Source organism: Tachyglossus aculeatus, unplaced genomic scaffold (assembly GCF_015852505.1).
Source record: "Tachyglossus aculeatus isolate mTacAcu1 unplaced genomic scaffold, mTacAcu1.pri SUPER_6_unloc_5, whole genome shotgun sequence".
NCBI lineage: Eukaryota > Metazoa > Chordata > Mammalia > Monotremata > Tachyglossidae > Tachyglossus > Tachyglossus aculeatus.
Genome location: NW_024044840.1, coordinates 2,578,954 through 2,651,042, shown reverse-complemented (window position 1 = coordinate 2,651,042; position 72,089 = coordinate 2,578,954). Strand labels below are relative to the sequence as shown.

The 72,089-nt window shown below is 43.5% G+C and overlaps 2 protein-coding genes and 3 pseudogenes across 2 annotated transcripts in view; all 5 read right to left on the bottom strand.

Moving 5' to 3' along the window:
• Window positions 1-3,960, bottom strand: part of LOC119922160 (olfactory receptor 4P4-like) — a 6,411-nt gene extending 2,451 nt beyond the window's left edge. Inside the window, exons 1-2 of the mRNA XM_038742155.1 lie at window positions 3,475-3,960; window positions 3,224-3,295 (exon numbers count right to left, since the gene is read on the bottom strand). Coding sequence (XP_038598083.1) covers window positions 3,224-3,295; window positions 3,475-3,960 — 558 coding nt within the window. The remainder of the gene's footprint in view (window positions 1-3,223; window positions 3,296-3,474) is intronic.
• Window positions 3,961-27,215: 23,255 nt separating this feature from the next.
• Window positions 27,216-28,143, bottom strand: LOC119922110 (annotated as a pseudogene).
• Window positions 28,144-42,705: 14,562 nt separating this feature from the next.
• On the bottom strand, window positions 42,706-43,963 carry LOC119922159 (annotated as a pseudogene).
• A 15,216-nt stretch (window positions 43,964-59,179) lies between these two features.
• Window positions 59,180-59,799, bottom strand: LOC119922158 (annotated as a pseudogene).
• A 10,229-nt stretch (window positions 59,800-70,028) lies between these two features.
• Window positions 70,029-72,089, bottom strand: part of LOC119922157 (olfactory receptor 4C15-like) — a 5,387-nt gene continuing 3,326 nt past the window's right edge. Inside the window, 2 exon segments of the mRNA XM_038742154.1 lie at window positions 70,029-70,780; window positions 70,783-71,020. Of these exon segments, the coding sequence (XP_038598082.1) occupies window positions 70,029-70,780; window positions 70,783-71,020 (990 nt within the window).

Here is a 72,089-nt window from a genome sequence, read left to right as displayed (position 1 = left end):
GCAGAGCACTGTACTAAGCTCTTGGGAAGTACGAGTTGGCAACATATAGAGATGGTCCCTACCCAACAGCGGGCTCACAATCTAGAAGTCTATAGTTACTGAAGGTCTAAGAGAAGTAATAGTTGGAAAGCAAGCAGAAGCAGCTTGGCTCAGTGGAAAGAACCCGTGCTTTGGAGTCAGAGGTCATGGGTTCGAATCCTGCCTCCATCACATGTCTGCTGTGTGACCTTGGGCAAGTCACTTGACTTCTCTGAGCTTCAGTTACCTCATCTGGAAAATGGGGATTGACTGTGAGCCCCACGTAGGACAACCTGATGACCTTGTATCCTCCCCCCAGCGCTTAGAACAGTGCCTTGCACATAGTAAGCACATAACAAAAGCCATTATTATTATTAAAGGTGACATTTGTAAAGTGCTCACTATGTGCCAAACATTGTATTTGGGAACAGAGTAGATAGAAAACACCAGCTCAGACACAATCCCTGTCCCTCGTAGGACTCACAGTCTAAGTAGGAAGGAGAACAGGTATTGAATCCACATTTTATGGACAAGGAAACTGAAACACATAGAAGTTAAGAGACGTGCCCAAGGTCACACGGCAAGCAAGTGATCTTCATTATTTTTTATTATTATGGTGCTTACTATATGGATACAAGCTGCTTCCTTAAGGGACGCCAGGGTTGTCATTTTATTCCAATTCTCTCTTGGGATCTTAATACAACTTGAAATCTAGGCCAAATTCCAACCAGAGCCCTAGTTTGGGTAATAGTCCTAACTCTTGTGGCATGCCCCAGTGGATATAACATGGACCTGGGAATCAGAAGGAACTGGATTCTTATCCTGGCTCTGCCACTGGATGTATGTGGTCTTGAGCAAGTCACTCAACTTCTCTGTGCCTCAGTTACATCACCTGTAATATGGTGATTAAGCCTGTTAGTTCCATGTGGGACACGGAATGTGTCCAACTTGATTAGCTTGTATCTACCCCAGTGCTTAAGTATGGTGTCTGACACATAGTAAGCGCTTAACAAATACCATTAGAAAAAAGAAAAAAGGAAGAAAAACTCTGACCCTACTACCACGTATCATGATTGCAAAAATCATCTTGTAGACAGTACACTACTGATTGTCTACCTGCCAATTGAAGGGCAAATTACCTTCACATTACAACATAAAACCGCAACAAAGATATCTGAACATTCTCATGGGGATCATTCCTTAATTGCTCCTCTTACTTCTACATCATATTTTTCAAACTCCATGGATATGCACATCGTTGTCTCCATCATTCTGAAACCTACTTTTCCCAGTATTTATCTTCCATTCTAGTAGTTATTCCATTTTATCTTATTTAGCAGCAGCTATCTCCCTATTCTGAGTTTCTTTTTCTTTCGAGTGCTAAATCCTCACATCATATTTTCAATTTCAGAAGAACGTACCATTCATTCATTCATTCAATCATATTTATTGAGCGCTTACTGTGTGCAGAGAACTGTACTAAGCTCTTGGGAAGTGCAAATCGTCAAAATGTAGTACATATAGAGACGGTCCCTATCCAACATCGGGCTCACAGTTGTACCACTGAGAACACTGCCCCCTTTCCTTAAATGAAAAATATGGTCTCGAATCCCTTCCATTGAGCAATTCCAGGACTCCCCAAATTGTTTAAAAGACCTCAGCCTCATGAATTAGTCTCTTAGCAATGTTAGGCAACAATATTAATGAACTAAGCAATGTAAAGATGATTTTTAATCATCTTCTTTAAGTGCTTACTGTGCACCAGGTACTGTACTATCTGCTGGGGTAGATATAAGATAATCATTTTGGACATAGTCTAAACTCCAATTGGGGTTCAGAGTCTCAATTTCCATTTTACAGATGAGGTAACTGAGGCACACAGACAGACGTTAAGTGAATTGCCCAAGGTCACACAGCAGGTGCATGGCAAAAACAGGATTAGAACCCAAATGCTCTACTAGTCTTGTGCTCTTTCCACTAAGCAGACTCCTTCCCCTTTAAAACCATAATTGCTGCCCCCTCCATCTGAAATGAGTATTCAACCCCCGTTCTGTGCCTTATCTACTAGCAAGGAGGGAATGAGACAACTGTATTCATTCGTTCATTCAATCACATTTATTGAGCGCTTACTGTGTGCAGAGCACTGTACTATGCGCTTGGGAAGTACATGTTGGCAACATATAGAGACGGTCCCTACCCAACAACGGGCTCACAGTCTAGAAGGGGGAGACAGACAACAAAGCAAAACATGTTGACAAGTGTCAAAATCGTCAGAACAAATAGAATTAAAGCTATATGCACATCATTAACAAAATAATTAGAATAATAAATATGTGCAAGTAAAATAGAGTAATAAATCTGTATAAACATATATATATATGAGCAGAACTCACTGAGAACCCTGCTTTGCACATTAGCACTTAATAGATACTATATATGCTAAAACCCACATTTGCCATAGCTGCACAGCACACATCAAAGATGTAACTCTCTCTCCCAAGAAGCTTCCAATTAATTTTTACTTTAACTGAAGCCTGCAATTAGCTTTCCATCCCATTAAGCAGTAGTTATTCATTTTTTTGAAAATATTTTATTTGAAATGGCATAGGATAATGGATGGCTGTAATAAATATAAGCATTGAGGTGGAGGAAGGGATTCATTCATTCATTCAATTGTACTTATTTCAGTGCTTGGAAAATACCAATCGGCAACAGATAGAGACAATCCCTTCCAAACAACAGGCTCACAGACAGACAGGTGACAGACAACAAAACAAAACAAGTAGACAGACATCAATAGCATCAAAATAGATGAATAGAATTATAGATATATACACATCATTGATAAAATAGAGTTATAAATATGCACAAATATACACAAGTGCTGTGGGACAGGGAAGAGGGTAGAGCAGAGGGAGGAAGTAGGGGTGAAGTAGAAAGGAGTAGCAGAGGAAAAGGAGAGCTCAGTCTGGGAAAGCCTCCATCAGTAGGGCTTTGAAGAGGGGAAGGGAGCTAGTTTGGCAATGTGAGGAAGGAAGGCATTCCAGGCCTTCCAAGCTGTATTAAATATAGGTATTGAGTTGGAAGAATGGTTGTTTACAGTCCGATAAACAGTAAGAACTCTCATTTCCCCTAGCCTAGGAGAAAACCTGTTTTGATTCCAAATGCAGGAGGGGAAGAAAGGAGATGTGGGCATTCATTTCACCTGCCTGATTTTCCCTCCAAATGCGGCTTCCAACACCACACTTTTCTCATGGCTGTTTTCATCTCTCTGTTCCTAAGAGTATAGATGAGAAGGTTGAATGTGTGGGTGATGATGCTGTAAAACAGAGTAAACACCTTAACCTCGTGGAATGCCTGGGCTGACTGGAGGTAAATGAAGATGGAGGGCAAGAAAAACAATGCCACCACGGTGATGTGGGAAGCTCAGGTGGAGAGGGCTTTGTGACGTCCTACCAGTGAATGGGTCCTCAGATTGGCTAAAGCAATGACGTAAGAGAAGACAAGGACTGCAAAAGTAACCATCATAATTGCCCCCGTGTTGGTGAAGACTAAAAATCCAGTCACATTAGTATCTGAGCAAGCCAGTTTCAGGAGAGGGCAAATGTCAAAGAAATAGTGACCGATCTTATTAAGACCGCAGAAGGACAAAAAAATGACAAGGAACCACTGGACCATGGAATAGAGAAATGCTACTCCCCAGCACACTGCAACCATTGTGGCACACCGCTGCTTGTTCATGACAATCACATAATGCAAGGGTTTGCAGATGGCAACATAGCAATCGTAGGCCATCTCCACAAGGATTAAGATCTCAACCCCACCAAATAAGTGCATAGTGAAGAGCTGAATCATGCAGTCACGGAAGGAAATGGGTTTCTTCTCAGACAGCAAATCTTTGACCAGACTGGGAGTAACTGTGGAAGTGTAGCAGAGGTCCATGAGGAACAGGTGGCAGAGGAAGAAATACATGGGCTGGCTGCTTGATAAGAGAACTGTATCTGATGTTGATGAGGATGAGACCCCCTTCTTCTCAACACGCTATCTGACCTTGGCTTCACAGACTCCGTCCTCTCCTGGTTCTCCTCTTACCCCTCCAGTCGTTCTTTCTCGGTCTCTTTTGCAGGCTCCTCCTCCCCCTCCCATTCTCTCACTGTGGGGGTTCCCCAAGGTTCAGTGCTTGGTCCCCTTCTGTTCTCGATCTACACGCACTCCCTTGTTGACCTCATTTGCTCCCACGGCTTCAACTATCATCTCTACGCTGATGACACCCAGATCTACATCTCTGCCCCTGCTCTCTCCCCCTCTCTCCAGGATCGCATCTCCTCCTGCCTTCAGAACATCTCCATTTGGATGTCTGCCCGCCATCTAAAGCTCAACATGTCGAAGACTGAACTCCTTGTCTTCCCTCCCAAACCTTGCCCTCTCCCTGACTTTCCCATCTCTGTTGACAGCACTACCATCCTTCCCGTCTCACAAGCCCGCAACCTTGGTGTCATCCTCGACTCCGCTCTCTCATTCACCCCTCACATCCAAGCCGTGACCAAAACCTGCCAGTCTCAGCTCCGCAACATTGCCAAGATCCGCCCTTTCCTCTCCATCCCAACCGCTACCCTGCTCATTCAAGCTCTCATCCTATCCCGTCTGGACTACTGCATCAGCCTTCTCTCTGATCTCCCATCCTCGTGTCTCTCTCCACTTCAATCCATACTTCATGCTGCTGCCCGGATTATCTTTGTCCAGAAACGCTCTGGGCATATCACTCAAAAATCTCCAGTGGCTACCAATCAATCTGCGCATCAGGCAGAAACTCCTCACCCTGGGCTTCAAGGCTCTCCATCACCTCGTCCCCTCCTACCTCACCTCCCTTCTCTCCTTCTACAGCCCAGTCCACACCCTCTGCTCCTCCACCGCTGATCTCCTCACCGTACCTCGCTCTCGCCTGTCCCGCCATCGACCCCCGGCCCACATCATCCCCCAGGCCTGGAATGCCCTCCCTCTGCCCATCTGCCAAGCTAGCTTTCTTCCTCCCTTCAAGGCCCTGCTGAGAGCTCACCTCCTCCAGGAGGCCTTCCCAGACTGAGCCCCTTCCTTCCTCTCCCCCTCGTCCCCCTCTCCATCCCCCCATCTTACCTCCTTCCCTTCCCCACAGCTCCTGTATATATGTATATATGTTTGTACATATTTTTACTCTATTTATTTATTTATTTATTTTATTTGTACATATCTATTCTATTTATTTATTTTTTTTGTTAGTATGTTTGGTTTTGTTCTCTGTCTCCCCCTTTTAGACTGTGAGTCCACTGTCACTGTTGGGTAGGGACTGTCTCTATATGTTGTCAATTTGTACTTCCCAAGCGCTTAGTACAGTGTTCTGCACATAGTAAGCGCTCAATAAATACGATTGATGATGATGATGATGATGATGATGAGGGAATTCTCCAAGATGATTGTAATGTAACAGGAGAGTAACAGCCTAAAGCAGAATATTTGCAAATTTCTGTCACTGGACAGTCAAAGCTTGCTCCACTTGTACCAGTGCACTTGAGTCTATACTGGTTAAAGCACAAAAATATCCCAACCCCACAGGATTCATGTCAATGTCCTTATATTTTACCTGTTTCTCTATATGATGTTTTCTTGGTTTTTGTTTGTTTTCAATTCTTTTCTATCCTTCTAGATTTTATGCTCTGTGAACAAGCATCATATCTATCTACTGGGTTTCACTGTACACTTCCAAGCACTTAATGCAGTGCCTTGCACATGGTAGGTAATCAATTCATTCATTCAGTCAGTCATATTTATTGAGAATTTACTGTATGCAGAGGACTGTACTAAACGCTTGGGAGAGTACAATGTAACAATAAACAGCCACATTCCAGGCCATTCAATTGACTGCCTGACTGAGGGTGAACAAAGATGCCTTCAAGCAGAGTCTTGCTCAGGGCCTGCACCACTCTGTCGGGCTCTCCTCAGTTCTGATAAGTCCACTCCTACCCAGTTCCCTTCAGCCCCAACCTGTCCAGTCTGGCCCTACTCAGGTCTCTTTAAGCTCTCTTCAGTCCAGCTATATGTGCACCGACACACTGAGCTCCATCTCTTCAGGGTGCCACCCTGCACTACTTAGCAGAAGCCAGGTTAAAGGCTATAGCCCAATTCTCTCCTAGGATCTAAACCTAATTTGAAATCTAGCCCAAATTCCAACCAGAGCCCTAGTTCGAGTCATGGTCTTAACTCTTGCTATGTGGTCTAGTGGACAGAACACAGGCCCCACTCCAGTCCATACTTTACTCTGCTGCCCAGATCATTTTTCTACAAAAAACATTCTGGACATTCATTTAATCATATTTATTGAGCACTTACTATGTGCAGAGCACTGTACTAAGTGCTTGGGAAGTACAAATTGGCAACATGAAGATGTTTCCCCACTCCTCAAAGAACTCCAGGGGTTGCCCATTCACCTCTTCAACAAACAAAAACTTCTCACCATTGACTTTAAAACCCTCAATCACCTTGACCCCTCCTACCTCACCTCACTACTCCCCTACTACAACCCAGCCTGCACCCTTCACTCCACTAATGCTAACCTTCTCACTATATCTCGATCTCGTCTATCTCACTGCTTATCCCTCAGCCAACTGCTGCCTCTGGCCTGGAACGCCCTCCTTCCTCAAATCCAACAGACAATTACTCTCTGTCTCTTCAAAACCTTATTGAAGGCACATCTCCTCCAAGAGGTCTTCCCTGACTAAGCCCCCCTTTCCCCTTCCCTCATTCATTTCTGTGTGTCCCTGATTTGCTCCCTTTGTTCATTTCCCCTCCGAACTCCATAGCACTTATGTACATGTCAGTCATTTTATTTATTTATATTAATGTCTGTGTCTACCCCTTTTGACTATTAACTCAATGTGGGCAGGGAATGTGTCTGTTTATTATTGCATTGTACTCTCCCAAGCACTTAATGCAGTGCTCTGCCCACAGTAAGTGCTCAGCAAGCACGATTGAATGAATGAATGAATGAATGAATGAACTGGGAATCAGAAGGACCTTGGTTCGAATCCTGTCTCAAGCAAAAACTCCTCAATCTCAGCTTCAAGGCTCTCCATCACCTACTCCCCTCCTACCTCACCTCCCTGCTCTTCTACAGCCCAGCCCACACCCCCCGCTCCTCTGCTGTTAGCCTCCTCACTGTACCTGGTTCTCACCTGTTCCACCATCAACCCCCAGCCCACATCCTCCCCCAGGCCTGGAATGCCCTCCCTCTGCATATCTTCCAAGCTAGCTCTCTTCTTCCCTTCAATGCCCTACTGAAAGCTCACCTCCTCCAGGAGGCCTTCCCAGACTGAGGCTCCTTTTTCTTCTCCTCCTCCCCATCCCCCCCAGCCTACCTCCTTCCCCTCCCCAAAGCACCTGTATATACGTTTGTACAGATTCATTACTCTATTTATTTTACTTTTACATATTTACTATTCTATTTATTTTGTTAATGATGTGCATCTAGCTTTAATTCCATATGTTCTTACGACTTGACACCTGTCCACATGTTTTGTTTTGTTGTCTGTCTCCCCCTTCTAGACTGTGCGCCAGTTGTTGTGTAGGGACCATCTCTATATGTGGCCAACTTGTACTTCCCAAGCGCTTAGTACGTGCTTTGCACACAGTAAGCACTCAATAAATACGATTGAATGAATGAATAAATGCCACTTGTGGCTTTGTGACATTTGTGAAAACACTCAACTTCTTTGTGCCTCAATTACCTCATCTGTAAAAGGGGCAATAAGCCTGTTAGTCCCATCTGAGACACAGACTGTTTCCAACCAGATTAGCTTGTACCTACCCCAGTACTGAAGTACAGTGCCTAGCATATAGTAAGCACTTAACAAATACCATTTAAATAAAAAATACCTCTGACCCTACCACCCCTCATCATGCTTCCAAAAATCAACTTGTAGGCAGTCCACTTCTGATTGTTTACCTGCCAAGTAAGGGGAAAATTAGCTTTACATTATAACATAATACTGTAATAAAGATACCTGGACAGTCTCATGGGGATAGTTCCTTAATGTTCCTCTGACTTCTGCATCATATTGTTCAAACTCCATGGATTTTGTCTCTAGTGTTCTAAAAGCTATTTTTCCCAGTATTTATCTTCCATTCTCGAAGGTTCACAATTTTTTTTCCCACTGATCAGAAGCAATCTCCCTATTTTTAGCTTTCTTTCTTTTTCAAGTCCTAAACCCTCACAATTTCAATTGCAGAAGAAGGTACCACCTAGAACACTGCCCTCTTTCCTTAAATGAAAAACATGATCTCAAATAAATTCATTCCGTTAAGCAATTCCAGGCTTCCCCAACTCCTTTAAATGATCTCAACCTGGTGAATTATTCCCTTAGCAAAAGGTATGCAACAATAGACAGAGTGATAAGAAGGTGATTTTTTTTAATGCTATTTAAGTGTCTATTGTATGCCAAGCATAGGACTCAGAGTCTCAATTTCCATTTTACAGATGAGGTAACTAAGGCAAACAGAAAGAAGATAAGTGATTTGCCCAAGGTCAAACAGCAGGCAAATGGCAGAGCAAGATCAGAACTCAAGTTCCCTGACTCCTATACTCCTTCTCTTCCCACTAAGCAAGACTATTTCCCATTTAAAATCCTAAATGCCATTCCCCCATTTTTGAAAAGATTTTTCAAACCCCTCTCTGTGCCTCACTTCTGGCAAGGAGGTTCGAATCCTGAGAACCCTGCTTTGTATATAAGTATTTAATAGAAACTATATCTGCTAAAACCCACATCTGCCATCACTGCTCAGCACACATCAAAAATGTAACTCCCTCTCCCTAGAAGCTTGCAATTAATTTTAACATCAACTGAAGACCGTAATTAGCTTTCCTTCTCTTTGAGGAGGAATTGTTCCTTTTCCTGAAAATATTTTATTCTAAATGACATAGGGTAATGGATGGCTATATAGACATTAAGATGGAGGAAGGGAAGTTTATAGTCTGAGAAACAGTTAGAATTCAGGTTTCCACTGAGCCTATAGAAAAAAAAACAGGTCTATTGTACAGAGAAGAGCTGGTAGATAGAGCAGGGCAATGAGAGGTGAAGGAGAAGTGGAGATTTATTTCATCTGCCTGATTTTCCCTCCAAATGCGGTTTCCAACATCACACTTTCTCGTGGCCATTTTCATCTCTCTGTTCCTCAACGTGTAGATAAGTGGGCTGAACATAAGGGTGATGATGCTGTAAAAGAGAGCAAACACATAATCCTCGGGGAAGGTCTGGGCCAACAGGAGGTAAATGAAGATGCAGGGCAAAAAATAGCCACCAGGGTGATGTGGGAAGAACAGGCAGAGAGGACTTTGTGACGTCCTTCTGAAGATTTGGTCCTCAGACTGAATAAAATGGTGACATAAGAGAAGACCAAGACTGTAAATGAAATCAATACAACAATCCCAGAATTGGCAAGAATTAAAAACCCAATTAAGTGAGTACCTGTGCAGGCCTGTTCCAGGAGAGGATAATAATCACAAAAATAGTGATCGATCTTATTGGGTCCACAGAAGGGTAAAGAGATTGCTAGGCGCAACTGTATCATGGAATGGAGAAATCCAACTCCTCAGCAGATTGCCACCATTCTGTTGCATCTCTGCTGGTTCATGACGATCATATAGCACAAGGGCTTGCAGATGGCAACCTAGTGATCATAGGCCATCCCCATAAGAATGAAAACTTCAATACTGCCAAAGAAGTGCATGTCAAAGAGCTGCACCTTGCAGTCGCCGAAGGAGATGGTTTTCTTTTCAGACAGCAGATCTCATACCAGTTTGGAAGTCACCGTGGAAGTATATCAGATGTCCATGAGGGACAAGTGGAAGAGGAAGAAGTACATGGGCTGATTGAAGTACATGGGGCTCCCTCTGATAGTGATGAGGATAAGGAAATTTCCTAAGAGGATTGCAATGTAACAGGAGAGGAGCAGTCCAAAGCAGAATATGTGCAAATTTCTATCACTGGACAGACCTTAGAGAACAAATTATGTGACATTGCTTCTATTACTTCCCATCCTGTGAATGAGGGTTATTTATCTGTAATGATTGCAAAAGGAAATGTCATGAATAGCATGTACAAAGTTGCAATAGTTTTTATTATATATGATTTCACACCTTAGCCTAATAACCAAACTGCAAAAGATGACATATTGGCGAAACTGGGAGCTTTGAAATTAAAATTTTCATATCCTACCTATTCATCACCTCTGTCCTTCAAGGGATAACATTCTGCAAATTGAGCCCCATTAAAATCCTGTCCAGTTTTTGACAAGGAAATATTCTCTTGCACTCAAAGACAAACCTCATTGTGGGCAGGGAATGTCATTGTTGATTGTTGTATGGTACCTTCCCAAGCGCTTAGTACAGTGCTCTGCACACAGTAAGCACTTAATAAATACGATTGAATGAATGAACAAACCCCTTTTTTGTAGATAGACAAAGCTTAGAACTAGAACACAAAAAGAATCTCAGTATGGCAAATATACTCCCCTACCATCTTACTGAAGAATTTCTTGGTAGTTCTCTGGTCAGCTTACCAGTTCCTTTCTTGGGAACCATTAAAGGTTTTCAGGGCTACATTGAAAGTACTTCTGGATCTTAAAAAAAATAAAGAACTTACAAAAAAGCAACTTCTTAGAAACTGGAGGTCTAGAGTATCAAGTATCTTCTGGTTTTTGTAGGTGAGGCTAGGGGAAAATCTCTCTGACCTTTTTCTTTATCCAATTCTGTCTGAGCACAGAAAACACTCAAAGATACTAAGCCAGTAGCTCCTGTCCTTGATTCTGCTAATGCTCAGAGCAAAAACTGTCTTGGGACAATCTTTGCTGAACAGATTCAGTACATTTAAAGGCACTTAAAGGTCCAGGGAATGACTTACTAGGCAGACTCCACGGAGGGAGTCTGGAAACTTGCCCCATCTTTAATGATCTTAATTAAGCTCTTGCTATGTGACAAGCACTGTACTAAGCATTAGGAATATGGAAGCTAATCAGGTTGGACATAGTTCTTGTCCCACATGGGGCTCACAGCATTAATTCCCATTTTACAAATGAGGTGACCGAGGCACAGAAAAGTTAAGTGACTTGCCCGAGGTCATGTAGCTAACAAGTGATGGGGCTGGCATTAGAAACCACTCCCAGGCCCATTCTTTATCCAGTAGTATCAGAAGTATCAGAACCGAACAAAATAACAATAATATTAATAATTGTTGTATTTGTATGTGTAGTGACAGAACCAAACAAAATAACAATAATAATAATTGTTGTTGTATTTGTTAATTACATAATATATGCCAGTGCCATTTTGGGGTGGGATCTAACTTGGGTGGATGTGCTGTCAATCCAGAAACTATGTCTCATGTACTTTCATTCATTCATTCAATCAATCATATTTATTGGGCCCTTACTGTGTGCAGAGCACTGTACTAGGCGCTTGGGAGGTACAAGTTGGTGACATATAGAGATGGTTCCTACCCAGCAACAGGCTCACAGTCTAGAAGGTGGAGACAGACAACAAAACAAAACATGTGGACAGGTGTCAAGTCGTTGGAATAAATAGATTAAAGCTAAATGAACATCATTAACAAAATAAATAGAATAGTAAATATGTACAAGTACAATAGAGTAATAAATCTGTACAGACATATATATATATATACAGGTGGTGCGGGGAGGAGAAGGAGGTGGGGGGATGGGGAGGAGGAGAGGAAGAAGGGGGCTCAGTCTGGGAAGGCCTCCTGAAGGAGGTGAGCTCTCAGTAGATTCATTAAATTGGAAACAGTGACTTCCCATCAGTGACTCTGAATGGTGTCTAGGAAAAGTCTGTGCACCGCGTATGTCTGACCAGGCTGTCCTTCCCCTCCCCTGGCACCCTCCTCCTCCTCCTTCTCATCACCCCCCTGCCAAAATCAAGTTATTTCACAGCAGGAAAGGGCAGAGCAACAAGGTGAAGCACCATAACCTAGTGGATAGAGCCCGGGTGTCAGGTGGACCCGAGTTCTAATCCCGGCCCCGCTACATTTCTGCTTTGTGACCTTGGGCAAGTCATTTCACTTCTCTGAGCCTCAGTTCCATCATCTGCAAAATGGGGATGAAGTCTGTGAGTCCCGTGTAGGACGGAGACTGTGTCCCGCCTGATTAACTTGACTCTACCCTGGCACTGAGTACAGTGCCCGGCACACAGTAAGCACTTAACATACCATCATTATTATCATTATTATTGATAATCCGGACTCCACCACTTGGCTGCTGGGTGATGTTGGGCAAGTCACTTCACTTCTCTGGGCCTCAGTGACCTCTCACACTGGAAAATGGGGATTAAGATTGTGAGCCCCATAAGGCAATGGGATTGTCCAACCTGATTAGCTTTTCATTCAATCGTATTTATTGAGAGCTTACTGTGTTCAAAGCACTGCACTAAGCGCTTGGAAAGTGCTTGGCAACAGATAGAGACAATCCCTACCCAACAACGGGTGTATTTACCCCAGAGCTTAGTATAATGCCTGACACATAGTGAGTGCTTAACAAACACCAAAAAAACGATGAAACACAAGAAAAAATAGAGGGCAGGGGACTCCCCAACCCTGAGTCCGGAGGCCAGGCCTGAGGAAGGTGTCATCCCCACAGAGCCCTGGGGAGCAATGTTGGGGCCCTCCCTGGAGCACGAGGCAGCCTCAGAGGCTGCCTAAGAAGCTGGAGTGTCCCTGTCCCAGCTGTCAGTCAGTTGTATTTATTGAGCACTTACCTGATTTGCATTTTAGTAAACTGTTTGATCTCTCCCACCATTCTGTTTCAGTAACCTGTTTCTGAGCTCTGAATGAGGCCAACATATTATAAAGAGAGATTTTCTCCCCTTACCATCGGTCTTTATGGAAGCAGTCATTGGGGGCCACACAGCAGAAATCAGGCAAGTTCTGGGCAGGAGGCCTTTGTGGAGTTGAGTGGTTAATTTATTCAAAGAAAACAAAGATGATCTTGGATTATTTTCTCTCCCAGTTTCTTGAATTGCTATATTTTCTTTTGGAAAACGCATCTAGAAGCTGTAGAGTACCAAGATCAATATATACCCAACCTTCATCCTTCCCAAATCTTCTCCTCCAACTAACTTCCCATCACAACTGATAGCACAACTACCATCCCAGTTTCTAACTTTCACAATTGTGGGGTTATCCTTGATTCCTCTCTCATTCCCCATAGTCAGTCTATAGCCAAATCTTCCTTAAGAGAATCCTTCCTCCATATATCCAGGTTCCTGGAGGAAGGCAGGAGGAAAGTTGTGACTAATGGGGTGGATGCAGGAGAGGTGAGAGCAAGGCACAGTGACAATTAAACATCCATATTTATTGGGTGCTTATCTTGTGCAGAGCACTTTACTAAGCAAAGAGTATAAGAGAGTTGGTGCTTACATTCCCTGCCCAAAAGGAGCTTACGGTCTAGGGGGGAGGACAGACATTAGTATACATTAAAAAATTATGGATATGTGCACAAGTGGTAGAAGGCTGAGGGAGTGGTAAGTAAACACTGAAAATCCAAGTGCAAGGGTGAATGAGAGGGAGTAGGGAAAATGAGGGTTTAGTCAAGGAAGGCCTCTTGCATGAGATGTGAGTTTAGTAAGACTTGAAGGTGGGGAAAGTGGTGGTCTGTCGAATATAAAGGAGGAGAAAGTTCAAGGACAGAGGCAGGATATGGGTGAGGCATCCGCGGTGAGATAGATGAGACAATAATAATAATAAGATGGCATTTATTAGGTGCTTACTATGTACAAAGCACTATTCTAAGCGCTGGGGAGGTTTCAAGGTGATCAGGTTGTTTCTCGGGGGACTCACTGTCTTAATCTCCGTTTTACAGATGAGGTCACTGAGGCACAGAGAATTTAAGTGACGCCTGAAGTCACACAACTGACAATTTGTGGAGCCGGAATTTGAACCCATGACCTCTGGCTCCAAAGCCTGGGCTCTTTCCTCTGAGCCATTCTGCTTCTCTAAGTATAAAGTACAGTAAATAGGTTGGTGTGAGAGGATCGAAGTGAGCATGCCGGGCTCTAGCAGGAAATCAGAGAGGTAAGATAGGAGGGGACAAGATGGTTGAGTGGTCTAAAGCCATTGGTAAGGAGGTTCTGTTTGATGCAGAGGTGAATCGGCAACCACTAGAGGTTCTTAATGTGTGGTGAAACATGGACTGAATTGTTTTGTAGCAAAATAATCCTGGCATTGGAGTGAAGTATGGACTATAGTGGAGAGAGGCAGGAGGAAGGGAAGTCAGCATGGAGGCTGGTGCAGTAATCAAGAAGGGAGAGGATAAGAGCTTGGATCAAGATATTAGCAGTTTGGTAGAGAGGAAAGGGTAGAATTTAACAATTTGAGAAGGTAGAACCTACAGGATTGTGTGACAGATTTAATATGTGGGTTGAATAAAAGACACGAGTTGAGGAGAAGGCTCAAGTTACAGCATTGTGAGACAGTAAAGCAGCATGGCCTAGTAGATAAAGCCCAGGGCTGGGAATCAGAAGCATCTGGGTTCTATTCCTGAATCTGCCACATGGCTACAGTATGACCTTGGGCAAGTCACTTAACTTCCTAATATCTCAGTTACCTCGTCTGTAAAATAAGCATTAAGATATTGAATGTTGTGTGAGACATGAACTGCATCCAACCTGATAAACTCATATCTACCCCAGTGCTTAGTACAGTGTCTGGCATAGAGTAAGTGTTTAATAGATACCATTAAAACAAAAGGGAGAATGGTGGTGATGCCTACAGTGATGGGAAAGTATCAGGGAGGAAATGGGGAGTTCTCTTTCAGAAATGTTAAATTTGAAATGTTGGCTGGACATCCAAGTATAGATGTCCTGAAGGCAGGAGGAAATACAAGACTTCAGGGAAGGAGAATATCAGGGCTGGAGATTAGCTTGGGAGGGGCAGAGGGAATTAACTGGGTGGTTGTGACAAGACCAGACATGTATGGTTAATGCAGCAGGACATTCTTGAAAACAATGGCAAACAGTGGAAAGAGCATGGGTCTGGGAGTCAGAGAACCTGTGTTCTAATCCTGATTCCCCCAACTACTTGACCGCTGTGTGACCATGAGCAAGTCACTTAATATCTCTGGGCCTCAGTCTCCTCAACTGTAAAATGGGGATGGAATGCCTGTTGCCCCCCCCCCCACCCCATTTAGACTGTGGGCTCCATGTACATGTCAGGGAACCTATCTGCCAACTCTGCTACACTGTACTCTCCCCAGTCCTTAAAGTAGTGCTTGACATATAGTACACACTTAACAAATACCAAAAAAAGGAGGTTTTACTTATTGCACCTCATGCCTGGGCATCATACAAATATTGCCAACTAGAAACTTCACGCTGAGAGATGATAATCATGGAAATGTGTGGACCAGTAGTGGTATCTCCTGAATTTGGTGATATGGATAATAACAACAATAATAATAATTTAATTTCGTGATTTGTATACCTTTAAAGCTGACTCTAAAATTCATTCATTCAATCAATCATATTTATAGAGTGCTTACTGTGTGCAGAGCACTGTGCTAAGCACTTGGGAGAGTACAATACAACAATAAATAGACACATTCCTTGCCCACAACGAGCTTACAGTCTGGGGAGGTAAGGGGGCAGACAAGAAAATGAATAAATACATTACAGATATGTACATAAGTGCTGTGGGGCTGGGAGAGGGGAAGAAGAAAGAGAGCAAGTCAAGGTTCTGCAGAAGTGAGTTGGAGAAGAGGAAAGGGGAGGGACTTGGTCTGGGACGGCCTCTTGGCGGAGTTGGGCCTTCAGTGAGGTTTTGAAGAGAGGGAGAGTAATCGTCTGTCAGATTTGCGGAAGGAGGGACACAAAGGTAAATGAGATGTTACTGGTTCTGTTTTTATCCCAAGAATACTTTGTTGTACCATACTTTCCCTATGGCAGTCTTCATTTCCAGATTTTTCAGGGTGTAGATGAATGGATGCAGCATGGGAGTGACCACAGTATAAAGCATTGATGGTGCTAGGAGGAAGAGTGTAGGTGAAAATACAAGGAACAAAAAACGTAACCACAACAATGATGTGGGAGCTGCACATGGAAAGGGATTTGTAATGACCTGAAGCTGAATACGTTTATAGGTTATGCAATATGATAGCATAAGAAATCACCAAGATGAAGAAAATTACTAAAGACACAATGCCTGAGTTGACAACCACTAAAATATTGATCATATGGGTGTCAGTACAGACCAGTTTCAGAAAAAGTGATGTAGCTGATTGAGGCCACAGAAGGATAATTTGGCTGCCATGAGAATTTGGGCCAATGAATGCAGAAGGCCTAACCCACAGGCAGCCAGGATTAATAGGTGGCATATCAGCTTGTTCACGACAAAAATAGTGGTTTGCAGATCGCAATGTAATGGTCGTAAGCCATTCCCACTAGAATGAAGATCTCAGCCCCTCCAAAGAAATGTACAGCAAAGAGTTGAGCCATACAGTTGGAAAAAGAAATTTTGCACCCAACAAGTAGGTATCCGATCATCTGGGGAGCAACGGTGGAGGTATAGCAGAGATCCGTGGAAGACAACAGACTGAGAAAGAAGTACATAGGCCTGTTATTCAGATGGCTACATCTGATGGTGATGAAAATGAGAAGATTTCCCAACAAGACTATGAGGTAAAATGTTAAGAACAGGAAAGAGCACAGTATTTGCACCTCCAGGTTTGGGGGAAATCCCATGAGAACAAATTCAGTGACATTGTTGTCCATGTGTTCAGTGAAATCAGGGATGGTGCAGGAAAACTTTAAATAATCCGAAATAATAATAATCATAATAATGTCATTTCTTAAGCACTTACTATGTGCAGTGCACTGTTCTAAGCACTGGGAAGGTTACAAGGTGATCAGGTTATTCTACGAGGGGCTGTCAGTCTTAATCCCCATTTTACAGATGAGGTAACTGAGGCACACAGAAGTTAAATGAATTGCCCAAGGTCACAGCTGAAAATTGGTGGAGCTGGGATTTGAACCCATGACCTCTGACACAAAAGCCCGTGCTCTTTTCCACTGAACCATGCTGCTTCTCTATATAATAGCAAATACACAAAATTAATCAATTGTTTTCAATGTCCGGTTCATATAAGTGATTTCTTACCTTAGAGGGCTGTGGTTCTAATCCCAGATTTGTCATGTACCTGCTGTGTGACCTTGGGCAAGTCACTTCACTTTTCTGGGGCTTAATTTCCTTATCTACAAAATAGAGATTCAGTATCTGTTCTCCCTTCTACTTAGACTATGAAACCTATGTAGGATCTGATTATCTTGCACTTACGCCTGTGTTTAGCACAGTGCTTTGCCAATAGAGGCATAATTATCATCATCAATTATTGTAGATAGATTTTTATGTTAGAATATTTTCATTCCAATTCAGAACCTCATTTCAACTTAACTGTTGCACCACAATGCAAATTGTCATCATTTCTGCAAATAGCAAAATCTAGAATGAAACAAAAAATATTAATTTGCTAAATAATAATAATAATGATGACATTTATTAAGCGCTCACTATGTACAAAGCATTGTTCTAAGCGCTGGGGAGGTTACAAGGTGATCAGGTTGTCCCACGGAGGGCTCACAGTCTTAATCCCCATTTTACAGATGAGGTAACTGAGGCACGGGTAAACTGAGTGACTTATCCAAAGTCACACAGCTGACAATTGGCAGAGCCGGGATTTGAACCCATGACCTCTGACTCCAAAGTCCGTTGCTTCTCTAAATGTTGCAGGAGAAATCCCTCCAGATACAAGAAGAGGTTCATCTCACCGATCCCTTTCAGAAATGTTCACTTGATGAATGGGCCTGCAGAGTGACAGAGTAAGATGACCCACAACTTCTGCAATCCATGGAAGGTTAACCTTGACGTCTATAGAAGTCAAGAGGGGAGACCTGACTTCCTGCCCACTCCCATCTTGGACACCTCCTTCCAGTTCTCTCCCCAACAAGTTCAGCCCCTGGCAGCTGAGCTCCTCATCTTTACTTTGGTCACTGCCCAATGATGCTGTAACATAGATAGTTGGTTCCAAGAAGCTTATCTCTCCCAATGGCCTAGGTCAGCAGCTGTGGCCTGGAGTATCCCAGTGGAATCTGCAGCCTTGAGTGGCTTAACACTGGCCAAGGAATTTGGCAATGAGAATCAGCATGGCCTAGTGGATCAAGCACAGGCCTTGGAGTTAGAAGAACCTGGTTTCTAAACTCGTCTCTGACACTAGTCTGCTGTGTGACCTTGGGCAAGTCACATCACTTCTCTGTCCCTCGGTTACCTCATATGTAAAATGGGAATTAAGACCTGTGAGCCCCAACTGGGACTATGTTCAACCTGATTACCGAGTATCTACCCCAGGGTTTAGGACAGTGAATGGCACATGGTAGGTGCTTAACAAATACCATAAAAAAGAATGAAGAAGAGATACGATCTGGAAGAGGAGGAAGAGAAAGAGCAAGAGGAAGAGGTCCCCTATAAATATTTCCAAGGCTAGAAAAGACAGTCAATTGAAAATTCCTTTTGAACTAAATGAGAATGACATAGAAAAAGAGAGAGATAGCATATTTCCAAAATTCAGTTTACCTTTAGATGAAAAGATTCCAATGATGTTTAGTACACAGTCCTTTTCTTTTTTTTCCTAGGGAAAAAAATATCTAGGAAGGTTGATTTCCATGCTCCAACCTGGATAGTAAGGCTGTTGTGGGAAAAGGGATAGGATTTAACTACAGTGAGGTTTCTAAACACTACACCTGTCAGCTCTGAACAGGTATTTGGGTATGGCCGGTGTAGGGCAATTCTTGAAGCATCCTGTTCCTCATTCATTCATAAAATCGTGTTTATTGAGCGCTTACTCTGTGCAGAGCACTGTACTAAGCGCTTGAGAAGTACAAGTTGGCAACATATAGAGACCGTCCCTACCCAATAGTGGGCTCACAGTCTAGAAGACTAGAAGAAGTCTAGAAGTCTAGAAGAAGTCTTCCTCCTTCTTTGTCAACATCCACATGAGCAGCAATACCTGAACATTGGGTCTGAGCAGCTGTGCTGGAAAGATCCCCCCAGGGCCCTGTCAGTCACGGCTGCTCATAAAGAGAGTCCATGTGGCACACAAAAATATTGCTACATCTGAGCACACCCTGGTGTGTTGGGGCGGGGGTGGTGTGAATGAATGTAATAACTTTTTCCCATGGGCCAAAGACTTGAGTCCTGTTCTGTCCATGTAAAATTATTTTACTGGCTTTTATTGAATTTCCCCCCACTAGTCAAACATTAATATTATTTTCCTCCAAGTGCAGCCCCTCAGGGCAGGAAAGGTGACTGTTCATTGTTGTACTCTCCCAAGCGCTTGGTACTGTGTTCTGGACACAGTAAGCACTCAATAAATACATTTGACTGACTGACTGACTGACAGGTCTATCTTACCCTAGAGCCAGCTGAGGTGCCTGTCTCTCCAAAAGGACAGCAATAAACTCTTAGAAGCCAAAATGACCTGAGACTGTTGAGTCATTCTTTCTCATCTTCCTGAGCTCAGGAAGACCAGAAAAGATGTTAGGTGGTGCCAGGTTCTCTGCTATACCAGTCCAAAATATCATCAGGAAAATACTTAAAGGGATCAGAAGACTCAAGGGAACCAGTCTCCAAGGGGCCTCATAACTATCCAGCTATGAACTCTAGTGATGAGTCTAATGAACGTAGTATCAGTTTCATCATCTGATTAAAAATGCTTACTTGTTTTTCTTTTCAGTTGTTTCCTTTCTAATTTAGGTAATAAAATCTCAGCTACGTACATACTAAAAAATTCAGAAGAGCCAACTGAAAGGCTAGCATGATGAGTTCTTCTCAGCATCTCCTCCAACTCACCGTTGCACTCTCTCTCTCTTTTTCTTAATGGTATGAGCTAAGTGTTCACTATGTGCCAGGCCCTATACAAAACACTGGTGTAGATACAAGATCATCGGGTAGGATACTGTCCATGTCCCACATGGGGCTCACGGTCTTAATTCCCGTTTTATAGATGAGGTAACTGAGGCATAGAGTAATGAAATAACTTGCTTAAGGTCATACAGTAGACAAGTGGAGGAGTCAGAATTAGAACCTAGACCTGTGCTCTTTTCACTAGGCAACATTGCTTATCTTCTTTCTTCTCCCTTCTAGCTCCCTTCATATTTACTCTACCTATATTGTTGCTGCTTTCTACTAATCAGTTCCTTCCTTCTTGCCTCATCTCAGCCTCCCCTCGAGTCCTCTTTATCTAGTGCTCCCCTAAACTCTTTGCAGAGGAGCGTGTTAGTACTGAGAGAGCCAAACATCTCATTCACTTAATTAAAATCAGGTGCTCAGTGACCAGGTTAATTTGAGAGATCTGATGGATTTGGATTGTGAAACCCCTGAGGGACAGGGTCAGGGTCTAATTCCGATCTGTGGATTTTCTCCCAGACCTTAATATAGTAGTCCATACAAAGTGAGTGCTTAAGAAATGCTGTTACTGCTACTGTAAACCATTCCTTTGATTAGAAATGTTAGGGAAAGTCAATATCCTGTTGCAAATGTACCTGTTTGGGTCTTAGTCCCTTGATAATGCTGTGTCATTGATGACTGGCAGGATTCCATCATAGAACAGCCCATAAACCCAAACAACTTGCTTTTCCATTGATTAATCTCTATGTTCAAGTCCCCATTATTGCACAATGTCATATGCATGTGGCTGGTGAATGAGTGATGCTTGGTCTTTTTTGGCCATTTGTGGACTCCATAGGCTTAGTTGGTAGTGGGTTTGGAGTTTAAAGATAAAAATGCCCATCATTTTAGCCTTACCCTAAACATTAGTTAAAATCTAAACCTGGGACTAATCACACAGTGTATAGAGATGGATAGAGAGAGGGGGAGGGAAAGGGGAAGGGAGAGAGAGAGAGAGAACGAGGAAAGAAGGGAGAGAGGGAGAAAGGGAAAATTTTCTTATTCTCATCACCATCAGAAACAGTCATCTTAGTCAGCAGCCTATGTAGGTTTTCCTCAGTTCCTTTTCAGTAATGGAACCTCAGGTAGAAAGAGCTTTGTGCCGACCCTCTGTGTAGTGTTTTCTCAGGGTGGATAAAATGATGGGATAGGAAGCAATCAAGGCAAAAAAGGCTAGTCGGGACAAAAAACTAGTGCTGGCAATGATTAAGACGTTGACAAAATAGGTCTCGGTACAGACGAGCTTCAGCAGAGGAAGCACATCACAGAAATATTGGTCAATATGATTGGGGCCACAAAAAGGTAGCTGTACCACGATGGAAAATGCATAATCAAATGCAGAAAAGCCCCTACGAAAGAGGCCAAGACCAACCTGTGGCAAGCCTGCCAGCTCATAACGATCAGGTAGTGACGTGCAGATGGTGACGTAGCTGTCATAAGCCATGGCCACTAGAATGAATATCTCAGCACCGCAGAAGAAGTGAGCATCAAAGAGTTGAACAATGCAGGAGTTGTAGGAGATGGTTTTTGCCCACCAATAAGTCCGTGATCATCTTAGGAGCAACTGTGGAGGTGAAGAAAGGTCCATGACAGACAAGAAACTGAGGAAAACGTACATAGGCTGATGACTAAGATAGCTGTTTAGGATAGTGATGAGGATAGGAAGATTGCCCGGAAAGATGGCTAGATAACAGAGTAAAAACAACAAAAAACAAGTTACCTTCCCTTCTTGGTTTGGTAAAAGACCCATGAAGACAAACTCTGTGATGTTTGAATTCTCCATCAGGTCGGCCAAGGTGATGAGTGTACAACAGATGGATATTTACCTGAATCAGTCAAATTGAGAAATATCAAGTACTACTAATTTTGAAGTACTAGCTCAGAACACAGGTCCTCACTCTGAATATAAATGGAGGGACTCCTGTATTATTAAGAATTCATTAAAATATAATAATAATGATGATCATGATGATTATGCGGGCACTAGGAAGCTTCCAAAACTATATTAAACGTTGGGGTAGACACAAGGTAATCAAATCAGACACAGCCTAGATTTGGGCAAGTCCCTTGACTTCTTGGTGTCTCAATTTCTTCATCTGCACAATGTGGATAAAATACTGTACCCTCTTCCTCTTAGACTGTAAGCATCCAGGGGATACAGATATTTTAGTCCCGTTGTACAGAAGAAAGTGAAAAGTTAAGGAACTTGCCCAAGATCCCACAGCAGGCAAATGGCAGAACTAGGACTAAAAGCCAGAGTCCTGGACTCTTTCTACTAATTAATATCTCATCCCATAATATTTGCTGAGATCATTTCTGTAAGTGTAAGCATCCTGGAAAGGTCATTGGATCCCCCACAATTCATGAGGTTCAAACTTTCATTGCTTAGAACCTTCAAATTTACTGTAAATATTTCAAGATATAAATGAACTCTATAACATTTCTCATTCCAACTATCATTAAGTATTTTCAGGACGCATTTTTTCACCAGTTTATTATATTGTAGAGACAAGGTAAGCTTTACTTGGTAGTTATACAGAATTTATCCAAGTATTTTCACGTATGAGGAGATCTGAGATGCAGGTTGGATGCCAGGGCCAAAAAGAAAGAGAGTTAAAGAGAGATGCATAAACAGTCATAAAGACAGAAAAATAAAGAGACAGAGATAAAGCAGGCAAGGCTGAAGAGAGTTGTCTGATAAACTAAAGTTCATCCACAGAAGAGTCCTATTAGCAAAACTCAAGTAGAACCTTACATTATTATAAAGAAAAAAAAAACTTCTTTAACAATTGAAGAGCTGTGGGTAGATCATTCCAGATAAGTGATCTGGGAAACAGAGTGAAGTATGGACTGGAGGAAAGAGAGAATGGAGTCTGGGAGATCAGTGAAGAGGCTGGTAGAGTAGTTATGTCAGGATAAGACAAGTGCCTAGACCAGTGTGGTGGTCATATGGGTGAAGAGGAAGAGGCCCGTTCTGGGAATACTGTAATAGTAAAACCAAAGCATTTGGCAACACCCTGAATACTGGGGTTGAAAGAGAGGGAGAAGTTGAAGATACTGCTTATGTTACATTATTCTCACATAGAGAATTCATCCAAAAACATGATTTCAGCTACTCCCTGTTAGCCCCAAATTATCTCCATAGCCATGACCTCCCACATGCTAGCCAATCCCCCATCTCCTCCTGCCTCTAACTGCTTAAAAGGTAAAGGATGTAATTCAGTATATATAGTGGTCATTAGTGCTTGTGCATGCAAGTGTGCTGATGCAAATGTTGGAGGTATATGACTTAAAGAGAGGAAAACTAATTGGGGAACTTGTCCAGCATAAAATAGCTAAAGGAGAGCATAACTTAAGATGGACATAAATATCTTACTTTCTTTAAGGGTCAAACTCTGGCCCGAAGCAGAAGCCCATATATTTGAGGTGGGAGAACATGGAAGGGAAGAATGGGGCAATGAACTGCAGAGCTAAGCCTCTACTCTGCCCTTAATTAAGCCTCTCCAGTGATGATTCAATGACAGCATTTCATGCTAACTTTCACTGGGTTGGACATGATTTAAAATGAAAATCTAAAATATCAGCCCTTGACTGCTATTGCTGCTTGCTTTTTCTATAATTACTTTTAAATGAACCAGCCATCCCTGACTTCTGCATATCAAAATAATTTACTGAGAGTTTCTCAACTATTTCCCACTGCACCACACTGATCAATCAATACCATGTACTGAGCACCTGTGTTCAGAGCACTGCACCAAGTGCCTGGGAGAATACAACAGAACTAGAGTACATGATCCATCCTGGGTAGGACAAATCTCCTACAGTCCTACTACAGGAATGCTGTCAGAAGCCTAGGAAACTGGGTATTTCCTGAACTTGCACAGGAACAAAGTTTCTCTGCTCTACTTTGTTTCAATCAATCAATCAATCAATCAATCGTATTTATTGAGTGCTTACTATGTGCAGAGCACTGTACTAAGCGCTTGGGAAGTACAAATTGGCAACACATAGAGACAGTCCCTACCCAACAGTGGGCTCACAGTCTAAAAGGGGGAGACAGAGAACAGAACCAAACATACCAACAAAATAAAATAAATAGGATAGAAATGTGCAAGTAAGATAAATAAATAAATAGAGTAATAAATATGTACAACCATATATACATATATACAGGTGCTGTGGGGAAGGGAAGGAGGTAAGATGGGGGGATGGAGAGGGGGACAGAGGGGGAGAGGAAGGAAGGGGCTCAGTCTGGGAAGGCCTCCTGGAGGAGGTGAGCTCTCAGCAGGGCCTTGAAGGGAGGCAGAGAGCTAGCTTGGCGGATGGGCAGAGGGAGGGCATTCCAGGCCCGGGGGATGACGTGGGCCGGGGGTCGACGGCGGGACAGGCGAGAACGAGGTACAGTGAGGAGATTAGCGGTGGAGGAGCGGAGGGTGTGGGCTGGGCTGTAGAAGGAGAGAAGGGAGGTGAGGTAGGAGGGGGCGAGGTGATGGAGAGCCTTGAAGCCCAGGGTGAGGAGTTTCTGCCTGATGCGCAGATTGATTGGTAGCCACTGGAGATTTTTGAGGAGGGGAGTAATATGCCCAGAGCGTTTCTGGACAAAGATAATCCGGGCAGCAGCATGAAGTATGGATTGAAGTGGAGAGAGACACGAGGATGGGAGATCAGAGAGAAGGCTGGTGCAGTAGTCCAGACGGGATAGGATGAGAGCTTGAATGAGCAGGGTAGCAGTTTGGATGGAGAGGAAAGGGCAGATCTTGGCAATGTTGCAGAGCTGAGACCAGCAGGTTTTGGTGACGGCTTGGATGTGAGGGGTGAATGAGAGAGCAGAGTCGAGGATGATACCAAGGTTGCGGGCTTGTGAGACGGGAAGGATGGTAGTGCCGTCAACAGAGATGGGAAAGTCAGGGAGAGGACAAGGTTTGGGAGGGAAGACAAGGAGCTCAGTCTTCGACATGTTGAGCTTTAGGTGGTGGGCGGACATCCAGATGGAGATGTCCTGAAGGCAGGAGGAGATGTGAGCCTGGAGGGAGGGGGAGAGAGCAGGGGCAGAGATGTAGATCTGGGTGTCATCAGCGTAGAGATGATAGTTGAAGCCGTGGGAGCGAATGAGGTCACCAAGGGAGTGAGTGTAGATTGAGAACAGAAGGGGACCAAGCACTGAACCTTGGGGAACCCCCACAGTAAGAGGATGGGAGGGGGAGGAGGAGCCTGCAAAAGAGACTGAGAAAGAACGACCGGAGAGATAAGAGGAAGAACCAGGAGAGGACAGGAGTCTGTGAAGCCAAGGTCAGATAGCGTGTTGAGGAGAAGGGGGTGGTCCACAGTGTCAAAGGCAGCTGAGAGGTCGAGGAGGATTAGGACAGAATATGAGCCGTTGGATTTGGCAAGCAGGAGGTCATTGGTGACCTTTGAGAGGGCAGTTTCCGTGGAATGAAGGGGACGGAAGCCAGACTGGAGGGGGTCGAGGAGAGAGTTGTTGTTGAGGAATTCTAGGCAGCGCGTGTAGACAACTCGTTCAAGGAGTTTGGAAAGGAATGGTAGGAGGGATATGGGACGATAACTAGAAGGTGAGGTGGGGTCAAGAGAGGGTTTTTTTAGGATGGGAGAGACATGGGCATGTTTGAAGGCAGAGGGGAAGGAACCAGTGGAGAGTGAGTGGTTGAAGATGGAAGTTAAGGAGGGGAGAAGGGATGGAGCGAGAGATTTCATAAGATGAGAGGGAATGGGGTCAGAAGCACAGGTGGCCGGAGTAGCACTTGAAAGGAGGGAGGAAAGTTCCTCTGAGGATACCACTGGGAAGGATGGGAGAGTAGCAGAGAGTGTTGAGAGCCGGGGGGATGGAGAAAGGGGGGAAGAGACTTTGGGGAGGTCGGACCTGATGTATTTAATTTTGTTAATGAAGTAGGAGGCCAGATCGTTGGGGGTGAGGGAAGGAGGAGGGGGAGGAACCGGGGGCCTGAGAAGGGAGTTGAATGTACGGAAGAGCTGGCGGGGGGTGATGGGCATGGGTGTCAATAAGGGAGGAGAAATAGTTTTGTCTGGCAGAAGAGAGGGCTGAGTTAAGGCAGGAAAGGATAAAGTTGAAGTGAACGAGGTTGGCATGGTGTTTAGACTTTCGCCAGCAGCGAAATATTTCAGAAATAGACACATGAAATCTGTACACATTTTTTAAAATTCATATTCTGAGACAGTCAGTAATAATATCAAATGTTGTCAACAGTGAGAATTAGAAGGAGCAACTGAGAAGAAAGAAAGGCAAAAAATTAAGAAGGCTGCTGATGAGGGAGAGGAAAAATAAAGTGACCTGTGTTTCCTGTTGTTTCATCTTTCTCCCAACCTTCCAGTCTAATGACTTGGAAACCTCAGGAAGATTACAGGACTAAGCTAGCCCCCAGAGAGTCCTCTGGACCACTGGGGTCAACTGAGGACTAGTTCTCTTGGCATGACCCTGTTTTACCGTTCTGGCAACTCCAGAAATGATTCAGTCTCTAGACAAGAGAGCAGGTGCCCTAAGAGGCCCATTGTATATCTGAGTGACTACAAGTTGCGATGGGAAGATCTCCTTTTAGTACAGTGCCATAGCAGCCTAGGGAACCCTGCAAAGGCCCTCCCTGGGACAATAGAGCAGTGGTTAAAACCATTAAATTTCCTTTGTAAACACAAAACATGTGATCTGCAGATTGTAGGGCATGGACAGGATTTTTTTTTTGTGTGTGTGTGTATGCTTACTCTGTGCGAGGGACTGTATTAAGCGCTGGGGTAGATACAAGCTAATCTCGTTGGACACAGTCCATCTCCCTCATGGGGTTCACAATTTTAATCCCCACTTTACAGAAGAGGTAACTGAGGCCCAGAGAAATTAAGTGACTTGCCCAAGGTCCCACAGCAGACAAGTGGTGGATCCAGAATTAGAACCCAGGTCCTCCTAACTTAAAGTCTGGTGCCCTAGCCATTAGACAATGCTGCTTTGGTGTGACCAAAGAGATTAGGGGATGCTGAAGGACATTCTAGACCATGAGCCCTTTATGGGCAGGGATTGTCTCTCTTTGTTGCTGAATTGTACTTCCTGAGTGATTAATACCATACTCTGCACACAGTAAGCGCTCAATAAATATGATTGAATGAATTAATGGGAACGTGTGATGGGAATCAGAAGCAACAAAACGTCTACTTCCCCACAGAAAACACCCTCCTGCACCACCTTCCTGATGGCACTCTTTATCGCTGTATTTCTCAGCGTATAAATGAGAGGGTTGAACATGGGGACAGTTATGGTGTAAAACACAGTAACTACTTTGACCACCATGAAGGTGGTGGCTGGACGTATGTAGATGAAGATGCAAGGCCCAAACGATAAGACCACCACAATGATATGGGAACCACAGGTGGATAGGGCTTTATTTAGACCGTGGGGAAAGCATTCTCTTAGGGAAACTAATATGACTACGTAAGAAATAAGCAACACCACAAAGGTGAAAATGGAGATCATTCCTGTATTGACCAACACCACCGACACCTACAACGTAGGTGTCGGTGCAGGCGAGTTTCAGCAGGGGGTTCACATCACAAAAATAGTGATTGATCTGATTGGGCCGACAGCAGGACAAGTGGAGGGTGAGGAGTAACTGAGCCATCGAATGCACGAATGCCATGACACAGGAGAGAAGTAGTTTGCTGATACACACCCGCCAGTTCATGATGATCGTATAGTGCAGTGGCTTGCAGATGGCCACCAAACAGTCATACACCAACCTCACCAGGATGAAGATCTCAACACCGTCAAAGAAGTGAGAAGCAAAAAGCTGGGTCAGAGTTGGGGAAGGAAATAGTCCTCCTCTCCAACATCAAGTCAGCGATGATTTTAGGGGAGATGGTGAAGGTGTAGTAGAGATCAACAATGGACAAGTAACTGAGGAATAAATACGTTGGCTGATTGATTAGGTGGGGGAATTAGGATGGTGAGGAGACTGAGCAGATTTCCCATCACGATTCCAATGTAAAGGAGCAGAAACAGCCTGAAAAAGATAACCTGTACCATAGGATTTGGGGAAAGCCCCAAGAAAATGAATTCTGAAATATTGTTCTGGTTTTCCATAAAGTTAGCAAAGTCTCTTCCTGGAAGTTGTGACTCTGCTTGAAATGATAAAATATTGAAGCATAATCAATAAGACAAAACATCCATATCTTCACAGTAGCTTTCTAGAGTTCTCTCAAGTGAACCAAACCTGATCATACTTGCTGACTCTAAGTTTGCCCTTTTATTTGTGATTTTTTAATCAGTCTCAAAGACATTGATAAGCATGGTTTTCTTCAGTCAGTCAAGCAACTTAGGAAGGAGTTTGAAGTAGAAATGAAGGAGCAGAATTTCCAAGTAAAGAAGGATTGCTTTACTTCTTCACTGAAGACACTGACAAGAAGAAAGAACTAATTTCTCTAGGCTCAGGACCCCAGGTTCAAGTCCCATATGACTACTGCTAAATACCATGCCTAACACTCAGTAAGTGCACAGTAAATTCATTCTTTCATTCTTTCAATCAATCATATTTATTGAGTGTTTACTGTATGCAGAGCACTGTACTAAGCGCTTGGAAAGTACAAATTGGCAACATATAGAGACAGTCCCTACCCACCAACAGGCTCAGAGTCTAGAACAGAGACAAACAACAACAACAAAAAAAACATGTGGACAGGTGTCAAGTCATCAGAACAAATAGAATTAAAGATAGATGGACATCATTAAGAATATAAATAGAATAGCAAATATGTACGAGTGAAATGAATAGAGTAATTAATCTGTAAAAATATATACAAGTGCTGTAGGGAGGGGTAGGAGGTAGGGTGGGGAGGATGGGGATGAGGAAAAGAAAAAACGGGCTCAGTCTTGGAAGGCCTCCTGGAAGAGGTGAGCTCTCAGTAGGGCTTTTAAGGGAGGAAGAGAGCTAGGTTGGCAAGTAGACTGGCAGGTGAGGCTGTGGAGGAAGGGCATTCCAGACCAGGGGAAGGACATGGGCCAGGGGTCGATGACGGGACAGGCGAGAACGAGGCACAATGAGGAGGTTGGCGACAGAGGAAGAGAGGGTGCAGGCTGGGCTGCAGAAGGAGAGAAGGGAGGTGAGGTAGGAGGGGGCGAGGTGATGGAGAGCCTTGAAGCCGAGAGTGAGGAGTTTTTGCTTGATTCATAGGTTGACAGGCAGCCACTGGAGATTTTTGAGGAGGGGAGTAACATGCCCAGAGTGTTTCTGCACAAAGATGATCCGGGCAGCAGCATGAAGTATAGACTGAAGTGGGGAGAGACAGGAGAATGGGAGATCAGAGAGGAAGCTGATGCAGTAATCCAGTCGGGATAGGATGAGAGATTGAACCAGCAAGGTAGCGGTTCAGATGGAGAGGAAAGGACGTATCTCTGCGATGTTGTGGAGGTGAGATCGGCAGGTTCTGGTGATGGATTGGATGTGTGGGGTAAATGAGAGAGCAGAGTCAAGGATGACGCCAAGGTTGCAGGCTTGTGAGACGGGAAGGATGGTAGAGCTGACTACAGGGACGGTTAAGTCAGGGAGAGGACAGGGTTTGGGAAGGAAGATAAGGAGCTCGGTCTTGAACATGTTGAGTTTTAGATGGCAGGGAGACATCCAGATGGAGATGTTCTGAAGGCAGGAGGAGATACAAGCCTGGAGAGAGGGAGAGAGAGCAGGGGCAGAGATGAAGATTTGGGTGTCATCAGTGTAAAGATGATAGTTGAAGCCATGGGAATGCATGAGTTCACCAAGGGAGTGAGTGTAGATAGAGAACAGAAGGGAACCAAGAACTGACACTTGAGGAATCCCTACCGTAAGGGGATGGGAGGGGGAGGAGGAGCCCTCGAAGGAGATTGAGAATGAACGGCTGGAGATATGAGGAGAACCAGGAGAGGATGGAGTATGTGAAGCCAAGGTTGGATAGCATGTTGAGGAGAAGGGGATGGTCCACAGTGTCGAAGGCATCTGAGAGGTCGAGGTGGATTAGAATAGAGTAGGAGCCATTTAATCTGGCAAGAAGGAGGTCATTGGTGACCTTTGAGAGGGCAGTTTGGGTGGAGTGTAGGGGATGGAAGCCAGATTGGAGGGGGTCAAGGAGAGAGTTGGCTTTGAGGAATCGAGACACCTTGTGTAGACCACTCGTTCTAGGAGTTTGGACAGGAAGGGTAGGAACGAGACAGGGCGGTAACTAGAAGGGGAGGTGGGGTCAAGAGAGGGGTTTTTTAGGATGGGGGAGACATGGGCATGTTTGAAGGCAGAGGGGAAGGAACCAGTGAAGAGTGAGTGGTTGAAGATGGAGTTTAAGGCGGGGAGGAGGGAAGAGGCGAGAGTTTTCATAAGATGAGAGGGAATGGGGTCTGAAGTGCAGGAGGATGGAATAGAACTTGAAAGGAGGGAGGAGATCTCATCTGAAGATACTGCTGGGAAGGATGAGAGAGTAGAGAAGAGGGTTGAGAGCGGGGGGCATGGAAAAGGGGGAGGGGTGACTTTGGGGAGTTCAGACCTGATGTAGCTAAGTTTATTAATGACGTAGGAGGTCAGATCGTTGAGGGTGAGAGATGGAGGAGGGGGAGGAACAGGAGGTCTGAGAAGGGAGTGAAATGTACAGAACAGCTGACGGGGATGATGGGCATGGGTGTCAATATGGGAGGAAAAATTATTTTGCCTGGCAGAGAAGAGGGCAGGGTTAAGGCAGGAAAGGATAAACTTAAAGTGAACAAGGTTGGCTTGGTGTTTTAGACTTTCGCCAGCAGCGTTCAGCAGCTCGAGCATAAGAGTGAAGGAGGCGGACAGTGACAGTGATCTAAGTCTCTGGGATAGTGGTGCGAGAGTGGTGAAGGGAAAGGGGAGTGAGCGAGTTGAGTTGAGTAGAGAGGGTGGAGTTGAAAGCAGTAATCTTGTCTTCAAGTGTGGGTAGAGAGGATAAGGAGGTGAGGTGGGATATGATGTGCTGAGAAACATGGATCGGGGCGAGAGAGCTGAGGTCTCTGTGGGGTAGTAATATAGATATACAGGGGGAAGGCGTGTGAGTGAGGAGGCAGGTGAGAAGGATATGATCAGAGAGAGGGATTTCAGAGTTTGTGAGGGTGGAGATAGTGCAGCGGTAGGAGATCATGAGGTCGAGGGTGTGTCCAAGTTGGTGAGTGGGCAAAGTGATGTGGAGCAGGAAGTTGGTAGCATCAAGGAGAGATAGAAGGCGGGCAGCAGAGGAGCCACCAGGGACATCCTGAAGTCTCCGAGGATCAGAGTGGGCATGGAAAAGCAGAGAAGGAAGGTGAGGAAGGGGTCAAAATCATTAAAAAGTTGGAGGTGGGCCCGGGGTGGGGGCGGTAGATGACAGCTACAAGAATCTGGCGGAGGTGGTAGAGGCGAATAATGTGGGCTTCAAAGGAGGGGAAGGAAAGGGAAGGGGGAGAAGTGATAGTGCAAAAGCGACATTAGGGTGCTCGAAGGAAGCCGACACCTCCTCTTTTTCCACTGAGTCTGAGGGAGTTGGAGAAGAAGAGGCCTCTGCTGGAGAGACCAGCAGAAGAGACCGTGTCATCCGGGGTGAGCCATGTTTCGATTAGGGCAAAGAGAAGGAAAGAGCTGGAAAGGATCAGGTCAAGGATGAAGGAGAGCCTACCCATAATGGAGCGGGGGTTCCAAAGGCCACCCTTGGCAGCAGCTGTGGAGTGAGGGGAGGCAGGGGGAAGGGTGTGAGGGGTGGGGAGGGTTTGGATTGGAATGAGATGGGGGGCCTGGGTGGGGAGATGGGGAAGAGGGGTGGCAATGAGAAAGGAGAACTGGGATGGGACGGGGGTGGGGAGGAGAGGAGGGAGGGGGTTGGAAGGAGGACTTGAGGGTTGGCTCTGGTACAGAGGGATTCTGGAGAGGGGGTCAGGGGGAGGAGTGGAGGCATGGGAAAGGGAGGGAAAGAGCTGGGTGGGAGAGGGGAAGGGGAAGGTGAGGACTGGGAAGGGCAGATAGGAGCAGGGGAATTGATAGTTTATGGTTAGATCAGCAAAGGAAATGACAGCACAGCGAGTAGTTTACAATTAACATGCAGCAGCAATAATAAAATAAGTAGATGACATCATAGAGAACAGTTAACAATTAACTTGTGACAGCAATAATAAAATAAGTAGATGTTGACATCACGGATAGCAGTTAACAATTAAAATGTGATGGCAGTGATGAAATAAGCAGATGATGACATCACAGAGAGCAGTTAACAATTAACATTAGATGGTGATAATAATAATAGTAGTAAACGCCATTGAATGAAACAGAAGTCTCCAGACAGTTATTCAGCCACAAATGGGGAAATGGACTGCTCCAAAATTACATTTTGCCAGGCTACCTAAACTAAATGAAACAGGTTCCCTAAATTCTTCCCTAAATTTTAAGTCAAATGCCCAGTTATTTAGTCAAAACCAGAACTCCACAAAATGAAAATCAAGGGGAACAGTTAAACATTCAGAGACTCTCTATCTTTTGTTACTGTGTGAGCACTGGGTAGATTGAAAAGTAATTGTCCTTGGGAAAGTATTTTGTACCGAGTTACCAAATCCATATTAGCCAAACTCAGCCCTTTTTGACAAGGTATTAGTCTTGTTGCATACATAGCATTAGGTGGAGTTTCAGGACTTCATTAACCAGAGGCTGAATCTAGACTGTAGGTAAGCCCTGTACAAAGAGCTTGGGAGAGTACAGTACAACAGAAAACATTGAAGGCCTGTATTCTATTTGATTTTCATGGCTCTAGGGTAGAATTTAAAAGTGCCTTAATCGAGATATCCAAGGGGAACAATACCATTTTATAATGCCATTTTCTTTATTGACTGCCTACCGCATGCAGAACATTGTACTGAGCACTTGATAGAGTTAGATAGAGTTCATAGACTTGACCCTGCCCTCAAGGAGTTTATAGTCTAATAAATAATTATGGTGCCTGTTAAGTGTTTATTCTGTACTAAGCACTTTTCTAAGCTTTGGGGTAGATACAAGTTAACCAGGTTGGACAAAGTCCCTGTCCTGCATTGGGATCACATTCTTAATCCCCATTTGTTACAGATGAGGTAAAGAAGATATAGAGAAATTAAGTGACTTGCCCAAGGTTACACAGCAGTCATGTGAGAGCTGGGATTAGAACTCAGGTCCTTCTGACTACCAAGTCCATGCTCTCTCGACTACGTCACACTGCTTCTTGACCTAGAAGGGTTAGACAGACATGAAAATAATTTACAAATAAAGTACAGGCAGTAGGAAGACGGAAAAGGAGATTTGTGCATGAGTTCATAATTAATTAAATGGGGTATATAAACTATGAATATAAGTGGAGATGTAGTATGGCCTTGTCAAATGGCACTGTCCTGGGAGTCAGAGGAACGGGGTTCTAATCCCTCCTTGGCCACTTTTCTGCCGTCTGGCCTTGGGCAAGTCACTTTACCTCTCTGTGTCTCAGTTCCCTCATCTCAGTTCCCCCTCCTACTTTGACTGTGACCCTCACGTTGAACCTGATGATCTTGTATCTACCCCAGCATTTAGTCCAGGGCTTGGCTCATAGTAAGTGCTTAACAAATTCCACAATTATTTTATTATTATATACATCAGGCAAACGTGAAAATACCAGAATGCAGAATTTTAAGTTATTTATTCATATTAGTATCTGTCTCCCCCTCTATACTGTAAACTTGTTATGGACAGGGAATATGTTCATTAACTCTGTTGTGCTGTTCTCTCCCAAGCACTTAGTACAGTGTTCTGCATTTTGTAAGTGTTCAGTAAATACCATTGATTGATTGATTGATTGTAGAAATGTTGAAGTAGCAGTAGAGGAGGCTATAATCTGGAGATATTAGAAATGAATTGACAAAGCCTCTTGTAAGAGGTCTGATTTTGGTAGTGCTGTGGGAGTGGGGAGAGCTGCACTCTGTTGAATTTGAAGAAGGGGAGAGTTCCAAGCCAGGGGAAGAGCATGAGAAACAGGTGAGACATGGGATGACAAGACATGAGTAGTTTAATTTCAGAGGAATGAAGAGTGTGAGCTGGAGTGTAGAGGGAGAAGAGAGTGGATCAGTTGGTAGGAGACTGCTGACAGAATGTCTTCTGTCAGTTCTCCTTGATGTAGGGAGTAAATGGCAGACTTTGGAGGTTATTGAGGAGTGAGAAGTGTGAAGTACAACATTTGAGAAAAATGATCCGAGCAGCAGAGTGAAAAATGGACTGGAGAGAGGATACATTGGAGAGTGATCAGCAAGGAAGCTGATGCAGGAATGCAGGTGGATATGACAAGTGTCATGACTAGCATAGTGATCATTTCGATGGAGCGAATGGGCTGGATCTTGGAAATATTGAAGAGGGAAAAATACAGTAAGATTTGATGACAGACTGAATTTCGAGGATGAAAGGGAGGGAGTAGTCAAAGGTGGAATAATGATGTTTAGTAAATATTTAGTAGAGTAGTGAACTAATAGAATGGTAATAGACAACTACAATTTTAAATGTACATATTTCTGTATATTTTGCCTGATCTAGGAATTAGAAGAATGTTACAATGATTCCAGAACAGCAAAAACACAGACCAAAAAAGATAAAAGAAGCTAAATAATAGTTAATTTAAAAAGCAGGATTCAGATAAAGTGTCCCACATAGGACAAGTGAATGGAGAGTGTGTTTGGGGCTGGAATCATAACTAGAAGATAAAGACTTCTTTATATGATAAAAATCCAAAAGAAAAGTGTTGCTAAAGGAAAAAGGTGTCTTAAAAATTCTTTTCAGATACACTGAGGATGTAAAATCCAAGCAGGTTATGGAACTGTTTTGTGAATAAAATATCATACCATGGCTTCTACCAAGATAATAGGATGAAAATAATTATAGGAAAATGTAGGTGAAACAGAGGAAAAATTTCCTTACCAAGATGAAAATTCTTCATGAAGAGTGGTATGGATGCCGTCTCATGGCTCATTTCCAAGCAGGTCAAATAATGAAACAGGAGGAATATGATGAGAAGAAATCCTGGTTCACTCATAAGAAAAAAAAATTTGAAGGGCCAGGCTTGAAAAGTCACATTTGTCCAACCTGCTGAAACCAATTTATGGATCTAGTTTTTTGTTCTTCACACTCATATCAGCACCCTTCTGAATGGCAAAAATCCATGAAAGCTGAAGGGTCAGTTTCAGGCCAGTATTCATTTACATACAGGTTCCCAGAATCACACACCTTACCTTGTAGCCAGAGGTCAGATGGACATTACTCTCAAAGATTGTGGATCATTCATTATTTTCTTTTAGAAATAAGTGAATTTGGTAGCTGAACACAAATTTAATAATATTGAAAATACCTGGCCCTGTAATTTAGAAGAATTCCATCCAGTCCATGTCTCTTTCAAACCCAAGAAACAACAAAAGTCATTTCTGAGCTCAGACTCAAGGTCTACTCCATGTGATTCTCCTTGTTCACGGTTGACTATGTGACTATGCAAACGTATTTTTAAGTTGCCACAGGACTATTTAAAGACCATTAAAGGAGCCAGGGACTTATAGTCGACCCTCAGAGGATCTAAGAGACAAGAAAGGAAGCCACAAAACTTTGACTGTACAATAGAGGTCAATTACAGAAAGAAAATGAGAAACCTGACCAGTAATAATGATGGTGGTATTTATTAAAAACTTACTACATGTCTAAAACTATGCTAAGTGATGGGGAGGATACAGGATAATCAGATTTTACACAATCTCTCTTCCTCTTGAGACTCATGTCTAAAGGAATTGGAGAACAAATACTTAGTCCCCGTTTACGGATGAGGAAACTAAAGCACAGAGAATTTAAGTGACTAGGCCAAGGTCACACAGCACGCAAATGGCAGATCTGGGATTAGAACCCAGTTCTCTGACTCCCATGCTAAAGCTCTGACCATTAGGCTGTGCTGCTTCTCTGCATAGTGGGTAGAACACTGGCCTGGGAACCAGAAGGTCATGGGTTCTAATTCTGGCTCCACCACTTGTCTGCTGTGTGACCTTGGGCAGGTAATTTTAATTCTCTATGCCTCAGTTACCTCATCTGTAAAATGGGGATTAAGACTGTGAGCCCCATGTGGGACATAGTCCAACTCATTGGTCCAACCCAAATTCATTGTATTCATCCAGGAACTTAGTACAGTGCCTGGCAAAAAATTAGTTCTTAATAAATAGCACAAATATTATTTATTAGTATTATTATTATTATTATCGTTATTATCATTTTCTGTCATTGATTTCTCATGACATAGAAATTGGTGATGGGATTTAAAAATTGAGAAGAACATTTGAAAAAACATTTAGGTTTTCTGCAATGAGAAAGAATGTCTATTTCTTATTTGATCTTAGTTGGGGTCTGCTGTTCCTTGCAGTGATGGTCAGCCTGCTCTCCCTGTTCTAGCCAAAGGTAAAAATGATACCTGGTAGTAGAGCTTAATATCTTCTCATGGAAGCATTGAGGAAATATGATGTGACTATATAGTATTGCATGATGCCCTGCTGATGTTCATGATCTCTTAGAGGTTACAGACCCAGTTGGTGGACCACCTCCTGACAGGACAATGATCTCCCCCGCACAACTTGACCACCATCTTGAGCCATTCACTCTCCAGTGACTCCTTCTCCACTGCTTTGAAGCATGCTCATGTCTCTCCGATCCTAAAAGAACTATCTTGACCCTATGGCTCCCTCCAGTTATCACCCCATTTCCCTTCTACCATTCCTCTCCAAACCAAACTCCTTGGGTGAGTTGTGCAGATCCTATGCCTCCACTTCTTCTCCTCCAATTACCTCCTCAACTCCATCCAATCTGGCTTCTACCTACTTCACTGATACTGACACAGTCTCTGTCCCACATGAACGAGTTGTCTACATGCGCTGCCTAGAATTCCTCAATAACAACTCTCTCCTCGACCCCCTCCAGTCTGGCTTCCGTCCCCTTCATTCCACGGAAACTGCCCTCTCAAAGGTCACCAATGACCTCCTGCTTGCCAAATCCAACGGCTCATATTCTGTCCTAATCCTCCTCGACCTTTCAGCTGCCTTTGACACTGTGGACCACCCCCTTCTCCTCAACACGCTATCTGACCTTGGCTTCACAGACTCCGTCCTCTCCTGGTTCTCCTCTTATCTCTCCAGTCGTTCTTTCTCAGTCTCTTTTGCAGGCTCCTCCTCCCCCTCCCATCCTCTTACTGTGGGGGTTCCCCAAGGTTCAGTGCTTGGTCCCCTTCTGTTCTCAATCTACACTCACTCCCTTGGTGACCTCATTCGCTCCCACGGCTTCAACTATCATCTCTACGCTGATGACACCCAGATCTACATCTCTGTCCCTGCTCTCTCCCCCTCCCTCCAGGCTCGCATCTCCTCCTGCCTTCAGGACATCTCCATCTGGATGTCCGCCCGCCACCTAAAGCTCAACATGTCGAAGACTGAGCTCCTTGTCTTCCCTCCCAAACCTTGTCCTCTCCCTGACTTTCCCATCTCTGTTGACGGCACTACCATCCTTCCCGTCTCACAAGCCCGCAACCTTGGTGTCATCCTCGACTCCGCTCTCTCATTCACCCCTCACATCCAAGCCGTCACCAAAACCTGCCGGTCTCAGCTCCGCAACATTGCCAAGATCCGCCCTTTCCTCTCCATCCAAACCGCTACCCTGCTCATTCAAGCTCTCATCCTATCCCATCTGGACTACTGCACCAGCCTTCTCTCTGATCTCCCATCCTCGTGTCTCTCTCCACTTCAATCCATACTTCATGCTGCTGCCCGGATTATCTTTGTCCAGAAACGCTCTGGGCATATTACTCCCCTCCTCAAAAATCTCCAGTGGCTACCAATCAATCTGCGCATCAGGCAGAAACTCTCCACCCTGGGCTTCAAGGCTCTCCATCACCTCGCCCCCTCCTACCTCACCTCCCTTCTCTCCTTCTACAGCCCAGCCCGCAACCTCCGCTCCTCCACCGCTAATCTCCTCACTGTACTTCGTTCTCGCCTGTCCCGCCGTCGACCCCCGGCCCACGTCATCCCCCGGGCCTGGAATGCCCTCCCTCTGCCCCTCCGAAAAGCTAGCTCTCTTCCTCCCTTCAAGGCCCTGCTGAGAGCTCACCTCCTCCAGGAGGCCTTCCCAGACTGAGCCCCTTCCCTCCTCTCCCCCTCGTCCCCCTCTCCATCCCCCCATCTTACCTCCTTCCCTTCCCCACAGCACCTGTATATATGTATATATGGTTGTACATATTTATTACTCTATTTATTTATTTATTTATTTATTTATTTATTTTACTTGTACATTTCTATCCTATTTATTTTATTTTGTTGGTATGTTTGGTTCTGTTCTCTGTCTCCCCCTTTTAGACTGTGAGCCCACTGTTGGGTAGGGACTGTCTCTATGTGTTGCCAATTTGTACTTCCCAAGCGCTTAGTACAGTGCTCTGCACATAGTAAGCGCTCAATAAATACAATTGATTGATTGATTGATTGATTTAATCCCCATTTTACAGATGATGAAACTTAGGCCCAGAGAAATGAAGAAACCTGTCCACAGCCAAACAGGCAAGTGGCAGAGGATTAGAACCCGGATGTCCTCACTTTTCACTCTAATTCAGGGGTAAAAATAAATGAATGAACCTCTCTCAGCTGATCCCTGTGCTTGAATTGCCTCCTGGTTACATTCATTCATTCATTCAATCGTATTTATTGAGCACTTACTGTGTGCAGAGCACTGTACTAAGCGCTTGGGAACTACAAGTTGGCAACATGTAGAGACGGTCCCTACCGAACAGTGGGTTCACAGTCTAGAAGGGGGAGACAGAGAACAAAACAAAGCATGTTAACAAAATAAAATAAATAGAATAAACATGTACAAATAAAATAAATAGAGTAAAAAATACGTACAAACATATATACATATATACAGGTGCTGTGGGGAGGAGGAGGATGTAAGGCGAGGGGGATGGGGAGGGGGAGAAGGGGTAGAGGAAGGAGGGGGCTCAGTCTGGAAAGGCCTCCTGGAGGAGGTGAGCTCTCAGTAGGGTCTTGAAGGGAGGAAGAGAGCTAGCTAGGGAGGGCATTCCAGGCCATGAGGATGACGTGGGCCAGGGGTCGACGGCGGGACAGGCAAGAACGAGGCACGGTGAGGAGATTAGTGGCAGAAGAGTGGAGGGTGCGGGCTGGGCTGTAGAAGGAGAGAAGGGAGGTGAGGTAGGAGGGGGAGAGGTGATGGAGAGCCGTGTAGCTGAGGGTGAGGAATTTTTGCCTGATGTGTAGGTTGATTGGTAGCCACTGGAGACTTTTGAGGAGGGAAGTAACATGCCCAGAGCATTTCTGGACAAAGACAGTCCGGGCAGCAGCGTGAAGTATGGATTGAAGTGGGGAGAGACAGGAGGATAGGAAATCGGAGAGGAGGCTGTTACAGTAATCCAGACGGGATAGGATGAGAGCTTGAACGAGCAGGGTAGCTGTTTGGATGGAGAGGAAAGGGTGGATCTTGGCAACGTTGCGGAGGTGAGACCGGCAGGTTTTGGTGACGGCTTGGATGTGAGGGGTGGACGAGAGAGCAGAGTCGAGGATGACACCAGGGTTGTGGGCTTGTGAGACGGGAAGGATGGTAGTGCCGTCAACAGTGATGGGAATGTCAGGGAGAGGGCAGGGTTTTGGAGGGAAGACAAGGAGTTCAGTCTTGGACATGTTGAGTTTTAGGTGGCGGGCAGACATCCAGATGGAGATGTCCTGAAGGCAGGAGGAGATGCGAGCCTGGAGGGAGGGAGAGAGAACAGGGGCAGAGATTTGGATGCCATCAGCATAGAGATGATAGTTGAAGCCATGTGAGCGAATGAGGTCACCAAGGGAGTGAGTGTAGATCGAGAACAGAAGGGGACCAAGAACTGAACCTTGAGGAACCCCTACAGTAAGGGGATGGGAGGGGGAGGAGGAGCCCGCAAAAGAGACGGAGAATGAACAACCGGAGAGATGAGGAAAACCAGGAGAGGACGGAGTCTGTGAAGCCAAGGTTGGATAGCGTGTTGAGGAGAAGGGGGTGGTCCACAGTGTCGAAGGCAGCTGAGAGGTCGAGGAGGATTAGGATAGAGTATGAGCCGTTGGATTTCGCAAGCAGGAGGTCATTGGTGACCTTTGAGAGGGCAGTTTCTATGGAATGTAGGGGATGGAAGCCAGATTGGAGGGGGTCAAAGAGAGAGTTGGTGTTGTGGAATTCGAGGCAGTGTGTGTAAATGACTCATTCAAGGAGCTTGGAAAGGAATGGTAGGAGGGAGATTGGGCGATAACTTGAAGGTGAGGTGGGGTCAAGAGAGGGTATTTTTAGGATGGGACAGATGTGGGCACGTTTGAAGGCAGAGGGGAAGGAACCAGTGGATATTGAGAGGTTGAAGATGAAAGTTAAGGAGGGGAGAAGGGACGGAGCAAGAGATTTCATAAAATGAGGGGGAATGGGGTCAGAAGCACAGGTGGCCAGAGTGACACTCGAGAGGAGGGAGGAGATCTCCTCTGAGGATACTGCTGGGAAGGATGGGAGCGTAGTGGAGAGCATTGAGAGCTGGGGGGTTGGAGAAGAGGGGGGAGTGACTTTGGGGTGTTCAGAGCACTGCGTTAAGAACTTGATGATAATGGTGGGGTTTGTTCAGCACTTATTGTGGACAGCAGTGTACTAAGCAGTAGGGTGGATACAAGGAAATTGGGTCGGACACTGTCCCCACCCCACATGGGGCTCCCAGTTTTAATCCTCATTTTGCAGATGAGATAACTGAGACACAGAGAAGTGAAGCGATTTGCTCAAGGGTACACAGCAGACAACTTGTGGAGTCAGCATTAAAACCCAGGTCCAGCTGACTCTCAGGCCCATATTCGTGCCCATGCTAGGAGGGAGATAGGTAGTGAATCCCCATTTTGCAGGTAAGGGAACTGAGGCCCAGAGAAGCTAAGTGACTTGAACAAGATCACACAGCAGATAAGTGGTAGAGCAGGAATTAGTATCCAGGCTCTGTGACTACTAGGCCCATGCTCTGCCAGGCCACGCTGATTCTTACATGGAGCAGACGTGAGATTATCACCCCTTTTCTATGTTGCAAATATTTGAAAGATGCTCTCTTCTCCTTCATATTCTAATCTCATCATCGAAAGTTCAAATGAAGGCATGTGAACTCTCTCTAGATGTTTTTCTGCACTGAACAACGGAAGGGTGCTCAATCTGAATGCTTGTAGAAGTGGAAGTGAAATTCTAACATTGGGTTAGAGTTTGTCATTTTTATATGCTCCTTGGGAATCTCACAACTCTATGGATGTTTATACAGTCCTGTATGTAACTAACATTGGTATCTATAAACTGTATTATTCTGCACCCATAGTGATAGCGGTTTATAATAGCCAGATGGAAAGATTACGTATGTAACTTAAATGTTGTATACCGTTTAACTCTATATAGAAATGATTGTGTTTATCTTTGTTGTAAGAGTATGGCTTAAAGAACATGGGCCTAGGAGTCACAGAGCCTGGATACTTATCCCAGCTCCACCGTTTGTCTGCTGTATGATCTTGGGCATGTCACATCTTCTCTGTGCCTTAGTTCTCATTTGCAAAATGGGGACACAGCAAGGTCACACAGCAGAGTCACACACTACTGGTGGGTGGGCTATTCAGAATGCATATTTTTGCTTTTTCAATTTTTGCAGCTGATTGAATCATACCTGAAATGTGTTCACTTGTTCTTTAGAGAAGATAGCATGGGAGCAGCAAGATCTAGTGGAAAGGGCATGGGGTGGAGAATCAGGAGTTCTGAGTTCTAGTTCTGTTCCTGTCCATCTATGTGTCCTTGGATAAATCACCTAATCTCTCTGTGCCTTAGTTTCCTTATCTATAAATTGACTGCCTTTCAGACTGTGAGCCCCATCAGGGACAGTCTGTTCACTTGGAAATGAATTAGGTGCTCAACACATAGAATGTGATTAATTAATACCTTATTTAATCAATGCCATAAAGCAGGTCACTTTGTTTCCTTTATTTTCCATTTTTCCTTCCACTTCTCCTTCTCCCCATATCACTGCTATCTTGCACAGCACTATGTGCTCTTGGCTGGATAGAACACTTGAGGTCCCCTGACCTAGAATGATTTTAAGGCCAGATAATGGGAACCAAATGGAGAAACTAAAAAGAAATTGAATACCTATTGTTTCCCCTTTGCATCCCCTTTGAATTTCCTAATACATGAAGCTGTGGAAGTGGGGCAGTTCTGGGGATGTTTGCTGCATTAATTCTCTTTGTGATTTTACTTTAGGGTCATGGGCAGAGCTAGAAGATGGTGAGGATGGAAAGAAGGAAGAAGGGAGGGTATTGCTAGAGAAGCAGCTTGGCCTAGTGGGTAGAGCACAGACCTTGGAGTCAGAAGAACTTGGGTTTTCATCCCATTGCCCCTACATGTCTGCAGTGTGGCCTTGGGAAACTCACCTCACTTCTTTCTGCCTCAGTTACCTCATCTGTAAAATGAGGATTAAGACTGTGAGCACCATGTGCGACAGGCACTGTATCTAACTCAGTCTCCTTATATCCACCCCAGCACTTAATACAATACCTGGCACACAATTATTATTATTGCTAAGTATGGGCAGGACTTTGTAAAGTGGATTGAACTTTATGTTCCTAACACATATTTGAAGCCCAATTAGACCTCCAAAATGCAAACATTTGGCTTATTACTTCATTCCTGAAAGCCACTTTCCTACTCCATAACTTCTTCATGGCATTCTTCACCACTGCATTCCTCAGGGTGTAGATCAGAGTGTTCAACATAGGGGTGATGATGGTATAAAATATGGCAATCATTTTATCTTCTGAAAAGGTGGTGTCTGGTCGCATGTACATAAAACTACAGGGACCAAAGAAGATGATGACCACAGCGAGGTGAGAACCACCGGTAGAGAGGGCTTCTTGCTGTCTTTCCTTGCTCTGCTGCCTCAGGGACCACGATATGATGGCATAAGAGAAGAGCAAGATGAGAAAGATCCCCAGAGTGATTGTCCCACTATTTGCCATGACTACAACACCGGCGACATGGGTGTTGACACAGGCAAGTTTCAGCACGGGATGGACATCACAAATATAGCGATCAATCACACTGGGGCTATAGAAGGGCAGCTGGACCACCAGAGGCACCTGAATGATGGAGTGGATGAAGCCCCCGACCCATTGGCCCATGAGCAGCGTGGCTCAGTGGAAAGAGCACGGGCTTTGGAGTCAGAGGTCATGGGTTTGAATCCCGACCCCGCCACATCTGCTGTGTGACCTTGGGCAAGTCACTTAACTTCTCTGAGCCTCAGTTACCTCATCTGTAAAATGGGGATTAAGACTGTGAGCCCCCCGTGGGACAACCTGATCACCTTGTATCCCCCCCAGCGCTTAGAACAGTGCTCTGCACATAGTAAGCGCTTAACAAATGCCATTATTATTATTATTATTATCATTATTATTATGAGCATTTTATTGCACACAGACCGATTCAAGGTGTTCATGTAATAGAGGGGTTTGCAGATGGCCAGTAACAGTCGTAGGCCATTGCTGTAAGGAGGAATATCTCAGTGCAACCAAAGAAAAGGACACCAAAAATTTGCATCATACACCCCTCAAAGGAGGTGGTTTTCCTTTTGGAGATCAGGTCTCTAATTATTTTGGGGGCCTTGACAGAGGAGTAGCAAAGATCTACTAGAGATACCTGGTTGAGGAAGAAGTGCACTGTTGACCTATAGAGGTTTCTGGAACAGATGGTCAGCATGATGAGGATGTTTCCCGGAAGTATAATGGCATAGAAGAGGAAAAATATCAGAAAAGATGCCTTCTGCACTTCTACGTTCTGAGAAAATCCCAAGAGCTCAAATTCCGTGGCATTGTTTATCTTTTCCATGGATTTATTAAATGGCAAAGTGAATAGGAGGTGCTTAATTTCCCTAGAATGGCACAAAAGAAATGATATCATTGTTTGTAATGTAGATGGACTCACAGTTCCTGAGGTGGGGAAAAACACAGTTGTCAGAGGGACATAATCCTGAATTCATTCATTCACTCGTATTTATTGAGCACTTACTGTGTGCAGAGCACTGTACTAAGCGCTTGGGAAGTACAAGTTAGCGACATATAGAAACGGTCCCTACCCAACAACAGGCTCACAGTCTAGAAGGGGGAGACAGACAACAACAAAAAAAAACCCATGTGGACAGGTGTCAAGTCAACAGAACAAATAGAATTGAAGATAGATGCACATCATTAACAAAATAAATAGAATAGTAAATATGTACAAGTAAAATAAATAGAGTAATAAATCTGTACAAACATATATACAGGTGCTGTGGGGAGGGGAAGAAGGTAAGGTGGGGGGGATGGGGAGGAGGAGAGGAAAAAGTGGGCTTAGTCTGGGAAGTCTGGGAAGGCCTCCTGGAGGAGGTGAGCTCTCAGCAGGGCTTTGAAGGGAGGAAGAGAGCTATCTTGGCGGATGTATGGAGGGAGGGCATTCCAGGCCAGAGGGAGGATGTGGGCCGGCGGTCGACGGCGGGACAGGCGAGAACGAGGTACAGTGAGGAGGTTAGTGGCAGAGGACTGGAGGGTGTGGGCTGGGCTGTAGAAGGAGAGAAGGGAGGTGAGGTAGGAGCGGGCGAGGTGTTGGAGAGCCTTGAAGCCAAGAGTGAGGAGCTTCTGCTTGATGTGTAAGTTGACTGGTAGCCACTGGAGATTTTTCTCCTCAACACGCTATCTGACCTTGGCTTCACAGACTCCGTCCTCTCCTGGTTCTCCTCTTATCTCTCCGGTCGTTCTTTCTCAGTCTCTTTTGCAGGCTCCTCCTCCCCCTCCCATCCTCTTACTGTGGGGGTTCCCCAAGGTTCAGTGCTTGGTCCCCTTCTGTTCTCAATCTACACGCACTCCCTTGGTGACCTCATTCGCTCTCACGGCTTCAACTATCATCTCTATGCTGATGACACCCAGATCTACATCTCTGCCCCTGCTCTCTCCCCCTCTCTCCAGGATCGCATCTCCTCCTGCCTTCAGGACATCTCCATCTGGATGTCTGCCCACCACCTAAAGCTCAACATGTCGAAGACTGAACTCCTTGTCTTCCCTCCCAAACCTTGTCCTCTCCCTGACTTTCCCATCTCTGTTGACGACACTACCATCCTTCCCGTCTCACAAGCCCGCAACCTTGGTGTCATCCTCGACTCCGCTCTCTTATTCACCCCTCACATCCAAGCCGTCACCAAAACCTGCCGGTCTCAGCTCCACAACATTGCCAAGATCCGCCCTTTCCTCTCCATCCAAACTGCTACCCTGCTCATTCAAGCTCTCATCCTATCCCGTCTGGACTACTGCACCAGCCTTCTCTCTGATCTCCCATCCTCGTGTCTCTCTCCACTTCAATCCATACTTCATGCTGCTGCCCGGATTATCTTTGTCCAGAAACGCTCTGGGCATATCACTCCCCTCCTCAAAAACCTCCAATGGCTACCAATCAATCTGTGCATCAGGCAGAAACTCCTCACCCTGGGCTTCAAGGCTCTCCATCACCTCGCCCCCTCCTACCTCACCTCCTCTCCTTCTACTGCCCAGCCCGCACCCTCCGCTCCTCCGCCACTAATCTCCTCACCGTACCTCACTCTCGCCTGTCCCGCCATCGACCCCCGGCCCATGTCATCCCCCGGGCCTGGAATGCCCTCCCTCTGCCCATCCGCCAAGCTAGCTCTCTTCCTCCCTTCAAGGCTCTGCTGAGAGCTCACCTCCTCCAGGAGGCCTTCCCAGACTGAGCCCCTTCCTTCCTCTCCCCCTCGTCCCCCTCTCTATCCCCCCCATCTTACCTCCTTCCCTTCCCCACAGCACCTGTATATATGTATATATGGTTGTACATATTTAATACTCTATTTATTTATTTATTTTATTTGTACATATCTATTCTATTTATTTTATTTTGTTAGTATGTTTGGTTTTGTTCTCTGTCTCCCCCTTTTAGACTGTGAGCCCACTGTTGGGTAGGGACTTTCTCTATATGTTGCCAATTTGTACTTCCCAAGCGCTTAGTACAGTGCTCTGCACATAGTAAGCGCTCAATAAATGCGATTGATTGATTGATTGATTGATTGATTAACATGCCCATAGCGTTTCTGCACAAAGATGATCAGGGCAGCAGCATGAAGTATAGACTGAAGTGGGGAGGGAAAGGAGGATGGGAGATCAGAGAGGAGGCTGATGCAGTAATCCGGTTGGGATCAATTTTTAGTAATCTTTTTAGTATGTATTTTTCAGTTTCATTACAAAACTGTTACCATAATTAAAGGTTGCCTCCTGTTCATTCATTCAATCATATTTATTGAACGCTTACTGTGTGCAGGGCACTGTACTAAGCGCTTGGACAGTACAATTAGGCAACAAATAGAGGCAATCCCTACCTAACAATGGGCTCACAAGTAAGGTCATCTTCACACCTCTCCCATTCTCTCAGAGCATCTGAACCAAAGCCTCGGGCAGGAAATGTAGGAGAGGTAGTCAGAAGGACCTGGCTTCTAATCCTGGCTCTGCCATTTGTCTGCTGTGTGACCTTGGGTAAATCACTTCACTTCTCTGGACCTCAGTTACTGCATCTGTAAAATGGAGATTAAGTATCTGTTTCCCCCCCTACTTAGACTGTGAACCCCATATGGGACAGGAATTGTGTCGAATCTAATCTTGCCCATCATTTAGTGCAGTGCTTGGTACCTAGTAAGTGCTTAACAAATACCAAATTATTATTAATAATTATAATTGATTATATATTAAAATATCAATCAATATTATAAAAACATATATTTTTGTATAATATAAATAGTAGTACATAAATGCATTATTAGTAACAATATATTATAATGTTATGATGTTAATTAATAAAAATAATTCATTAATTATTACTAATAATTATTATTACTGTTATTATTCCTTGTGCCAGGTCACATAGTTGGCAAGAGGCAGTACCTGAATTAAAACCCAGGCCATTTCTAGTAGGCCAACCTACTCAACTTAACTTTTCTGTGCCTCTGTTTCCTCATCTGTAAGATAGGGATTCCTGTTCTCCCTCTAAGCCTGAAAGCCCCATGAGGGACAGGAACTGTGTCTGACCTGCCTGATCATCGTGTATCTACCTCAGAGATTAGAATAGTCTTTCGCACATAGTAAGCTCTTAACAAATCCCACAATTATTATTATTAATATTATTATTAGAGGGATGAACCTAATTCCTCTGTGCAAGAGCAGATTTATATATGCCTGCTGCATTCCTGGATCAATGGGACCCACAGTTGTTCAGAGAACGGATCAGGAAGCTCCATCGCTAGAGCACACCAGTGTGGAGAGAGACCAGGAATGCCCCCACCTCACCCCCCCCAGATCCTTCTGCCTCACAATCATGAAGGAAGCAGAGCCACAGCTCATGGCCACTGAACAGTAAGCAGGGCAGGTTCAGCCTGATCCTCTGGCAGGATTAAGAGAAGATAGGGAAGGTTTTTCTTAGTGCATACAAGAGAGAATGAGCTCTTTTAGACACACAGGGAAGAATAGCCCTTCTGTATCATTTATTAGAATTGTTTTGATAAGAAAAAAAAGACTAACGGTCATGTTGATCAATAAAATGAAGATGTTTGAATTTAAATACCATGAAAAATTAATCTTTCTATTGTACAATTGTATTCTTATTATATTGCACACAGTAAGCACTAAATAAATTTGCTTGAATGAATGAATACAACAGAATATCATTATTATAGTTATTATATTGTTAAGTATCAGTCAAGGACCATTCTAAGCGCTGGGATAGATATGAGATAGAATCAGATTAGACTCAGTACCTGCCCCACATTTTACAGATGAGAATACTGAAACACAGGGAATTTAAGTGACTTGCCCATGGTCACACAACACGCTACTGATAGAACCGGAATTAGAATCCAGGTCCACTGGCTCCCAGGAACATGCCCTTTCCATTAAATAATGCTGCTTCCCATTCAATGCTGATGCCATTTAAAATGGGAAAACACTTAATCCCACACAGTCTCATAATCAGAAAACCTGGATAAAATCACTACTGCTGCACTTTCTCAAGATAATTCTCAGATAAAGGAATATAAATTATATCTCATATGAGTCAGGTACTCATGGCTTGAAGATATTAGCACAAAAGGTTTGTTCCCTACATAGAATGTTAACAAATGAATCATAATTTAGAAAGGTTAAAATCATGGTTCAGATTGAAAGCCCCTAAACAAATACCATCAAAGCCAAACCCTTTTGATAAATTAGCTGCAGTGTTGTCATCACTATTAACTTTCCAAGTGGAAGTAACTCCTTTTCCTCTTATTTAAAGCCTGCAGTGGCTACTTGAACCCTTTTCTCTCTCATTTGGTAGTGAGAGTAGATTTCTCTGAAAATATCCAGGAAAAAAAATTGAATTTAATCTCTCTTAAATCTACTTCGACCTCATCAATCTAGACTTTTGACTGAGTTAGATTACTGTTTGTGTTGTTATTCGGTGCCTCCCATGATGATTTCTAGGCTGGTGAATAGAAACTGCTGGGTCTATTGATTTTTCAGTGTGAGACTGTGAAACTGTGAAACTCAATGTTTCCCCTATGAGACTCAAACAGTGGTGGTGAATTCGCAAGATGTAAGACCCTGGGAGCTCACACTAGCCTGTAAACTCCCTAAGGGCAGGGAATGTATCTACCAACTCTGTTGCATTGTACTCTCTCAAGCGCTTCATACAGTGTTCTGCACACAGTAAGCAATACCTTCGACTGATTGAGCATTTATACTTTGTGATACTAATCTTCAGAGATTTATGGTGAAGAGAGATACCTATTATACCACTTCAGAAACCTGCTTCTCAGACTGATGACAATTAATCCATTGAATATGAACCCTCTCCCAAATGTAACATTGGATTATGCCTCATAACCAACCCATCAGCACTATTTCAGACTTGCTTTGTCCGGTTTTCAGGCCAGAAATTATAGTCAAAGAGCCTGCCCCACAGGATATTTTAAGATATAGTGTTTTGGTGCCATGTATGGACTAATACAGACAATGCATATGCTCTGGAGATAACAACCAAATAATGGTCGACTGTTGCTCTGATTACCCCATGTCCATCACCACCTTCTCATTCTGCACATCAGTTGTTTATTCCAAATGCTTCCCCTAGACTTCCAGTCTTTCTGTCTGTGTGCTTTTCATCTTCGTTGATATGGATTGTACCATCCATTTAAGTCATTTCAATCCCTAAAATGAATCCTAAATTTTAGCAATTTTCCCACAGCTCCATTGTTGGTTATCATGCCATGATTCTCTGGCAAAGCAACTTGAAGCACATCTTAGACATCTAGATCGATTCAAACAGATCTCTCTTTTTGTATTGCTACTTTTGGCTGGTGCAAATCATGCCTCATTAAAATAGCAATAATAATAATAATAATTACAACAATGGTATTTGTTAAGTACTTACTATGTGCCAAGCACTGTTCTAAACACTAGAGTAGACAGAGGTTAATCAGGTTGGACATGGTCCCTGTCCTACATGGGCTTCCAGTCTAAGGAGGAGGGAGAACAAGTATTTCATTCCCATTTCATTCCCATTTCACAGTTGAGGAACCTGAGGCACAGACAAATTAAATGGCTTGCCTAAATTCACACAGAAGCAAGCCACCCAACAGGAATTAGAACCCAGAACCTCTGACTCCCAGGCCCAAGCTCATTCCCCTAGGCCATGCTACTGTGAGTTTAGCCCCATATTACTTTCCGATCAGTTTGCAGTCTCCTAAACAATCTAGGACAGAGTTGATCCCTGTTAAAAAGTGATTGAAGTAAATCAATGCACTGAGAGTTAGAAGAGAAAAAAGTTGCTTTGTGAAGACTACTACTACTACTAATAATAATAATGATGATGGCATTTATTAAGCACTTACTACATGCGAAGCACTGTTCTAAGCACTGGGGAGGTTACAAGGTGATCAGGTTGTCCTACGGGGAGCTCAAAGTCTTCATCCCCATTTTACAGATGAGATATCTGAGGCCCAGAGAAGTGAAATGACTTGCCCAAAGTCACACAGCTGACAGCTGGTGGAGCCGGGATTTGAAACCATGACCTCTGACTCCAAACCCGTGCTCTTTCCACTGAGCTATGCTGCTTCTACTACAATATATTCCATCACCTAAACCCAAAGAAATATATTGTTTATAGACCCCTGCTTGGTAAGAGTGTAATTCAGTTCACTACACACTACAGCAAAGCAGGCCTTATTTCAGTGTTTGGTGTACCGCCCATAAAAGTATCTCTGTTTCACAACAATGGTGTAAAACACATTCTATTGGACCTAAAATGTCCTAATGACTTTCTAGGTGTGGTGGAAGGGATGGAGGTGGGAATAGTTATTGGAAACAGTGGCTGAGGCAAACATCAGCTTCTCCATGACTCATAATTCCAGTTTTAAAAGGTTCCCAGTAGGTTCCCAACAGAAAATCAAGCCTGGATTTGATCGTTCCATTTTTTTCCCTCTATATAAATTTTAAGGTTGTAAGTGGAGAATGTATTTCTAGGACCTCAACAGCCATTTTCATTATTTCAAACATACACCAACAGACCTTGTGATGAACTGCATTCAGCTGCAAAGAAATGAGCAGGGAGCGTATCCACTATTCTGTTGTACTGTACTTTCCCAAACATATAGCACAGTGCTCTGCAAATAGTAAGTGCTCAGTGAAAACCATCGATTGATTGATTGTGTCTTTGGTTCTTGTATTCTTTGCCTCCCTCTACTGCCTCATACTAAACTATAGAGATCATTTTCAAAACCTATAAATGCATTTTTTTAAAGTCCCCATTTTAACAAAGGTAGTTCTTTGAAGATCTCACTAGAAAACCTTGCTTCAGGGAATGGGTTTTCAGATTTTCTACTGTTCCTTTCTGAGCTCTTTCGGGGTTCTTTGGAAAGCTAGAAAAGAAAATTATCTCAGCAATTGCCGAATGATATTCTGAGAACCTTTCCCCCCTGATCTCAGAAAGAAGCAAAAACTGTAGTTATATACTTGCCCCTCACTCTGATAATCTAAGCTATAACAGCATCTTTGGGGAAAATATCCCCTCTGTTATCCCGTCACCACAGACATATTTAAAGTGAATGATGTAAAGTGTTATGAAACTGGAGAATTTGATCTGAAAATAATCCCAATCCCCCAGTTAGAAATGTTTCCCAAACAAGCCATTAATCTTGGTTTAGGTTGAAAGAAATTTACTTGTTTAAAATAATAATAATAATAATAATAATAATAATAATAATAATAATAGTAAATAATCCTCCCTCCTCCTTCGTATTCTTTTAAGACTGAAATTTTTAGGAAATGAAAAATTAAGCTTATTCCCTGCCAACTTCACAAGCCTAAAATGCATGATTAAATAGATGCAAAATAATTGTTTTCTTCTTCCCTAATAAATACCCTTCAATTTATATCACTCCCATTTTATTTTAGTGTTTGAGAACTAGGAGCTTTAAGAGAAGGAAAGATATTTTGCAGCTTCATACATATTTTTCAAAATGAAGAAGAGATTCTGGCTGCAAACTGTCACAAAGCAAAAAGAACCTAATTACTGAGCGTTAACATGCCTGATCGCCTGACATAAAGTCACCAGCTATCCAAGCAGTAACCAAGATAAATCATCAACAGGTCAGGGCAATAATCAACATGACACAAATCTGGTCATCAGTGATCATTACCTCCAATTTAAAGGAGTTTAGGAAACCCCAAACGCTTCAAAATTTGCTCTTGACCAGAAATTTCTCCTCTTGCATAGAACACAGAAAAAGAAGGTCCACCCTCTGAGAATTTCATGTTTCTTGATTAGGACCATACTCTAGAAGCTTGACACTCAGAAGGATTAGTCTAGGGGTTGAGGTGAGATACCCTATGCCCGATTTTGCATATGTAAGACTTGTGGGACAAGAAATCCAGTTTGAAAAAGTCAATTTAAGAGCAATAAGATAATTGTGGGCACGGGATATGACTGTTTATTGTTATATTGTTCTCTCCCAAGCATTTAGTACAGTGTAATGCATAGATTAAGCTCTCAATAAATACAATTGAAAGAAGGAAGAAGGGAGGGAAGGAAGGAAGGGAGGACGGGAGGGAATGAAGGAGAGAGTGAGGGAAAGAAGGAAGTAAGGAAGGAATTTGTAACACTTGAAAATATGCAGTCACATAATCACCCTGGGAGGGTAGAAAAAAATTCTGATCTTCCCCAACAAATCCCTCACTTCCTCTACTCTCTCTCCCTTCTATGTCACCTTCACACTTGGATTTGTACTTTTTATTCACCTACCATCTAGCTCCACCAGCACTTAGGTACAGAACCATAATTTACTTTAATTTCCACTTCTCCATCTAAATTCCTGGTGGTGTGGGATGTGTCTATCAACTCTGTTGTACTCTCACCCAAGTGCTTAGTACAGTGCTCTGCATGGGTGGGCACTCAATAAATACCACTGTTTGATCGGAGGTCATCTATGATAGGACACAGATAACCTATATTCACATAGATTCCATCTGATTAGATCTTTCCTGAAGAGATGAATGTGTTCCTTCACCAAAATCACACTTAGTTTTGATGTTCCCTGGACTCCTGGATTTGGATCCTGAGGCAGGGACTAAATCTGAGCTTGTATCTATGCCTGTGCTTAGTTCAATACATAGCCCAGAAAAAGTGCTTAATAAATATCACAAAAATAATAGTAAAATTAAGTCATTTTAAAGAACAATTTTATGATTCTGAGGGACTCTGTAAGCAAAAAAACCCCTCCTCACTCTTGGCTTCAAAGCTCTCCATCACCTCGCCCCTTCCTACCTCACCTCCCTTCTCTCCTTCTACAGCCCAGCCTGCACACTCCACTCCTTTGCCGTTAACCTCCTCACTGTACCTCATCCTCGCCTGTCCCACTGTCAACTTCTGGCCCGCGTCCTGGCTCTGGCCTGGAATGCCCTCCCTTCACACATCCAACAAACTAGCTCTCTTCCTCCCTTCAAAGCCCTACTGAGAGCTCACCTTCTCCAGGAGGCCTTCCCGACTGAGCCATCCCTTTTTTCCTCTCCTCCTCCTCCTCCCCTCCTCATCGCCACCCTCCCTCCCTCTACCCTACCCCCTTCCCCTCCCCACAGCACTTGTGCATATTTGTACATATTTATTACTCTATTTATTTTATTGATGATGTGTATATAGCTATAATTCTATTTATTCTGATGGTATTGACACCTGTCTATTTGTTTTGTTTTGTTTTCTGTCTCCCCCTTCTAGACCATGAGCCTGTTGTTGGGTAGGGACCATCTCTACATGTTTCCAATTTGTACTTCCCTAGTGCTTGGTGCAGTGCTTTGCACATGGTAAGTGCTCAATAAATAAGATTAAATGAATGAATGACTCTAGACTACATCCCACTTTGATGCTGGCTACATCTGCCTCCATCATACGGGGATTAGTTTTACAAAATCCCAGGTTTAGAGGTGGAAACTGATTTGGGGAGAGTTCTGTTGCTTCAGATCGAGACACTTTTTGTTTTGTTTTTGTTTATTTTATGGTATTTGTTAACCTTGTATTGTAAGTCAGGCACTGTTCTAAGCCCTGGGGTAGATACAGTTTGATCAGGTGGACACAGTCCCTGTCCCATATAGGATCACAGACTTAATCCCCATTTTACAGATGAGGTAACTGAGGCACAGGGAAGTGAAGTGACATCCAATGTCACATGGGAATAGAACCCAGGTCCTCTGACTCATAGGCTCATGATCTTTCCAGGTTGCTGTTCTACTTAGAGATTACTGATCCAGACATAGCCCCAGACATCTGAACGCAACACAGTCAGAACTTCAATCAGCACAGGTGGACAGAGCTTGAGCCTGCTTCAGAAAAAGGATTGTAGTTCAGAATGATCTAGTGATCTCTCAAAAAAAATGTTTTTGTAGGAATTTTCATTGATTTGGTTTACCAGAAACTGAATTTCAGTTTTTGACATTGTCGATGAGTTTTACAATGGACCATTACTTAAGTCCCATCAACAATGCATCGTTCTACAAATAGAGTAATTATTCAGATGACTTCCCAGAAAAATCCAGGCCTAAATGTCCTGATTTTCCTCCAAAACGAAGTTTGGGTTACTGATTTAATCACTTTACCAAACCCAAGGTGAAGTAGACAACAGTTACTTGGTGATTTCAGGCAGTTCAAAACAAAGTAATCCACTTTTCTATCAATGTACCTGAGCAATTCAGACAAAAGTTAGGTTTAGGGGATTTCTATCTGAATTATCTGGATAACTGTGTAGACTTATCCGAATATTTCAAGAGGATTCATCTATGACCTGAAAACACCAATTTATTTTGGTAAAGTGCTACCTGAAAAATTCAAATTCAAATTTACTAAACTCCCCTCACTTCTCAAAAGAGATTGTGATTTTTCACAAACCATTCAATAATCAATAACAATTAATTCATTCATTCATTCAATCGTATTTATTGAGTGCTTACTGTGTGCAGAGCACTGTACTAAGCGCTTAGGAAGAACAAGTTGGCAACATATAGAGACGGTCCCTACCCAACAGCAGGCTCACAGTCTAGAAGGGGGAGAAAGACAAACAAAACAAAACATATTAACAAAATAAAATAAATAGAATAGTAAATATGTACAAGTAAAGTAAAGAGAGTAATAAATATGTACAAACATACATACAGGTGTGAGGAGGGGAAAGAGGTAGGGCGGGGGGATGGGGAGGGAGAGGAGGGGGAGAGGAAAGAAGGGGCTCAGTCTGGGAAGGCCTCCTGGAGGAGATGAGCTCTCAGTAGGGCAAAGGGGGGATTAAGACTGCGAGCCCCATGTTTGACTGGGACTGTGTCTAACCTGTTTATCTTATATCTACCCCAACGCTTAGTACAGTGTCTGGCATATAATAAAAATAATAATGATAATAACAATAATAATAATAATGGCATTTGTTGAGTTCTTACTATGTGTGAAGCACTGTTCTAAGCGCTGAGGGGATACAAGCTGATCAGGTTATCCCATGTGGGGCTCACAGTCTTCATCACCATTTTACAGATGAGGGAACTGAAGCTCAGAGTTACGTGACTTGCCAAAGGTCACACAGCAGACAGGTGGAGGAGCTGGGATTAGAATCCATGACCCCTGACTCCCAAGCCCAGGCTTTTTCCACTGAACCACGCTGCTTCGTGGCTTAGTGGAAAGAGTAAGTGCATATAGTAAGCACTTAACAAATACCATTAAAAAAATTGGATGGGGCACCTAGAAATGTATGAATTATAATATTAAGCTCCAGGAGGAGGACATAGATAATTTAGACTCTTACTCTGCCCCTAAAAGACTCAGAATCTAAGCAAGAGAGGAAAGGTATTTTAGTGTTTGTCTCCCCCTGTAGACAGTGAATCTTGTGGGCAAGAATTGTGTCTTACCAAAGCTGTTGCATTGTACTTTCCCAAGTGGTTAGTACAATGCTCTGCATACAGGAAGCATTCAATAAATATCATTAATTGATTGATTGAAAGACATGGAAAAAAAATGTAAAACCAGGACGAGCAGTAAAAGATTACTTTTCATGCCTCATCATCTCACCACTCCTCTCTACACCACCCAGTCCCAAATGCCACAGTCTTTCCAATATTCTCTATTTTGAAAAGGCAGAAATAATTCCCAGGGGCAGGGAGGGAGAGTAGAACAACAAGCATGGTCTAGTGGAAAGAGCTTGGGTCTGGAAGTCAAAAAGACCTGGCTCCTAATGCTGGCTCCACCAGTTGTCTGCTGTGCGACTTTGGTCAAGTTGCTTAACTTTTCTATGTCTTAGTTATCTCAGCTGTAAAATGGGGATTAAGACTGTGAGCCCCATGTAGGACATGAACTGGGTCCAACCTGATTAGCTGGTATCTACCCCAGCTCTTAGTACAGTTCCTGGCACATAGCAAGGACTTAACAAGTACTATTTTAAAAAAGAACCTTGGAGTCTAGCTTAAGAGTGGCGAGGCCCTGGACTACCCCGATGAACTCAGGAATTTTGGTAGTGGGGGTGTGCCAAGCCCCCTATGGAAAAGCAATTTGAAAAACAAAATGTCACTGTAATGCAACTGGATTTCTCAAATAAATTTGAATCTGGCTTATGTTGCCCTATTGCCCAGTGTAAATATAGTAGTTCTCATAGATTACAATTATAATGATCATATAGTGCCAGAGCATCAAGGAATCCACCTATTAACGTCTCAGTCCCAGCAAAGAATGAATTGGAAAGAAGTAGTCATCCATTGAATGACATAATTCTCTTCTCATGGAACAAATCTGCAAGAGAATCAGCATGGCCTAGTGGAAAGAGTCCATGCCTGGGAGTCAGAGGACCTGGGTTCCAATCCCGGCTCCATCAATCCCTGCTATGTGAACATGAGCAAGTCATTTAACTTCTCTGGGTCTCTGTTGTCTCGTTTGCAAAATGGGGATTAAGAGTGTGAGCCCTATGTGGAACAGGGACTATGTCCAATTCAACTATCTTGTATCTACCCCAGCGCTTAGTACAGTGTCTGGCAGGTAGTAACCACATCACAAATACTATATTTTTTTAAAATCCGTGTTAACTAAGGAGAAACAGAAGTCTCCCCAAGATCTGCCCTTTCCTCTCCATCCAAACCACTACCTTGCTGGTTCAATCTACCGTCCTATCCCGACTGGATTACTGCATCAGCCTCCTCTCTGATCTCCCATCCTCCTGTCTCTCCCAACTTCAGTCGATACTTCACTCTGCTGCCCGGCTTATCTTTGTACAGAAACGCTCTGAGCATGTTACTCCCCTCCTCAAAAATCCCCAGTGGCTGCCTGTCAACCTACGAATCAAGCAAAAGCTACTCACTCTAGGCTTCAAGGCTCTCCATCACTTCGCTCCCTCCTCTATCACCTCCCTTCTCTCCTTCTGCAGCCCAGTCTGCACCCTCCGCTCTTCTGCTACTAACATCCTCACTGTGCCTCGTTCTCACCTGTCCTGCCATCGATCCCTGGCCCACATCCTTCCCCTGGCCTAGAATAATAATGATGATGATGATGATGATAATAATAATAATAATAATAATAATAATAGTAATAATAATAATAATAGCATTTATTAAGCGCTTACTATGTGCAAAGCACTGTTCTAAGCGCTGGGGAGGTTACAAGGTGATCAGGTTTTCCCACGGGGGGCTCACAGTTTTAACCCCCATTTTACAGATGAGGTAACTGAGGCGCAGAGAAGTTAAGTGACTTGCCCAAAGTCACACAGCTGACAAGAGGTGGAGCCAGGATTTGAATCCATGGCCTCTGACTCCAAAGCCCATGCTCTTTACACTGAGCCATGCTGGAATGCCCTCCATCCACACATCCGCCAAGCTAGCTCTCTTCCTCCCTTCAAATCCTTACTGAGAGCTCACCTCCTCCAGGATGCCTTCCCAGACTGAGCCCCCGTTTTCCTCTCCACCCCATCCCTCCGTGTCCTACCTCCTTTCCCTCCCCACGGCACTTGTATATATTTGTACAGATTTATTACTCCATTTATTTTATTTGTACATATTTACTATTCTATTTGTTTTGTTAATGATGTGCATATAGCTATATAATTCCATTTGTTCTGACAATTTTGACACCTGTCTACATGTTTTATTTTGTTGTCTGTCTCCCCCTTCTAGACTCTGAGCCCGTTGTTGGATAGGGACTGTCTCTACATGTTGTCAACTTGTACTTCCCAAGTGCTTAGTACCGAGCTCTGCACAGAGTAATTGCTCAATAAATACGATTGAATGAATGAATGAAGGAGAAACAGGCGAGAAAGAAGTACGTGGAAAGACAAGATTACAGCATGTAATGATGGTGATACAAATGAGCAGTTTCCCCTGACAAATCCAGTCTTAGACGTGACAAATAATGATTTCGGTAGCTTCAGAAATCAGGAAAATCCCGGAAAGTTGAACTCAATTCCATGGCTGACAACTTCTTCAGGACAGCAAGATTGGAAAAAGGAGGAGGATTTTAGCATATAAGAAAGCAGATTGGGATTTGAGAATGGCAAGCATGTTTAGAAAAACAAACGTGTCAAAAAGATGATGGACATTTTAAGCTCTACTTAAAAATTATGGGTTCTTTTCAACACTGCTTAAGAGGAGTCGTGACATGTCAGAGCCCTGTATTGAGGGAACCTTAAAGTCCAGCCCAAAAAGGTGTGCAGGTGCAAACAACAGCTGGATACCCCCAACAACTCAAAATCCATCAGACCCCTTCCCTTCCCGCAGTGTCTATGTTCAAAGCCATGAACGGAAATAAAAATTTTTATTTTAAAACTAATTATCAAAATTTCATTAGCAAACCAGACAAGTGACATTTGTTGCATTCTTGAATAATGACTCCATCCTATCTGATTGTAACTTCCCAATTCAGACTTCCACCAGGAATCAACCCCTCCATCACAAAATCATAAAAGTTTACAGGCAGAAGAGCTACTGAAAATGATTTCACATCCATCTCAACCCACATCCAACCTTACAGATGCCCAAAGTGAAAGGTAGTTTTACCTGGAAAACATCGGCCCCATTCCCACTGACACAGATGAGTCCAGATAAGCCTAGAGCTCTCAGAAACTGTCTCTTTGAAGATGTCTGAGGAGGTCATTCCTGGGTCAAAACATTTGGAGTGAGGATTGGAGCATAGAACCCACATGACAAGTAACACATCTTGTCATGGCATATTTGTTCCAAATCCATTCAAACACTGGCAACCGTTAAGCCAAAGGAGTTTCACTTGGAACCATCAGTTGCATTAGGATTCACCATTCCAAGGAAAGGTTTCAAAGCCATAGTCTTTTTACCAGTTCAGGAAACCATTATTTGTGTTTAATTTTTAATCCATTAAAAGACAGTTTCTTTTTAATGGTAAAGTTACTGGTGGAAAGAAACACGCAGAAGCACCAAAAGGGTCCCTTCTCCAACCCATTCCTCACTCTGTTCCCTACCTGAAGCTCCTTCCCCTGTAAAATATGCCAAGATACACCTCTTCTCATCTTCAAAATATTCCTAATAACTCCCCAGGAATCACTTTTCGGCTCCATAACTTTCCCATGACATTTTTCACCTTTGCTGTCCTCAGAGTGTAGATCAAGTGGTTAAACAAGGGAATAACGATCATATAAAAGAATGAAACGAATTTATCCACAGAGAAGGTGGTCTGAGGCCAGGTGTATATGAATATACAGGGACCAAAGAATAAGGTGACCACCAGAATGTGGGAGCTACAGGTGGACAGGGCTTTATGTCTCCCTTCAGACCCTTTAGACCTTAGAGAGTTCAGAATGACCATGTAGGATATCATAAGCCCTACAAAACTCGAGGTACAGATGGCCCCACTATTGGAAACGAACAGCAGATTCACCAAGTGAGTGCCAGAGCAGGCGAGTTTCATCAGGGGTTGCACATCACAGAAATAATGATCAATAACATTGGGACCATAGAATGGTAGGCTCAGGGTGAGGAGAAGCTGGGCAGAAGAATGCAAGAAAGACCTATCCAGGATAAGTCCACCCGGACCCCACACAAACGTTGATTCATGATGGTGGTGTAGAGGAGAGGCTTGCAGATAGCCATGTAGTGGTCGTAGACCATCAGAATGAGGACCAGGATTTCCATGCAGCCGAAGAAATGAGCTGCAAAGAGTTGTGTCAAGCAGCCCCCAAAAGTGATGGTCTTCTTGTCTGAGAGAAAGTCTACAATCAGTTTGGGGGCTGTGGTAGAGGAGACTAACCTTGGACTCTGTCCTCACCAGTCTCCATGCACAAGGAACTGATCCAAGGAACATCCAGCAGTTGGACAAATAAAAATTCAGAATGGTTTCCCAATTATCAGTGTGAAATAATAGAGAAAAGAAAAGAAAATTTCTGCTCTGAGAAGCAGCGTGGCCTAGAGAAAAGAGCTTGGGCCTCAGTACCAAAAGGGACCAGGGTTTTAATTTTGACTCCACTAATTACTTGCTCTGTGACCTAGGGCAAGTCTCATAACTTCTCCGTACCTAAGATTCAATCAGTCAACTTTATTCATTTATTCATTCAATCATATTTATTGAGCGCTTATTGTGTGCAGAGCACTGTACTAAGCACTTGGAAAATATAAATGATCAATAAAGTACATTATAGCAAGCAATGTAGTAAGTATTAAGCATTTGGGAGAGTACATACAACAGAACTAGCTGAAACGTTCTCTGTCCATAACAAGCTCATCTATAAAATGGGGATTCAATGCCTGTTCTCCCTCCAAGAAGACTATCTGAGCCTCACGTGGGATTGGTACTGCGTCTGATGATTATTTCCCGTCTATCCTAGTGCTTAATACAGTGCTTGGCACATAGAAAGTACTTAACAAATACCGCAGTTATTCTTGTTATTGGTGTTATTCAGTTATTGGTGGCGGTGGCAGAAAGCCCTCACAATAACTAGTTCTCTGCCATCTTTCTCAAACACAATCCTCCACACTGTACATTTAAAAGCAAAAGTCTGTTCTTTGTATTCCAACGGATATTTAAAAGCCATTCCTTGAATGTTCATAAATGTGTGTGTCTCTCTGTCAGCTTCTAGGGGCTAGAGATTTCCCCAGGAAAAAGAGATTGCCAAAGTCTAATAATTTTATTTTCATTTGGTCAAATTCTCTGGGTCCGATTATCAAAGAGGTTGATGGAACGAACAGAAGAGGGTGCAGCTATGTTTTCCAATTCTTTTCTTGGAGCTTCAAAGAGAAAATAAGAGCATGAAATGTCAAAGACAAACCTAAGAGAAAGAGAAAGAGCAGTTTTCTCCAAAGTCCTCACAGTAGCTAACTCCCCTGTTTTCCTTAATGCCCATGTCCCATCCTCAATCTCTGTATTCCATCCACCTTTGCATTTCCTGAATAATTATAGCCATTCATCAAAAACTTAGGAACTCAGAGGTCTCCTTGTGAATTTCCAAAGAATTTAGATGGGAGACTGGCCAAAACAGCAAAAGGGGATATGTAACTGCCAGCCTGGGCTGAATTGGGTTCAGCAGTAATCAGTCTATCGGTGACATTTATTGAGCACTTATTCTAAGCACTGTTCTAAGAGCTTGATAGAGTACAATATAATTAGCAGAAATATTCTCTGCCCATAATGAACTTACAGTCTAGAGGGAGAGACAAGGACCCCAACATCTCGGGCCCCTGAAATTGTTTCTCTTTCAACAATTTTTGTCATGGAATAAGTTGCTTTCTTCAAAGATGCTCATCAAAATATTTAAAGTGTTTTTAAATCAAATCACATTACTTTAAAAAAACCCCATAAACTTTGCCACATTAGATTTCAGATGTAAAATTACTTGATAGCTTTCTTTAAATTATTCCCCAAAGGTCCCTACATCTTTTTCCTGCTTTAATCCAGGCCTCAATCAATCAATCAATCAATCAATCAATCATATTTATTGAGCACTTACTGTGTGCAGAGCACTGTACTAAGCGCTTGGGAAGTACAAGTTGGCAACATATAGAGACAGTCCCTACCCAACAGTGGGCTCACAGTCTAAAAGGGGGAGACAGAGAACAAAACCAAACATACTAACAACATAAAATAAATAGAATAGATATGTACAAGTAAAATAAATAAATAAATAAATAGAGTAACAAATATGTACAGACATATATCTGTATACATATATATAGGTGCTGTGGGGAAGGGAAGGAGGTAAGATGGGGGGATAGAGAGGGGGGAGAGGGGGAGAGGAAGGAAGGGGCTCAGTCTGGGAAGGCCTCCTGGAAGAGGTGAGCTCTCAGTAGGGCCTTGAAGGGAGGAAGAGAGCTAGCTTGGCGGATGGGCAGAGGGAGGGCATTCCAGGCCCGGGGGATAATGTGGGCCGGGGGTCGATGGTGGAACAGGCGAGAACGAGGCATGATGAGGAGATTAGTGGCAGAGGAGCGGAGGGTGCGGGGTGGGCCATAGAAGGAGAGAAGGGAAGTGAGGTAGGAGGAGGCGAGATGATGGACAGCCTTGAAGCCGAGGGTGAGGAGTTTCTCTAAAGCAAACACATGTACACACGACAGTTACAGGCAAATCAATTTGTGAAAAAAACCAGTTTTACATTGAAGAGGATGACTGCATTCCAGGGGCTTTTAATTTGAACTATGTCCATCTCAGTCCCCACAAACTTAAGTAAGCTGAGTGTCCATGTATGTGACCAGTCCTCCCAAACTTCCTAAATTCAAAGCAAATCACAGCCCTTCTGGCCATCAGAAATTTCAAGATTCTCCACGCGCATCAGGCAGAAACTCCTCACTCTCGGCTTCAAGGCTCTCCATCACCTCGCCCCCTCCTACCTCACCTACCTTCTTTCCTTTTACAGCCCAGCCCGTACCCTCTGCTCCTGTGCTGCTGACCTCCTCACTGTGCCTCATTCTTGCCTGTCCCGCCGTCGACCCTCGGCCCACGTCTTCCCACTGGCCTGGAATGCCCTCCCCCGGCACATCCACCAAGCTAGCTCTCTTCCTCCCTTCAAAGCCCTACCGAGAGCTCAACTCCTCCAGGAGGCCTTCCCAGACTGAGTCCCCTCCTCTCCCCCTCCCCATACATCCCGCCCTACCTCCTTCCCCTCCCCACAGCACCTGTATATATGTTTGTACAGATTTATTACTCTATTCATTTTACTTGTGCATATTTACTATTCTATTTATTTTGTTAATGATGTGCATCTAGCTTTACTGCTATTTATTCTGATGACTGGGCACCTGTCCACATGTTTTGTTTTGTTGTCTGTCTCCGCCTTCTAGACTGTGAGCCTGTTGTTGGGTAGGGACCGTCTCTATGTTGCCACCTTGCATTTCTCAAGCGCTTAGTACAGTGCTCTGCACACAGTAAGTGCTCAATAAATATGAATGAATGAATGTTTAAGCACAGGTTAAGGGGGACTTGAGCACACTTTTGTTACCTGAAACTGCTCAGTCAATCATTGACATTTATTGAACACTTAGTGTAGAGCACTGTATTAAGCCCTTAAAAACTGTACTAAGCATTCACACCACTGCTATGGCCTGAAGCTCCTTCCCCTATGAAATGTACCAGACACAGCTCTCCACCAATCCCTCCTTTATTTCATCTTCTCCAGGAATCCTATAGCAGGTAAGGCTCCTGTCCGAGTTCTTCCATCTCAAAGCTTCTTCCTGAAAGCTTACTGTATACAGAACACTACTAAGCACTTGGGAGAACACAGGTCAACTACACTTAATGCCTATATCAATATATAGATTGGTAATATACATTGATCTATACGCACTGTTTATTCAACTACATATTAATCTCTCATCTTATTGAGAGATAAGAACCAATTGCATCCTGGTTCTTCTTTCCGTGCTCACTATTGGAAAATATCTGTGTCCTCCTGATTCCCCCATTACATGTATAAGCTCCTTGGGTCAAGGAACGTTTGACCTGTTGTATAGTATTCTGCACATAGTAGGATCTCAATAAATACTATTGACTGATTGATTGAATGACTGATTGGGCCTCCCAATTCCCCAAAGAGCTATAGCTGTAGTTTAGTTAATAATGGATACCTACAAAAATGCTGAGTTTATAGAAACTCAAACTGATTAACAGGAGGTTCACCAGAGCTGATGAAAAACATGCTTCTGATAAGTCACAACTTGGCCTCTGAAGTGGGTGTGTGGGGAGAGAGAGAGAAACTCTCCACACTCAAATAGAAACACATTACCAAGAGCTTTAAAGCACTCATTCACCTGGCCCTCTCCTACCTCACGTCATTATTCTTCTACTACATCCCAGCCCACACACTTAGCCCCTCTAATGCCAACCTACTCACTGTATTTTGATCTCATGTATCTCATGTCCGACCTCTCGCCTAAATTCTGCCTCTGGCCTGGAACGCCCTCTCTCTTAATATCTGACAGACAATTATACTCCCAAACTTAAACCCTTATTGTAGGCACATCTCTTCCAAGAGGCCTTCCCTGACTAAGCCCTCCTGTCCTCTCTCCCACTCAGTTCTGGGTCGCCTCGACTTGCTCCTTTATCCATCCCTGCTTCCCAACCCCACAACACTTATGCACTTATCTGTAATTTTGTTTATATTAATGACTGCCTTCCCCTCTAGACTGTGAGCTCATTGTAGGTAGGTAATGTGTCTATTTAATTGTTGCATTTTACTGTCCTGTGTGCTTAGTGTTCTGTGTTCTACACACATTAAGTGCTTAATAAAAATGATTGATGGACTGATTCAGAGGGGAGAGAGGCACACACAGATGAATTTCTCCCAAGGGCCTTGATAAAGGCCCAGATTCTTGGAGCTCAAGATGAAGATGGGCCTTTGATGGGTTCTGAAGAGAGACTCTCAGATCTTGGGTAAGACACACATTCATTCATTCATTCATCCATTCAATCGTATTTATTGAGTGCTTACTATGTGCAGAGTACTGTACTAAGCACTTGGAAAGTACAGATGTCCTGACCATAAGCACCAGTGCTAAATCAAGGTCCAGACTCAACTTGGGATCCAGTGTCGACCTTCCTGAGCCTCGGGAAAATAGCTCTCACCTCCCAGACTGGAGACGTCACAGTGGTGGCCCTGGACTAATTTCTTCCTACAGACTACTGACCCATTCCCCACAACTAATGTGCCCTTTACTCACCCTGCCCCCACGGTCTTCTTCTCTACTCTTCCCTCTGAGATTTTTTTAAATTGTATTTCTTAAGTGCTTATTAAGTGCCAGGTACTATATTAATTGCTGGGGTAGATACAAGATAATCAGGTTGGACACTGTCCATGCCCCATGTAGAGCTCATAGTCTAAGTCCTTGCAACTGAGGTACAGAGAGGTTAGGTGACTTCCCCAAGGTCACACAGTAGACAAGTGGCAGATCCAGGATTAGAATGTGGATTATCTGACTCCCAAGCCCATGCTTTTTCGAATAGGCCACCCCGCTTCTCCAAGTTTTATCAGCAACTTCAAACTCCTTCTTCCTTCACCAGAGATTGGGAACACATCTCTCTCTCTGGTTGGTCCCTTCACTTGTGGCAAGCCTGAGATAAACTTACTCTACAGGTTCTCCATGGAAGAGTGGATCAAGACCAGAACAAGCATACCATGCATCCCACCGTGGAGGAAAACATCTCCCTCTCAGCAGAACGCCTCCCATTGGCTGAGATACTCCCTCTTCCGTGTCAGCACTTATCTTTCTAACAAGCTTTGCTTTTTCTGTCTTGAAATTATTAAAGAAGATGGAGAAATTCAGCCTTACTTTGGCGACCATCTTGCAAAAATCAACTTGTCTGGTCATTTTATTTCAGGCCCGGTAGAGCTACACTCATTCATTGTTCGTTTAGTCACAACCCGAAGGAGTCTTGGTAACACTCTGCTCTCCCGTGCTTCTAGCATCCAAATCCTGTGGGCCAACTCAAATACTCCAAAGCCCACCAAACCCCCAAGCCATGACACAGTTCTTTGACTGTCTTAGTTCTGCTGAGCTGCCTAATTCCTAATGTGAGCAAGCATCCTGCTAAATCTTCAAGCTGCTCACCCAAGTCCATGGTTCCCACAATAGCATGAAATTAGGATTCAATAATGGGACCTACAATATGACTTTGACTGTGAGAACCATGTGGTTCACAGACAGATTCTAACTGGATTATCTTGCATCTACTCCAGTGCTTTGTACAGTGTTTGGCATTAACAAATTAACAAATTTAACATTAACAAATACTATATTTTTTATTATTATTACTGTTGTTGTTTTAATAGAATCCACACCTTGAAAACAATATTCCAAGTAGTGGAGAAGAAGAAGTGAACAGCCCAGTCCTTGCCTTTTCCCCTACCTGGAAATGTCTATAGGTCAATGCCAAGGTCTCAATGTATCTGAGCTTACTATGGTTATGGTTATGGTTAGCCTTAACAATCCACATTATTCTCCTCCATCCCAGTCCCCTCTCATATCCCCAGGCCAAATGAAGGATTTTGAATTAACTAGAGGAGCCAAGTTCTTGGAAGTCCTTGCACATAGTAAGTGCTTAATATATGCCATAAAAATATGATTGAGTGACTGACTGACTAAAGTCACATCTTCTTGAAGAGACCTTCCAAAACTAAACCCTAAACTTTCCCTATCAATCCTTACCTCTGTATCATTTATGAACTTGGCTGTGTAGCCCTTAAACAATTTGATACTCACCCTAACCCCGCAGTACTTATGTAAATGCTCTTATACTCTATAATTTCTCCTTTCTGTAATTTTCCCTAATGTATCACTCCCTACCTAGACTATAGGCTCCTTGTTGGCAGGGATAATGTTTACCACCTTTTTCATGGTATGAGTGCTTATTATGTGCCAGGCACTGGAGTAGACACAATCTAATCAGGTTGGACACAGCCCATGTCCCACATGGGGTTTACAATCTTAATCCCCAGTTGACAGATGAGGAAACTGAGGCCCAGAGAACTGAAGTGACTTGCCCAAAGTCACAGAGCAGACAAGTGACAGAGACAGTATTAAGAACCCAGGTCCTTCTGGCTCCCAGGTCATCCATATTCTCTCCACTAGGCTATGCTGTTTCTCTGTTGTTCAGTACAATTCTATGTATTGAACTTTCCCAGAGCACTTAAGCTCACTGTGGACAGGGAATGCGGCTGTGCATTGTTGTATTGTACTCTTCCATGCACATAGTAAAGTGCTCTGCACACAGTAAGTACTTGATTGAGGCCTTCCCAGACTGAGCCCCCTCCTTCCTCTCTCCCTCCTCCCCTTCCCCATCCCCCCCACCTTACCTCTTTCCCCTCCCCTTATTTTACTTGTACATATTTATTCTATTCATTTTATTTTGTTAATATGTTTTATTTTGTTGTCTTTCTCCCCCTTCTAGACTGTGAGCCCGCTGTTGGGTAGGGGCCGTCTATATATGTTGCCAACTTGTACTTCCCCAGCGCTTAGTACAGTGCTCTGCACACAGTAAGCGCTCAATAAATACGATTGAATGAATGAATGATAAACAGGATTGACTGACTGATTTGACTCTGTGTACAGTGTGTCCAATAAATACCATTGATAGATTGATGACTGATAGAATCAATCAGCTAAAGCTTCCTAATAGAGATAGCCAGTGATTGGTGGCTCAAAAGTGAGGTAGAATTTGCAATGTGTGATTGCTCTAAACCTAAAACGCTGTTCGGGTTCATGCTCTCACCCAAGAAGCTCAGTGCTCAGAGTTTCAAGACCTAGGTTGAGGGCCTCTGAGAGAAGGGGAAAATCTAATGCAGTCGGGCTGCAACTTTGAGAAAAGATACTTCTGTGAGAAATCAATCAATCAATCAATCATAATTACAGAGTGTTTACTATGCACAGAACACTGTACTAAGCGCTTGGGATAGTTCATTATAACAGAGTTAATAGCCACATTCCCTGCCCACGGCAAGCTTACAGTCCAGAAGGAAAAAAGGTCAAGCCCATTCTGAGGTAATTGCTCTCCCTCCTAATTTAGACTGTAAGCCCCATGTGGGACAGGGACTATGTCCGACCCAATTATTAACTTGTATCTACCCAGTGCTTAGAGCTGTACTTGACACATAGTGCTCAACAAATACAAAAATAAAAATACTATAATGAGATTTCCTCTACTGAGGCACCTTCATTTGGATTGGTTAGTAATTTAGTAATTTCCCCTCTAGCCAAACACAGTCCTGACTGAAGAAGGGAAGCAAGCAGTTATAAGGAGAAATACCACAAAGATGATCCAAAGCCCTACCCACAGGCAGCTTTTATTATGCTGTTGAATGAACAAAAATGAACATAGAATAGGACATGTCTGAAATAGGCTTTTCTTCTTATCATGCCTTGTCTTTGGCCAGTGGTTGAACTGGATTCTAGGTGGTTACTCAGTGGATGTTGGATCAAGCTGTTCAAGTAGTAACAGTATTTATTAGGCTATTAGTGTGTGCAGAGCACTATTCTAAATAAATAAAATCCAGAAACAGCAAAGAGAAGGATGTCTGAAAAACTCACAAAAGAAAGGAGAAATCAGAATAATGAGGTTCAAGTAAATCAAAATGTTTTGAAAATTATTTCAAATTTTCAAAGCAAATTAAAATATTTTGAAAATATTCATAATGTATCTCGATGATAATGTGCATCAGAATAGTAGTCATTCTATTCCAGCTGAACACCTGGTTTTTATCTAAGTTCTGGCTTAATCAAATTATTCTGAATACAATTCATTAAGAACAGATGAGAACAGCTTCCAAACACTGAAATCTTGTCCAATTAATTTCTGTTCTCTCCAGGTTATTATATCCCAACTACCATTTTAGCACTTCTGAGTCATAATGTAGGAGACCATCAGTAGGCATAAGTTCACAATACAAATCATCAGCAATGACCAAAAGCCCAGAGATATGCTGAAGAGTATAAGTAAGTGTCAGCAAGGAACACAAGTTCCTCATAAAATGGTTAATCACACTGGGGCCACTTGTGTAACTCACAACTTCCAGAGCATTTCTGGATATATATCTTCCATTCCCATTTATGAGCACTAACTCATAAAAATGCCCACTTTTCCTTCTTCCTGCTACGTTAAATTTTTTTTAGTGTCAGTCTCCCCAACAAAGTCATAAGCTCTTTGAGTCCAGGGATCGTATCTACAAAATCTATCGTATGACCTAATGCTTGATATAGTCTCAGTAAAGAGAAGTGCTTGAACCGGGATTTTTTAATACAAGAAAGCATTAAGCATGTTTGAAGGCAGAAAGGAAAAGCAACCAGAGAGAAAGAGACTGAAGCGGATTGTAAAGGTAAGAAGAAGTATTAGAACAGGTATTTTTTATTAGAAGATTAAGGGTTATTAGGCTAACCGAAGACTGTTTGCTCCTTGTGTGCAGAGAATGTGTCTACCAACTCTATTGTTTTGTACTCTCCCAAGCACTGATTACAGAGCTCTGCACACAGTAAATGCTCAATGAATATAATTGGTTGATTGATTGAATTGAGTCTGAGGCACAGTGAGATGGGGTGGATTCTGAAAAGAAGTAGAGACTTCCTCCTGAAAGATGACCACGGGGGATTAGAGAGTGAATGTTGGCGTAAGAGAGCATTGAGTTAAGTGGCACTGTATGAACCACTCACATTGTTAATAGTAATGATAGAAATAATAATAATAATAATAAATTGTTTAGCACTTACTAGGTGCCAAGCAGTGTATTAAGCACCCACATAGAATCTTCAGTCTGACACAGTCCCTGTCCAAGGGAATAGGATTTAATCCCCATTTTACAGATGAGGAAACTAAATCACAGTTTAAGTGATATTTAAGTGACTTGTTCATGGTGTGTTATTTATTTATGTATTCATTTATTATTATTATGGTATTTGTTAAGTGCTTACTATGTACCAGGCACTATTTCGAGTATTGGGATAGTTACAAGTTAATCAGGTTGAACAGAGTCCCAGTCCCACATTGGGCTCACAGTCTAAGTAGAAGGGAGTACAGCTCTTAAATCCCTATTTTACAGCTGAAGAGACTAAGGCACAGGGAAGTTGTCACTTGCCCAAGGTGACACCCCCGAAAACTGGCAGATCCAAGTTTAAAACCCTGGACCACTAACTTCCAGGCAGGTGCTCTTTCTACTAGGCCACACTCCTTCCTCTGTAATTTCTTTGCATGGCTCTTTGTCCTGAGATCTCAAAACTGAGGCTTGTCTATCATTCTCAAAAGGAGACTTCATCACCATTCTTCAGCAAGAAATGGAGCTAGCCTGCTAATTAAATCATTCTTCTAAACTTCTGGATGAAAATTATCAATTTTCCTCAATATATTAGCAGAAATCTTCTGCAGTATCCGTTTCCATACCTCAAAATAAGAGACTTTATTTCAAACCCATTTCCCTTTCAGCAAAAACCATTGTTCTTCTCCACAACTTCTTAATTTCATCTTTGACCTCCATATTTCTAAAAGTGTAGATCAAGGGGTTTAACAGGGGTGTTAAAATGGTGTAAAATAGCACCACCATTTTATCGAAGGAGAAGGTGGCCGGTGGCCGTGTGTATATAAAAATACAGGGGACGAAGAAGCAGATGACAACAGCAATATGGGCACCACAGGTGGAGAGAGCTTTGCGCCTCCCTTTAGATCTGTGAGACTTCAGGGAGCATAAGATGACACTGTAGGAGACGATCAGCAGCGAAAAGGTCACATTACAAATCATCCCGCTGTTGGCAATGACCAAAAGTCCTGGGATGCGTGTCTCGGTGCAGGCAAGCTTTAAGAGGGGATACAAGTCACATATGAAATGGTCGATCACGTTGGGGCCACAGAAAGGTAACCGGGACATGAAGAGGAGCTGAATCGTCGAGTGCAGAAATCCCCCGGCCCAGGCCAGCCCCACCAACCGGCCACAGGTCTGCCGGCTCATGATGGTCACATACTGCAGGGGCTTACAGATGGCCACGTAGTGGTCATAAGCCATCACCGTGAGCACAATCATCTCCACTCCGGCAAAGAAATGTTCAGCAAAGAGTTGGATCATGCAGCCTTCATAGGAGATGGTTTTCCTCTCCTGGAGGGAGTCTAGGATCATTTTGGGGGCAATGACCGAGGAGAAGCAGGTGTCTAAAAGGAAAGGAAGGCCAGGAAGTAATACATAGGAGAGCCCAGAAGGCTGTGGCTGGTGGTGATGGTGGTCACGATGAGCATATTCCCTCCCACAGTCACAAGGTACACAAACAGAAACACCGCAAATAGGATTTTCTGCATGTCTGGCTTCTGAGACAGTCCCAGGAGGATGAATTCAGTCACGTTGTTTCTACTGCCCCATGATTTCTGTCTAGGATGGTGAACCCACAAAGGAGAGTCAGAGCCCTGCAAGCAACAGAGAGTACAAGCATACATCCAGATGGTAGTGCAGCTCAAACCCCAAGGTTACAGAACTAGTCACGTCCTGAAGTTCATTTTAATAAGAATATTTATTCTCCCATTTCTTTGGGAGCAATAGGCAATGATTTCCTAGAACAGCCAAAAGGAGGTTTTTCTGTAGAAAATTCATTTTTTTGGCAGAATTCTTCATGAGAGAAACTATAAATTGGATGCTAAATTCGCATCAGCAGGCAAGCAAAGCAACCACTCACCTCATGAACCCTCACCTCACTTCAGGTTCCTGGTAGCAACAAGTCTGCTGCTTGCTACCCTGTTCCTCCCCCTGATTGCCATGTTGATAGGAGGCAGCACTCCCACCCACATACAAGCTGGGGCAAATTGAAATGGGTAATGCCCAGGATCCAGCCAGGCTCAGTCAGGAGGGCTGCACTGGGCCTCAATCTCCTAGAAAAATGATCTGGATTCTTCAGCTTCAGGTCCCTTTAACTTTCTACAGGCTAACTGCAACAAAAGCTAACAAATCAGCATTAAAAAATAGGGTACTAGCTAGTCTGCCCCTAAAATACTAGCATGATATAAATGGGAGCTGCACTTTGAATGGAATAGACACAGATGGATTCTTGTATTAATTTCAACCTGATATTTGATATGCCCCTTGAACTCTCAAGTTTTGATTGCAAGGTTAGTTTATACACCTACAATACATGCACTAGCACACACACACACTACACCATTCCTTCTTTCTCACCCTGCCTATCTCCTTCCACTCCCTCCCTCTTTGTCTCTATATCTTATTGATTTATGTCTCCATTTTCCCCCTCTTCCTTGAACTCTGGATGAGATACACAGTGAGAGAAGAGGACTTTAACAAGCACATTGTATGAGGGAGAGTTGCTCCTGACTCCCCCTCATTTTATGTCAACAACATCAAGTCACCCTCTCTAGACTGTAAGCTACATTTGGGGCTGGGAATGGTCTATTATTGTTGCAATGAACTTTTCCAGTCACTTAGTACAGTGTTTTGCACACATTAAGTACCTCAGATATATATGAT